Source organism: Cibotium barometz, chromosome 4, assembly GCF_041138505.1.
Source record: "Cibotium barometz isolate CiBa-2024 chromosome 4, ASM4113850v1, whole genome shotgun sequence".
In the NCBI taxonomy this organism is placed as follows: domain Eukaryota; kingdom Viridiplantae; phylum Streptophyta; class Polypodiopsida; order Cyatheales; family Cibotiaceae; genus Cibotium; species Cibotium barometz.
This window is the reverse complement of record NC_141049.1, coordinates 68,951,281-69,023,369: the sequence shown is the minus strand read 5'-3', so window position 1 is coordinate 69,023,369 and position 72,089 is coordinate 68,951,281. Positions and strand designations below refer to the sequence as shown.

The following is a 72,089-nucleotide window of genomic DNA, read 5'->3' as shown; positions in this document are numbered from 1 at the left end:
AGCCCCTCTTCAAATGGTGTGGCTGAAAGGTATAACCGTACACTGTGTGAAAGAGTTCGATGCATGCTGTCCACAGCTAATCTCTCTCAGGATTTTTGGGGAGAAGCCTTGAAAACTGCAATTCATGTTTGCAATCGATCTCCACACACAGCTTTGAAAGGTGGAATCCCTGAGGAGGTTTGGTCTGGCAAACCGTCCTCATATGACCACTTACGCATTTTTGGTTGTGATGCATATGTACATATTCGCAAGGAAGACCGGAACAAGCTTGATGCTAAGTCCGTGAAGGGCACCTTCGTTGGCAATGGTGATGAAGGTGAGATGGGCTACCGTGTGTGGTTGCCATCAATCAACAAAGTGGTTCGCAGCCGAGATGTTGTATTTTATGAGGCAAAGTTGCTCTGTAATGTTTGTGCCTCTCATGGGTGGTGACCAGAAAAAGGTCAAATTTCAACAAGGGCAGCCACCCATTGATGCTAAAAATGAGCCCCAGGATGCTTCACAAAGGGCTGATCATAATGAGTCCGTGATATTTGAGCCAGAAGAGGCTGGACAGCCGCTTCGTGCTCCTGGAGGTGTAGGCAGCAACCCCTATATGCTGAAAATCAGGCTGTTCATGATTCTTGATGTCTAGGCACAGCCCCATGCTTGGGGCTTGGGCTTTGTGGAGGCTGAAACTTAAGTTTGAGCCTCCCCAAGTCTAGGCATAGCCCCATGCTTGGGGCTTGTGCTTTGTGCAGGCTCAAACTTAAGTTTGAGCCTCCCGAGCTCTAGGCACAGCCCCATGCTTGGGGCTTGGGCTTTGTGGAGGTTCAAACTTAAGTTTGAGCCTCCCCAGGTCTATGCACAGCCCCATGCTTGGGGCTTGGGCTTTGTGGAGGCTCAAACTTAAGTTTGAGCCTCCCCAGGTCTAGGCACAGCCCCATGCTTGGGGCTTTGTGGAGGCTCAAACTTAAGTTTGAGCCTCCCCCCCAGGTCTAGGCATAGCCCCATGCTTGGGGCTTGGGCTTTGTGGAAGCTCAAACTTAAGTTTGAGTCTCTTCACATCTAGGCACAGCCCCATGCTTGGGGCTTGGGCTTTGTGGAGGCTCAAACTTAAGTTTGAGCCTCCCCAGGTCTAGGCACAACCCCATTGGGCTTTGTGGAGGCTCAAACTTAAGTTTGAGCCTCCTCAGGTCTATGCACAGCCCCATGTTTGGGGATTGGGCTTTGTGGAGGCTCAAACTTAAGTTTGAGCCTCCCCAAGTCTAGGCACAGCCCCATTGGGCTTTGTGGAGGCTCAAACTTAAGCTTGAGACTCCCCAGGTCTAGGCACATCCCCATGCTTGGGGCTTGGGCTTTGTGAAGGCTCAAACTTACGTTTGAGCCTCCCGAGGTCTAGGCACAGCCCCATGCTTGGGGCTTGGGCTTTGTGGAGGCTCAAACTTAAGTTTGAGCGTCTTTAACTTTAAATCAATGCATACACAAATATGTAAATTCGAAATAAAACTATGATTTCAAACATTAAAAATGTGCAAGCAAATCACCTTGTATGCACTTGTAAAATTGCATAAGAGGATGAAAAAACGTGGACTGTAACAATTGCGTAAGTGGATGGAAAAACGTGGACCACAACAGTTGCGTAAGTGGATGAAAAAACGCGGATCTGGAAGGTTTGAAGTGGAATTGTAGAAGACATGCGACGATCTTCTTGTTGATCCACTCTCTATGTGCAAAAACGCAGAATTTGTACATGTTCAGGAAGCCACAGATCCATGCGGGAAGGAGCTCTAATGGTCGTGAATCGAGAAAGTCTACAGATCGGTCCAACATTTAGGTTTAATTCAATTTTTGGTCGGGTTAGTGGCCGTCGGTGTGTGAACGAAACCTTAGTTTGAATTTAGGACTCGTGAGAAGCGTGGCACCAAGTTTAAATTTCAAATTTCAAGTGGGAAGCATGGCAGCAAGTTTGAATTTCAAATTTCAAACGTGGCAGCAAGTTTGAATTTCAAATTTCAAATTAGAGGGGGAAATTCAAACTTCAAATGGGAAGCGTGGCATGGCTGGCCGGCGCAACGCAGAGAGGAGGGAGGAGAGGGCGGCGACCGGTGCAACGCAGAGAGGAGGAGGGAGGGAGGGTGTGGCTGGCCGTGCAACGCAAGGGGGAGAAGGGAGGTGGCTAGCCGGCGCAGAAGGGAGGGGAGGGCGTGGCGCAATAGAGAGGAGGGAGGAGAGGGCGTGGCCGTCGCAGGGCGGGAGGACTCGGATCAGGACTTAACGCCAGAAGGTTGTTTTGCGCCAGGGCAGGAGGACTCAATGCCAGAAGGTTGTTTTGGTTTTGGTTTTTTTTTACCCAAGCCCAAGCCCAAGCCCAGGCCTAGGCCCAGGCCCAGTCTTTTGATATAGACTGGTTTCATGTTTAGTTATATACCCTTCTTAAAACTCACCTTTTTTGGTTTATGGGATTAATCAGACTCCCCCTTTCCCTCCTCCTCCTTCCTCAAACTCTCAAGTAAGGCTCAAACTTAAGCTTGAGCCTAAGCAAGGCTCAAACTTAAGCTTGAGCCTTATTCTTCTTCCATCCTTCCTCATCCCCTCAAGCAAGATTCAAACTCAAGCCTTCACTTTCTTGGAGGCTCGAGCCCAAGTTTGAGCCTCTTAAAGTACACTCAAGCATGCGTTCAAGAGACTCAAACTTGAGTTTGAGACTCCACTTTCTTGCATCATTCTTCATGCTCTCAAGCAAGGCTCAAACTTAAGCATGAGCTTGGAAATTATTCCCTTTCTAATAACTTCAAGAAAATCTCAAACTCAAGCTTGAGCCATTTATTCCCTACCTCCCCACTTCACCATATCCTCAAGTTTCTCTATTCTACTTATACTCTATGAGACTAAAACTTGGACTAAAGGTCAAATAACACATTATGGCTCAAACTTAGGTTTGAGCCTCACAAAGAAGAAGAGTCAAAACTAAATTCATGCATTAGTACATCCCCTAGTTGTGTTCTCTTCACTAGCATATTTTTTTCCTCCGATCATAGTCCCCTCATTCTTACTTTACCTTACTTTTACTACTTTATGAAGGAATGACTCAACATTCAAATAAAACAATTGCACCCTTTTCTTTGGAGAAGTGACTTATTGGTCATGATATATTTCATGTCTAGATATGATTTCTAAAAATGGAAGGCTACATATGAACATGACAATCAACTTAAGCCAATATATGAGTAAGAAATAAAGACTCATTTGGGTTTGGGGATGAAACTATACCTCTAGAACCACAAAAGCCTCTATAAAGAATGAAGCTCAAACTTTAGTTTGAGCCCGTAGACATTGATTCCAACAAGAAAAAACATTGATTACTTTTGCCTCAATATAAAGGTAGTCTCTTAGAAATGATAATACAATAGGCTTGTTTGGCTAAATCTTATGTTACGACAATTTTTTTGGAATACTTTTTGAGAGGATATACATAGAAGCTAAATTTACTGACTGAAGTATTCTATTGTTTGATTGTAGATGCGGTGGAAGAGTGGAGACAAGGTGTTTCTCGCTCAAGCAAAATTCAAGAAAGGGATGTGGAATTATTCATTGCATTGATCCTTTGGAAAAGTGCAGTTGTGATTATATTGGAAATGCATGCATCTCTATTCATGTAATTGAAAGTATTGAGAACACATGGCCACTTCCTTTCCCAACAATAGAAGCAACGACAATGTTATCAGCCGTTGGAAGCATCATTAAGTGGCCAATCCATTTTTTCATGCCAGATCTGCCAGACAAAGAAGGGTCGCATAATCATTCTGAACATGTGGAAGAATTACAGGATGCATCCTTTGTGCGGGACTCTTGGTGAAAAAAAAGAGTTCATTTATGGAATGAAGTAAAGATGCAAAAAATTGGAGAAGGAGTTGTTTTGCTAGTTCATCCATATGAAGCAATCAACTTTACAGAGTTAGGTGATTCACATCTTGGAATCATACTTGAGAAACCTTTGCATTCTATACCAGATGCCTCATGTTGCTACTTGGATTTGCCACACTTGAGCTTGATTCCTTGGCCAATCAATCAGCTCACATTTGAGGATGGAGAATCTCTAAAATCAATTGACTCTAATCAAGATGCATGCATCAATGATGAGGAGGACATTGATGAGCTTCTCGTTCAAGAAGAATCAGATAGTTCATTTCATGAATTGGGGGTTACAAAAATCAAATTGATAGTACATCCTCAAATGATGGGCTACAAAATGCAATCACATGTTGTACAAAAAGGAGATGTGTGAGACGAGTTAGAACTGTCAAAACAAACCAAAATCCGGCATACTCAAAGAGATGCACTATTAGTGACATACAAACAATAGCCATGATAGATTGTTGCAGTGAAAAGTGTTGTCAAATGGCAGATCATGCAAAGATAATGGAGACAAGGCTAGAATTTTGGGGACAAGGGTACTCACAAAGATCAACTTATATATACAACAGCATCAGCTTGGCTTTCAGAAAGGATTCTCAGAAAGACATGTTACAGTTTGTGCATAATTGTGTGTATGTTTGTACTATGGCTTGGTACTCCATACATGGTATCTCAAAGACAACATTTTACAGGTACAAGAGAAGGTTCTTTGAGCGTGGAAAGTGTGCTAGCCATGGAAACTTTGCAATCATCCGTTGTGCGGGTTGTGGGGGGTGGCCTCTGTATCACCATCCCCACAGCTACACAAGTTATGTAGGATAGGTGAACACCTTTCACTTGTGCTCCAACCATACCCAGCAAATACCAGCAAAGGGGCACCACCAGCAGAAGCTAGAACCATCACAAATCAAATACCAATTACAAATAGGCTTCACCAAAAACCATCAAGGCACCTTGTTCACATATCTATAACCAAAACTAAAAACATCACAGCCTGCTGTCATGACATACCACACTTAGGCAACACACATACATCATAGACAACATAGGCATGACATATACCATGTCTTCACAAATCCCAAAACCCAAAGAAAAACAACAGTTTATTATGACCTCAAGACATGCTGCAGCTCTCCATCTTTATCCTCCATAGGCGGTCTTCTCATATAATTTTCCACTTGTCTGTCTTCATGATGCATTAATGGTCTTCAAACTGCTGTCCAAATTCTCCCACAAGACATTTCTCCTTCACGTAGAATTTCACATTGCTGCTATCCTCAGATCACTCACAGGTGGGTTCCTTTACATGATGTGCCTGCATCTCCATGTCTTCATGCAGTTCTCTCTCATAGCACTGAGACGGTTTTCTGTATGCAGCTTCATGACGATTTCATCTTTACAAAAATTGGCCTGCCTTTCCTATAGACCATCTTACAGGCCATTCCATCTCCACACAGAATTCCACAGCACCTCCTTCCTTTCTGAGCTACCTACAGGATTGCGCCTCTTCAAGATCTACACAATCGTGCTCTCCTCACGTAGCTATTCCATTGTTCCTTGTATGCCCTCTTGACTCCCATTTGGTCATCACTCATGACCCCGCTCTCTTCCCACTAGTCTCCGTAGATCTCTTAGCCGCAGTACTGCGCCTAAACCTATATGCTACAGCCCGTTCAATCTCCACGTATTCTCATGCACATCCAAAGCAAAGCTCTCCTCCTCAATTACCTGCAGATCCTCACAGCATGCATAATATGGTGTCCATCTCCACGTAGCTATGCAGAATCCAGCCCGTTCCCTTCACAAATCCCAAAACCCAACAGCCTTCATGCAACCTATTCGGGCTAAAACAGAGAGAAGAATTATGTCACCAAAGTCGAGGGAAAAGGTGCATGCAGCACAGCTGCACCAACCACACCAGCCCATCCACCAGTGCGTTTGCGCTCTCCTGTGCTCCCCGACTCTCTCAACCAACTGGCTTCCTCACCTCTTTAATCCATCGCCAGCACAACCACCTTCTGGGCGAACCCGCCTGCGTACACTAGAGGCCGCCTTCCAACCTCACGGGCATCTCGGCCAGAATTTCCTTTTGCAGCAACTGAATTATCGTTATTCCAAATTTGAAAATTGCACAGCCACCTGATTTTCCACCGTTTTTAGGAGATGATAAGCTTCAAATCATCAAGGCTTCATTTACACCAAGTCCCTTATAAGAGATGTTTCCACGCATACGTCAAAAAACCTTATTTGGCATCCTTTTCCTGCTTGATTTTGCCATCATCATGATTACCAAAACACGACCATTGCCCATGCTCCAAAGGCGGCCTCTCTTTCTAATCGGTTGGTACCCTGCATTTGGCAACCTCCCTCACACCATACTGCTGTACTAAAAAAACTTCCAATCTCAAGCACCTGCTCCAAAAAAAACAACACACATGTACTAGCTCATGCTGAGTCAATGGGTGCTCCCATGACTTTACCACAATACGGAACATCACTATGTACACATGTACAAGTTGAGTTTGGAGTTTTCAAAAATCTTCACACATATTTAGCAACACCTTCTCTTCTGCTGTGACATTCATGTCTAGCAGCTAAAGAAAAACATCAACAAACGACCTAGATCACAAACAAAGCAAACTTGTACTTTATGCATCTGCTTTCCTTTTCCTGGATCAAAAGGAAAATTTTGAACCCTCCACTGCCAAATATGCATAATCCACCATCCCCCTGGATCAAAGGAATCAACAATACACCAAATTTATGTAGCCACCATCTCCTTCCATGTACCCACATCCTCACTAAGCCTCCAAGATCCCATAGCTTAACCTGCCAAGACATTAAACAACTCCACTGGTTATTAGCCATCACACTTGTATCATGAGTCTTGCTCAACTTCACATTAGCCACATCTTTTGAGGTCACTACCTCACACATAGATCTCACGGGCACAACCAGCTCATAATCTATGAGTAGGGACTTACAAATAGGAAAATGACAAGGGTAAGATTTAAGCTTAATGTTTTAGAATTATAGTTTTTTTTTATTTGGAATTTCATTGCTATTATATATATTGGTGTGTTTATTCTAGAATCTCTCGGTGGTTAACCTTGCTAATGGAGTTGAGTGGTTTGAAATATTATGGAAGCTTCCTTTTGAGGATGAGAAATTCAAGATTTCCATTGAAAAGTTATACTCTGTTTCATTCGCTTCATGTTCAATGGAGCTTAAGTTAACGATGCTAAAAATGTTGGGGCAAGATGAAAACTTTTGTCAGAGCTATGGTATATGCCACACTTGGAGATCATCACTACATTCAACCATATTATCACTACATTCCTTGGTTGACCAAGGAGGTTTGGATGGATCAGCTTCTGGAGGATGCCAGTAGACTTCTACAAACAAGTCTTGGATTCTACTATGGGTGCTAATATAGTGGAGCTGATAATGGGTGTGAGCTTACAAGCATACTTTAGTGACATTGTGAGTACATACTTTGAAAAGGACATGAATGTAGGAACCCCCTCAAGCAAGCATTTGGATTTGAAGAACTCTTCATGTCGTTTGGTGTATAGGTATGTTTTGTTTGCTTCTACACTCATGTGAGAGCTTTGAGATGTGATGCTTGCTTAAATTTTTATTATTGATTCTTACTTAAATGTTTATTGGTGGCTCTCTTATTGTAGGTTCTTGTTGCATCTTTTAGCTACAAAAAGAATACAGTGCTTGCCAGATATTTACAAAGCATGGTGGACAGTCATCTCACTACATCAGCTATATTTAATTAGTAGGGAGAATAGTAAACCTGATGGAGCCATCTTGCTTAATGCTTGGGATCTTTCACAACACAAAAATTTTAAGCTTAAATTGCACAACAACAGAGATAGAGAAGAATATTGTATTACTCAAGTGAATGTAATAGATGGTAAAGATCCACATCTATGTACTCCAATTAAGGGATCTTTGATCAAGTGAATGTTATATGGTAAAGAGCACATCTATGTACTCCAATTAAGGGATCTTTGATCAAGTGAATGTTATATGGTAAAGATCCACATCTATGTACTCAAATTAAGGGAGCTTTGATGGTTAATCTATAGAACTTCTAAGACGGAGTTTGCATGCTACTAGAAGCTAGTAATGTTGGTTGATGTATTGTGTTATGGGTGGAGAGGGCTATCCATGTATATATATAGACCTCTAGATGTTAGGTGGCCTAAATTATAGGCCTAGGTCCATGATCATAGTTACTCCCACTATTTAAAGTTTAGACTTGACCCAAAAAGATGTGTTATGGAGAGAAGTCTAGCCTACATTTAAGCAACCATGACATAACCGCCTAGGTTCGTGATCATAATTAGCCTACATTTAGGCAACCATGACATAATGACCTAGGTTCATGACCATAGTTAGGTGGAAACTATTCAAAGTTTACACTCGACATAAAAATATGTACTAGACACTACCACATAGTGTCTAGTACAATATAACTACCTAGGTTCATAGTTAGTGCCACTGTTCAAAGTTTACACTTGACCCAAAAATATGTACTAGACACTACCATATAGTATTCCCATCTTCCATAGCCATCCAAGCTTATCTGGGACCTCGTTCATGCCCCACACAATGTGAAGATAGGAATATCAAGATAGGGTGTCCAAGAGTAAAAGCACGCCTACTCCATGTGTGAAATGTTATGGAGTAACCTTTCATTGTAGTATGTAGTCTATTTATAATGTGCCAAATATATTCTATGACATCTCTAGCCATTCATGCCATTTGAATATGGGCAAGACAAGTGCATGTACGCATGGCTACTCCTACTAATAGGGGATATAAAAACACGAGCTAGTCATTGATGCTTGGACCAATACAATATAAGGGTATCCACTCAAAAGTAGACTATGGTCTAGTGCCCACTTTATGAATATGATACTCCATCTATTCCCTAATAAGAAAAAATATTTAGAAATCTGCACAATTCTCCATAACCCAAGAGTACACAATCTTGACCTTCCTACGCATGCTGATAAGCTTGTGTACAAAGGGATAGTGAATCTCAACGTTTTATAGAAGTATGAAACACATGATTCTAAGATATGGTCCTGTGTTTCTAGTTGACATGTTAGAAGATTGTTTTTGCACCACATCCATATCTTGTAGGATCCTCCTAAGCCAAAATGTGTCGCATGATGAAAAGAATGTAGCTTTGTGCTCATTCTATTGAACAGAGGGCAACTATGGTAAGATTTTTATTAATCCAAGAAATGCATTAAGAACCAAGAGAAAGGTATAAACTTGTTAATGGGCACCTAGTGTTTGAATCATTAGCCTATTTTGAGTCATAAAATCCATTGATTACCTTGCCCATAACATGGGTAATGCCATACTCAATGTATCTCAAAGCACTCATATAAAAACATCACTCGTATATCGCATACCTACTTTTCCAATGGTTCTTGCAAGGCTTGTTAGAGATCCTAAACAAAACACCAACAAAAAAATATGTTTTGGTCAAGAATATTAGACTAGCAAAAACTTTCTACATAAGGTTTCATCTACAAGTTCTTGAAATATCTTCAATGAAAAAATTTAGGTCAACCTCAATTACATTTGGTCATGCCAAATGCCTTAAGTATCTCACCTACATTTTTCTATTGTGAGATAAAAATATTATCTTCCTCCATACCTTAATTCCCAACAAACAATAATGTATAATCCCAAGCTTTGTCATCTTAACTCTACACTGAAACTTTACTATGTCTATGAGATTTTTTTTAATGATTCCCTATTAAGATAAGGTCATCTACATATACGAAAATGATTCTTTATAAAAGATATACCATTTTTCTTCTATAGGGTTGTGACGCATACTCATACATAATTATCAATCCTTTGGTACCATGATCTTGGGGCCTATTTTAGTCCATAGAGTGTCTTCCTTAACCTACAAAATTTGCTTTCTAAACTAGGAACTATGAACCCTAGTAGTTGTTCCACATATACCTCAAAGTTTCCATTGAGAAAACTATAATTTACATCCATTTGGAGAATAGACCAACCCCTTGCATTGCCACCAGTGCAAGGAAAATGCAAATGGTTGTAGATGGTGCTAAACCTTCCTATAGGAGTAAAAGTCTCCTAAAAGTCATAAACTTTTGCCAACCCTTTGGCAGCAGCCAATCATATCTTGTACTTTTTCAAATTGCCATCAAACATGTATTTTAATTTGTAATAGGTCCTTTGTAAATAGGTCCATGATCGTAGTCAGTGTGACCATCCCCGTGATGTGGACTTGGTCCATAAAGATCTATAGATAGATAAGAATAATGTATCATTGAAATGAATACTATGTTACTCTAGTGAATACATTAATGGGAATACTATGTTACCTAAGTGAATAAAATAGATGGAAAAGCCCCACACTTGTGTACTCTAGTGAAGGGAGCTTTCATGGTTGATCTAGAACCACTAAGATAAAGGTTGTATGCTAGTAGAAGCTAGGTAGTGAGACGAACTCATAGTGCTAGGATAGAGAGAAGCCATGAAAACACATGCTTTGCAAGCTTCAACATAATCAAATAAATTTAACAAAACCATAGCAACAAATAATACTTAGCTCAAAGACAAACATGCTGGGTGCAATCTTCCCCCCCCCTTGTGCGTGACCTTCCCCACACAAGAGTATTTTTATTAGCTTTCAACCAAAAATAGGCCATAGCCCCCAAAAATATACAAAGTGTGCTTTTCGAGAGCACGACACTCTACCACAACAAAAATAGAGTGTCCCAAAAATTGGGGCTAGGGTAAAGCCTTAAGCTTTAATAAAATCAACATCATAAATGTATTTTTTCCAATGTATCAAAATGGAAAAATCAACTACTAAGGTTACAAGCTACCATGCTTGTAAAAATAAATAAGATGCGCATAAGAAACATTCTCCATGACAATATTCATCAATCCTCGTAATCTTCAACACCTGAAAATATAAGCCCAATTAATAATTAAATTAATCCCACAAATATTAAATAGGCACAAACCATCACCAACTCATGACGACCAGGCGACGTAAGTACCCCAGGAATCACCCTGCCATACAAACCTAATTGAAATAATCATAGACGGCCCCAAGCATATGTCATATACCGCACGTCTTAATATTTATAGTGGTATCACCCAAGATATTAACCTAGCCGGCATGACGCAAGAGTAACCTAGGCGTCCCCAAATTGCTCTCAAGAGGAGAAAATAATATTCTTAAAGAGGACTTAAAATATATTCTCATGACATCCCTCTTGCTTGAGTTTGCAATTGCCCTCAATTGCGGGTTTGCTGGGTTTGAAAAGAACGAAGGATCTCAAGATAAGCTCGGAAAAATTTCTCGGGCATCCATTTTGCATCTTCTTGAGGATGGTTTTTGAATGTCAAAAGATATTTGATATATTGGTTTGCTGGTTCTTGTTGTTGTTGTCTCTTGTTCAATAATAGCATCAGGAACTAAGCGTTCTTCCTCTCCTTCAATAAGAGGTGGTTCCTCATAAATTGGGTGAGAAGGAAGTGTTCCTCGAAATGGTTTCAAGAGATGGATATGGAAAGAGTTGTATTCCAATTAGATGGCAACTCTAGTCTATAGGCCACATCGTTAATCTTTTCAATAATTTTAAATGGTCCATAGTATCTAGGTGCAAGTTTAACTGCAGAGAATTTTTCCACACTCTTCAATCGTCTCTTCTCAGTTCTCAAAAGTACATAATCACCTTCTTGGAATGAAAAATCTTTACGCTTCCTATTTGCTTGAGATGTATACTTCTCTTGAGCTCTTGCAATACAATCATGCACTTCAGATAGAATGCGATCAAAGTCTTAAGTATATTGGTCAGAGCTTCAATCTTATGGGAGAGTCTTGTAGCCGGAATAGGCAAAGATCTACCATAGATAATCTCAAATGGTGCTCGACCAGTAGTAGAATGAGGAGTATTATTATAAGCAAATTGGAGTAGATGTACATGTACTTATCTCAAATGGTGCTCGACCAGTAGAGCAGAATGAGGAGTATTATTATAAGCAAATTGGAGTAGATGTATGTACTTATCCCATGCACTAGGTTGCTGGGAAACATAGGCTCTAAGCATATCCAAGCTGGTGCTATTCGTGACTTCGGTCTGTCCATTTGATTCAGGATGGAAAGCCGTGGAAAAATCTAACTTACTGCCTAAGTTTGAGAAAAGAGCAATCCAAAAGTGACTACAAAATTTGGAATCTCTATCAGAAACTATCACTTTGGGTAGACCATGATGCACAAATATTTGCTTGATAAATATGGTCGCGGCTTACTGAGAAGTCAGTGTCTTTTTACATGGAATGAAATAGGCTTGCTTACTAAACCTGTCCACTATTGTCCAAATCATGTCATGATGAATGGAAGTAGTAGGAAAGCCTGTAATGAAATCCATAGACACTTGTTTCCATGGTCGGTCTGGAATGGGTAAAGGCATAAGCAATCCCAAAGCTTTGCCTTTGTAGCTTTTAATCGCTTGACAAATGTTACACTCAGCTACAAATGTTACACTCAGCTACAAATTTTGCTACATCATTTTTCAAATAAGGCCAAAAGAATTCTCGAGAAACTACTTGAAGTGTTGCGGAAACTCCTCTATGTCCCATGAATGATGGTTGGTGCATCTCTTCCAAGACAAGTTGTCTACTATAAGGTTGAGTAACACATAATCTTTTCTCAAAGAAAAGATAGCCATCATTATGAGAATAATTTCCTTGAGGTGTCCAATTGTTTTCATGCAATTTGATCCATATCTTAGAAAAATCAAGATCAACTTCATAAGTTTCTTTCATAAGTACAAATGGTTCACTTTCAATAGCGGAAATGTTGTTGATATTTGGTCTTTTACTTAAAGCATCGACAACAACATTTTCCTTTCCAGGTTGGTATTGAATCATGGGTTGGAAACTTTGTATGAAAGATGCCCATTTGATGTGCCTATCTGAAATAAGAGGTTGCGAAAGCAAATGCGTAATGCTTTGTTGATCCGTCTTGATAAGAAATTATGAACCCATTAGGTAATGCTTCCCTGAAATCTTCAAAGCATGCACAACTGCTGCTAGTTCCTTGTCATATGTACTATAATTGGTTTCAACAAGTTTTAGCTTTCTACTTTTATAGTAGGCAATAGGATGGTTGTCTTGTATAAGCACAACACCAAAACCTTTGCCACACTGGCATCAGCCACCATCACTACCACAAAGAATGGTCTTTGAAAGTTGGGTAGTGTAAGAACTGGTGCATGAGTTAAAGCATCCTTGAGTGCTAGAAAAGATTTGTCTCGACTTTCGGTCCAATGGAAAAATGTAGCTTTCTTAAGAAGTTCCGTCAAAGGATATGCAATATAAGCGAAATTCTTGACAAACTTTCTATAGTAGCTACATAAACCTAGGAAAGATCTAAGGTCATGAATGTCTCGAGGTGTAGGCCAAGAGGCTATACACTCAATCTTTGTAGGATCTACATGGATTCCTTCACCTGACACTATATGGCCTAAGTATTCAATATCTTTTTGAAAGAAAGAACTCTTTTCAGGATTGACATATAATTCATTTTCTCTCAAAAGGTTGAACACTTGCTCCAAGTGTTGCTCATGCTCTTGACGGTTCTCGTTGAAAACTAGAATGTCATCAAAGAACACAACAACAAAGCTTTGAAACTTTAAGAATATGCGATTCATCATACGGCTGCATGTAGCTGGAGCATTGGTCAAACCAAATGGCATAACCAAAAACTCATAATGGCCAGTCTGGGTTCTAAATACAGTCTTGAATATGTCTGACTTAGTCATGCGTACTTGATGATAACCAGACTTTAAGTCAATCTTGCTAAAGACCTTTGAACCTCTACGCTTATCAAGTAGGTCATCTACCCTAGGGATAGGGTATCTGTTCTTGATAGTGATTTTGTTCAATGCTCGGTAGTCAACACACATTTGGAAAGTTCCATTCTTCTTCTTTACAAGAAGGACTGGAGCTCCAAAGGGTGAACTACTAGGTCTAATGAGGCCTCTTTCTAACAAGTCTTCGATTTGTTTTTGGATTTCTTTTTGCTCTATATTGTTGACTCTATAAGGAGCTTTACAAGGTGGAGAGTTGCCTGGCAATAGGTCAATACTATGGTCTTCAGGCCTAGACTTCGGTAATCCTGGAGGTAAATATTTCATAAAACAATCCCTAAATTTGGAGATATAAGGATCAAGTTTTGGACTTTTGGATGTGTCAAACTCAGCGCTTAGTTGGTTAACCCAAACCATATAAGTCTTCTCCCTTTTCCTAAGAGCTCGCTTTGCTTGAGTATGACTCAATAAAGGGCTCGTCTCTCCTTTGACTAGACATTGGAGGAAAATATTTTCATTGTCCTTCCTTACACAAATGCTATGTGTATCATAGTCTATAATAGGGTTGTACATATGTCTCCAAGACATACCCAAGACATACCCAATATTACATCTACGCCTTGTAAAGGTGCAACTAAGAAATCCCTTTTTTTTGTTAAGGAATTGATGCTTAAAGTTAGACCTTTCACCTCTTGCATCATGTAATTATACTTGGTGCCAGTAAATGCAGCTTTAACTCTATAATGTGTAGGTGAAGTTTGAATGTTTAAAGCTCTAATTGCCTTTTCAGAAATAAAGTCATGAGTGCTACCATCGTCATGCAAAACAATAACTTCATGATCATTAATTTTTCCTTTTATTTTGAGTAGCGAATGAGTATGAGGCTTATCGTATGTGTCTGAGTAGTCTGGGTCTGAATTACCCTCTTGCTTGAGCGATTCATCTTCATTGTCATCCCCTTCAAGCATATTGACTCATGCCACAGGTGTCGGATTCTTTGTATGTTTTGGGCAGTTTGGTGCTATATGTCCTTGTTTATGACATCGAAAACATTTGATAGAAGGACCTTTGGGCTTGCCACCGCCGTTGACTTTCTTTGAATTTGATTCACCTTTGACCACCACCTTGTCTTTGTCAAACCCTGGCATATGAAAATTTCTTGAAGCATAAAAAGGTTTAGAGTGGTTACTTTCAAATGACTTGGCCTCTCTAGGAAAACCATTTTTGCGTTCAGAATTAGTAGAGCCAAAGATATTGCTGTAGAAAGTGAATGAGGTCTAAAGTATTCACATCGGCCCTAATTGTAGACTTAAGGCCTGAAATGAATTTTCGCTTTTGATCCTTCTCATTGACTTTCTCCACAACCTGTACCTGTAGTAATGTATTCCAAAACTTGTCCACATACTGAGACATACTTTCTTTTTCAAGTTGATGCAATGTATCCCATTTTTGCCTAGCTTTAGATTTAAATTGTGAAGGTAAGAAATGCTTTTTCACTAGCCTTTGAAACCTTTTTCATGAGTCCGGTTTGTCACGTCCTTGCTTGATGACGCTCCACCATAAAGCTGCGCTATCCACCATGTGATTAGCCGCACATTTGATCTTGTCTTTCTCGAAAAATTTCTCCCCCGAAAAGTAATCATCCAATTGACTAAGCCATGCCAAAATGACTTGAGCATCTTTCTTGCCATCATAATTCTGAAATGAAAAAGCTTTACGACTGATTTTAGAATCTTTTCGTGAATTTTGTGCTTGAAGAGTAGCATTGACAGCTCTTTGGATGATGTCGTCTTCATCATCATAAGATGGCAAAGAGTCACGCTTACGCCTTCGACTAGTGAGTCACCATAAGATGGCAAAGAGTCACGCTTACGCCTTCGACTAGTGAGCTGTCGCTCCAATTCAATTCCCATTTCTCTTTCTTCTACAATTTGTTGTTGTAGAGATTGGAGTTGCTCTTGAATTGAAGGTGAATTAGGAAAATTTCCCATAGTGCTCGTGCAAACAATGTAGATAAGTAAAATTGATATTATTTGATGCATCTAAATAAAGCAAATAAATGTACTTATCTCAATTCTCCCACAGTTTGATTTGTGTTGAAACTAAACAAAGACTTTAGTTCAATGGTTGGGTCGAATTCCCTTCACAAGTCCCGAACAATTTCGAGTGATTTAGGAGACTTGGGCTAGTCGAAATGTTGAAGAAATAATTTTCTGCACATTGAACACTGCCCAAACAATTCTAAAAACTTTGCCAAACCTTTGTATAATTTCTGGTAATTTTTAGAAATTTTCAGAAGTCATTTTGGAAATTTCTAGCATTTATTTGGCCTTTTTAAGCCTCTTTCAGCCTTGAAAAATCAATTTCCTACACCCAAAAATCTGAAGAGGAAAATAGGTAGTGTGAAAGCTCCAAAAGTTGATGTGACATGCATTGGGCTTGGGAAAAGTGGATTTTGAGGATTTGGGCTTAATTGGGGATTAAGCAATTAAGGAATTAATGACTTTTGTGATCTTCTCACGAAATTTTGCCCGTAAGGCTGCAAATCGGCGCCTTCTTTTTTGGTTGATTTTGATTAATTACCATGATTTTTTCTCAGGAAACATGCAGTCCGCCGTCCATTATAGATTGCTTCCACCATGAACCTTTGCAATTTCTGAGCAAATCACGTGAGGTTTTTGGCTATGGGGAATCCATCTATACGGTTGGATCTAAAATTCATGAAGCTTTGGGCAAAACCACTTTTTGATGAAGAGGGTGGTTTTGAGAAGAGGTAAGTGGGCATGAGAAGTAGAGCTAGTTTAAGAATTTGAATTTTTGGTTAAAGACCACAAACCCTTCTTCTGTCCACCGGTTAAAAGCCTACAACTTTCTTGAGAGTTGTGTTGATGAAGACCTTTCCCACCTTTCCACAAATCTCCTAGCCCAAGCTCTCACACCACTGAAAACGGAATCGTTCTCTAGGAAAGCTTGTGGAACACTTGAGAATTTAACACAATAATTTCAACCATGAAAACAGATGCGCTGCAAGCTTCAACATAATCAAATAAATTTAACAAAACCATAGCAACAAATAATACTTAGCTCAAAGACAAACATGTTGGGTGCAATCTTCCCCCCCCCTTGTGCGTGACCTTCCCCACACAAGAGTATTTTTATTAGCTTTCAACCAAAAATAGGCCATAGCCCCCAAAAATATACAAAGTGTGCTTTTAGAGAGCACGACACTCTTCCACAACAAAAATAGAGTGTCCCAAAAATTGGGGCTAGGGTAAAGCCTTAAGCTTTAATAAAATCAACATCATAAATGTATTTTTTCCAATGTATCAAAATGAAAAAATCAACTACTAAGGTTACAAGCTACCATGCTTGTAAAAATAAATAAGATGCGCATAAGAAACATTCTCCATGACAATATTCATCAATCCTCGTAATCTTCATCACCACCTGAAAATATAAGCCCAATTAATAATTAAATTAATCCCACAAATATTAAACAAGCACAAACCATCACCAACTCATGACTACCAGGCGTAAGTACCCCAGGAATCACCCTGCCATACAAACCTAATTGAAATAATCATAGACGGCCCCAAGCATACGTCATATACCACACATATTAATATTTATAGTGGTGTCACCCATGATATTAACCTAGCCGGCATGACGCAAGAGTAACCTAGGCGTCCCCAACTTACGCAAGAGGGGAAAATAATGTTCTTAAAGAGGACTTAAAATATATTCTCATGACATTTGTGGTCATAGTTGGTGTCACCATCCATGATGTTGACTCAACCCCATAAAGATAACCCATATAGATCTACTTAATATTGTGATATAGTTTTCTTCTGGTTATCATGGGGATCAATTGGGGCCTTTTAGTGTTAGGACATGGTTTCTAAGAGTAAATTCCACCTCATCAGTGTCTAGGAGTAAATCCCACCTTCTGGGTGTTGTCCAAAGTCTGCCTACTCCATCTATGGATTGTTATGGAGTAATACTGGGTGTTGTCCAAGAGTAAAGTGTATGGATTGTTAAGGAGTAATACTATAGTATCTGGCCTATTTAGAAGTGTGCCAAATCTAATCCAAGATGTATCTAGCCATTTAGACTCATAAGTCACCATCTCATGTGAATATGGAGCCATTTAGACTCATAAGTCACCATCTCATGTGAATATGGAGAAGCTAGGTACCCAAATTGCTCAACCATGGCTACTTCTCATAAATGGGGGTTGTAAAAACATGATCTAGCTATGAACAAAACAATATGAGGTTGGAGCATTATTATCCAACATAATGTATGGTGATTCTTCTTCATAACGTACTATAATTATTATTTCTAAAATGATCTCATTATAATGCTTAATATGCAGCAATTGTATATTTAACTTTTCACACGATTTCACACAAATGTCTACATTTAGTCATGCTAATATTTAGAAGTGAGAATATTCCTTAAAAACACAGTACAAAAAAGTGTTTTTAATCAAGCAAGATGAAGTATAATAGTAAAATGAAAATGTGTGTAGTTTTTCTTGGGAATTATACTCCTTGACTCACTAGTAGAGAATTCACACTAGGTGATTTGATAGCATGTAGCAAGATACATTTTCCCTTTAGCTCTTCCTTAACATGTAGGGCATTACCAATGCTATCTACATATCTACAAAGGTATGTAGTTCATCACCCTATGCACTACATATCTACAAAGGTATGTAGTGCATCACCCTATGACTCATAAAAGAGGTACACTATCTTGTTATGCTTTACAAAAATTACCTTTTTAAAGTTAGAGGTCACTTGACTTGTTCTAAATGGTGGTATGGGTGGAGCACTATGCCTTATTACACCAAGGCATGTCCCATTCGGGCTTCCTACTACTTCTTGTTATGCTTCACAAAAGAGGTACACTTTTTTATGCTTCACAAGAATTACTTTTTAAAGCTAGAGGTCATATGATTGTAATAAATGGTGGTATGGGTGGGACACTATGGCCTAGTACACCAAGGCATATCCCATGTAAATGCTAGTTAGGCACACAAGTCATACATAGGTTGATGCCAGTCACTCTCTAACATTGATGAAACCAATCCTCTATTTGGATGCCACAACCAAACCTCTAAATCGTCCTAGATCTAAGGCAAGCCAACCCACATAAAACCAAAGATGAAGGATAACAATTTGTCTAGAACCTCTATTTCCCATCTAGGCCACCCATAACTTGTCCACAACTCTTATCTCTTTATGCATAGGTGTCTAAATAGTCTACCACCCACCATAAGCCCCTACCTTAGTCTTAAAATGAATACAATGGTCTTGGTTATCATCTCTCCACCCCTTTATAGGTTTATAGATTTACCCGATCAGACGGTTGGCCTTCTAACATCTCAAGCCAGCATCGATCGGCCAAGCTTTCAACACACATTTATCATTATGTTCTACCATGGCCTGTGCACCATTGTATTAACCATCAGGCATTATCACCTAGTACTAGAGTAGTGGGATAGTGGAATCTATTCTTGTTTTGTAACTGTTTGTACCTATTGCTCATCCAAGAGCTGAGAGACTTAGGAAGAATAGATAGATAAGAAAATTAGAGAGATGATACAGAGGATAGGATAATTAAAACAAAGAGCTTGGATTAGACAAAGTCTAGATCATGTAACATACCTTATGATTTTGCAATACAGAAGTAAGATTCATAGGATCTCTTGTGCTAATGTTAATTGGAGCATTGTGTATGTGTGAGAGAGTGAGAGAGATTTATTGTGTGATAGAGAGAGAGAGAGAGCTCACTTTAGGCTACTCTTCAAAGCACTCAGACATTGACGGTTTTTGACTGTACCTTTAAAGTCGACGGATTGTCTTATTGTGTTGATTTGCCATCTGGCATCAACACTTTGAGCAATCACCAAAAGTGTTGATGGTTTGGTATAAGCGGCCAAATGTTCAGAAGAAAACCTGGACAAGAAGTCAAAATTCAAGAAGAAAAAGAACAAGCATAATGACTCATCTTAGTGAGTCCATAGAGATGACACAGAGAGGACAAAAGCTCAACTGAACATAAAAAGATTTGGATGAGGAGAAGAAGGCCAAACCCAATAAGAAAAAAAGTCAAAAAGTAAAGAAAATGGATGACATGATAGTTGTAGTGGCCAAGATAAGCTCGGTGGCGGTACCAAACCTCCTATCACTTCAAACTTCAAGAAAGATGTTTTCTGTCCAATGTGCAAAAATGAAGGACATCTGAAGAAAGACTGCAAAATGATTTCCACATGTGCAATATGTTAGCAGATAAGCACATACGTCACAGAAAATTGTAGATACATAATGGTAGGAACATGAATTCCACACCTAATGTCAATTACATAAAAAATTATAGATACACAATGGTAGGAACATGAATTCCACACCTAATGTCAATGCAGTGGTACCTATCCAACCAATCCCAATAGACATAATACAATGCAGATAGAGGAAGGGCTCAACCCTAGTACAATGCAAGAAGAGGAGGAAGGGTGGAGGGTTTCAGTGTTAGGCTACTGCAAAGCACATGGACACAGGAAGTTAGAATGTTTGATGTGGCAGAAACATGAACAAGAGTTGTGGCGAGTGGCAACCAATGTAATGGGTTCGAGTACAACCCCTACAGCAACACAAGAAGTGTTGGGGCTGTCACACTAGGTCACAAAAGAAACAGATGGAGAAAGCAGAAGCCACAAAGGATAAGGCAATGGATGGGTAGAGCAGAACAGAATCCAAATTGTGGGGACCAACAAGGAAGTGCATAAAGTGTTGGGATGCATTTTGGTTCACACCAAATGCACCCAATGGCGTCAAATGGACGCCCAAATGCATGTAAGTATGTCATTTCGAGGTCGGACATCAAGCAAAAGAGAGGCCGGACATGGTTCCAAGTGATGCCAGGAAGAGGCCAAACAAGAGAGCTTTGCGTTGGGAAAGTGGCCAAAAATTGACAAGTGTCCGAGCATCCAAGTGTGAAGCGACCGCCCAAGTGTGAACACGTTAAGTGACTATAAAAGACAAATTCCTTTGTATTTGATCTTCTTCTTCATTTGGCCTTCAAGGGAGCATGGCTATGGAGAAGTTTGAGCTCAAGAGAGCTACGCCTGTACATGGACACCCACAAGGTGATGGATTTTGATGAAATGTGATGCCCATGGGGCTTAGCTAGATTCCTTTCTTGCTTTTGAGTGTGTTAGGTTAGCTTGTTTACGTGTATGTGTCATGTGGTGTGTGTTTGGGTGATTAGGGTTTGCATTTGCTTATCTTTTGGACTACTGACGCCTCCCAAACATACAACCAACATTTGGTGCGTCTGTCGGGAGAGGACTAGCCTCTCTTTCGGGCTGGGGTTTCCTTGCTTGAAATCTGATTTTCTTTCCCTTGTTTGATCGGTGGGCTTGTACCGCATGCACGTGATCTTTGGAAAGAGCATGTGTTTTTGTTTGCTTTGCTCTTCCTCCTAGAGAGTGGAGAGAGGGAGATTCTCTTTCATTTTTGTCCTGCATGGAGAGGTGAGAAAGAGAGCATTGAGAGTGCAAATAGAGAGGGGAGCTTTGGAGGTGGCATCCTCTTCAAGCAAGAGAATGTGGGGAGAAATAACCTTTTTTTTTTACTTCAAGAGAAAGGTGAAAGAAAGGAGTGGCCTCTCTGGGCTCCCACAAGGAAAAGAAGACGGGTTGCGCAGTGAAGAAAAAGAGACGAGCTTAGAAAGAAAGGGCGACACAAGGGGTTTGTTCCTGACACGTAGGGAAGAAGGGAGAGGGCGACATAGGGGCAAACCCACTCCTCTTCTGAACAGAAAGGCGGCCCATCAAGCTCTCTGGCATGGCGAAGAAGGGTGGCGGCCAGCTACAAGGGAGAAGGAGCGAGGGTGACGGCCCAGGTGACTGTAAATTAACCACTGATTATTATTATTAAGACAGAGACAGGTTGAGAGAGATAATACGTAGAGAGAGAGACTTCGGTTGTTGAAATTCTGTTATATTAGATTCATGAGGGCGTAGCCCTGTTGTTACACTAGACAAGTGAGGGCGTAGCTCAATCCTGTATAGCTTTTGTTGTGAAATAAGTGCAAGCTCATTGAAGAAGGCGCTCCTACTGAACTGGAAACGGCTAGTGCTTGGATCAAAGAGTCTGTAAGCTTTCAGGCCCAAATCGTTCGCCATAGCCAACGAACACCATCTTCGTGGCACGAGCATCAAGTTTGTGCCTTTTCTGAGCAGGAACAAAGGGGTAATCTGGGCATCCAAATATACGAAGGTGAGAAATGTCTGGCTTGCACCCAAACCATCTTTCAAAGGGAGTAATATTTGGCAAGGTTGAATTGAAGAGTCTGTTTTGCAGGTAGCAAGAGCCTCTTCCCAATATGAGTTGGGGAGACCTGCAGTTTGCAGTAAGGCTCTAGTGGAATCCATGAGGGTTCTATTCCTACGTTCCGCAACTCCGTTCTGTTTGGGGGTGTATGGGACAGTAAATTGGTGTCGGATTCCATGTGTTTGGCAGAAATGAATGAATTCATTTGAGACATGCTCGCCTCCACTATCAGTTCTAAGTGTTTTGATTGTGCTATTAAGCTGGTTTTCATCTAGAGTCTTATAATGTTTAAAGCGATCTAAGACATCAAATTCGTGTTTGAGGAAGGAGACTATTGTGGATTTTGTATAATCGTCTATGGACCTGAGAAAGTAGGTTGACCCTGTAAGTGAAGGGGTGGGCATGGGGCCACAAAGATCTGAGTGGATAAGCTCAAGAGGGCGGGTGGTGTCATTAGGAACTCAATGGAATCTTCTTGGGCCCTTTTATTTGGTAGTTTAAGGGAGTCAAATCTTTTCTCTTAAGAAGAAACGTTCTCTAATTTGAAGCTTCAAAACGGCTACTTTATTCGAATTTGAATTTTGGAGGGAAAATGAAATTTAAAATCTAGCGGGTAAAACCATATCATGTAACATATCTATGGAAAGCTCTTGATGCGTAGATCACAGATCTAGATCTGTAATCTCCGCTTAAATTGGAGCTTGTATGTAGAAGTTATGGAGGTCCGAAAATTGTAAAATTGCCCCTCCTTTTTGGGGGAAAAGTGCACCCTTTGACCACTCTTACACCTCTCTTAATAATCACCCATGGTTTTTGCTTACAGGGCGGGCTCCTATTTGTCAAAAAGTTAAACGTTTCCATAACCTCATGGCAAATTAAAGGGCCCAAAAAGACTCCATTGAATTCCTAATGTGGTCGAGACCGTGGGAAAGGTCTCTGGCTTGACTTCCCATACAAATAGTCTTCACAAATGTCTATGTGTGAGGTTCGAAAATTGAGACCATACACTAGATGATGGGTTTGCATTTTTTTAATTGATTGAATGTGGGGATGACCTAACCTATAGTGCCAGCGTAGAGTTTCTAACTGGGATGTGGTTTGGCTAACGGAGGACATGGCATGGGCTGGAACCATAGTGACTCCTAAAGGGTATAGGTTTCCATGTTGTTTACAGGTAAGATGAATAGGTTGACCGTCAGCCATGTTTACTTTGATCATGCAATAGTCATGATAGAACTCAATTGACGAGCCATTTGCAGGTGCTGCACTTACCGACAAGAGGTTCTTGGCCAGCCCCGAGACATAATAGACATGGTGAATCTGTGTGTATTGACCGGTTGGCAACTGTATGGTGATTTTCCCACAACCGGTTGCTTCTTGAAGGCTGTCATCACCCAATCTTACTAGAAAGGGGGATGAAAGGTGTTGGAAATCAATAAGCCATCCCTTATTGTGGGTCATATGATGTGTGGCACCTGTATCAAAGTACCACACATCCGACTTGACACTATGGGTGTGCATATCAGCAGTGAACAGCTGCATTGGGGAAGGGTACTCATTTGCTAAAGGGTGAATTTCATTTGCTAAAGGGTCGGTTTCATCACCTAAGGCAACATTCGCTTGTGCAGGTGGTCTATTGAATGGTTGGTTTGCCTGTTGTTTAGTGCGACACTCCCTCTCAAAGTACTCGATTACAGAAAGTGCAGTGTGCATTGGGATTGAATGAAGTTCTGTAGGTATTTCTAATTTGTGAGGAACCTCGTCTAAATGAACGATTTTGATTGTTTCCAAATGAAAACGAGGGCCTAGATTGACGAGCTGTTGGAGGAGAGAAATGGGAACCGCGCTTGGGATTGTACCGGTTTGGTCGTCCAAAAGGGCGACGAGATGGCCTGGTCGTATTTGCAGCCATGGCCATTGGTGAAGATGCTTGACCGGAAGATGAGATGGGATCGCTCATGACTTCTTCTTGAAGTATTCGCCTAGAGAGCACAAGGAGGCTCAAGTTTGCTGCAGTGGACTATGTTGTTATGAAAGATTTCCATGAGGTGGGTAAGGCCGACAACAGCATCATTACGAGGACAGGCTCAGGAAAAATAAGTCCACACTGAGCCGCTTGATCCACAAGGGCATGCCAATTCTCAAGAAAGGCAGAGGCTGATTGTGATTCAGCCATCTTCAGGTTTGTTAATTGTCTGTGTACTGCAACTTTGGGGGGCAAGATCTCGATGGTCATACAATTGAGAGAGGGTTGACCACATTTCAAGTGCTGTATTGCAGGTGCGCACCAGTTTCAATTGGCGATCTCCTAAGGCCACAAAAATTTCAGATTGTGCAGCAAGATCCTTACGGTCTTGGAAACTTCCAGTGCACTCCTCCCTAGGCTTCCCTAGGTGTACACTCTTCTCAAGAGCCCTCCAAGCTAAGGACACCCTCTCCAAGAGCCCTCCAAGCTAAGGACACCCTCTCCAAATCCCCCCCCATATGCAGCGACTTAAACTTAGGCTTAGAGGTCATTCCTACCAGTAAGCCCTTAGTTTTCAACAAGCTTTTCCTACCCCAAACGAACTCTGTTTTCGAATCCGTTTAAACCAGTAGAATTCTCTCTTTCCTCTACAAGTTCCTAACATCTTATATCCATCGCATTCTCTCTCTACCCCCTTAAAACCCAAGTGCTTCTATGGCGCCAAAACACCGCCGAATTGAAGAATCGCACGCTGCCCAAGGAGGGAATGAAGCGAATCGCGTCCCTACAAACGATTTCGCTCCTCTTGAAGCGAATAGGCACGAAAATGATAACCAAGTTGGTCATTTAACAAGTTTAAGTAAATTCTCTCTTATGAATCTTAATGTGAAGATTTGAATAATAGGAGAGGAACCAAGGTTAAAATCCCTAGTATAGATGCCCTAAAGTACCTTGTGGGTACTCTAAAGTGAAATTATAAGAAAACAATCTTGCTTTTGAATCATTGTCTTTCTGAAAAGATGGTTTTTGTTAATGTGTGAATTCATTGAAAAAGGCTATGTCTCTTTTTATTGGATATGCTACTGGATTATTGCTAACATGCAGGTACAGCTTCTCCCCCCCTTAGCTAAACTCCATTCTTGCCTGTGTAGTTGGGCGGAGGATATAGCAAGGATGGAGTTTAACTCCATCCATCCCGAGGGTTGGCTACCTCGTATGCAGTCCTATATGCCCATAGAGCAGAGAGAAGTTTCTTGCCCCAGTCAGTGCGGTTGGCTTCTATATTTTTGGTCAGAATGGAGCAGAGCACCTTGTTTGTGCTTTCTGCTGGCCTGAGGGTAGTACAGTGTAGATTTCCAATGGAACAGAGCACCTTGTTTGTAGATTTCCAATGGAACAGAGCACCTTGTTTGTGCTTTCTACTTGTCCATTGTCTTGAGGGCAATATGGTGTAGATTTCCAATGCACAACCATGAACTCACTTAGCAAATGGCTCACCACTTCATTAATGAAGTGACTACCCCTATTGCTAACTAGTTCAAGTGTCTTGTGATGATATGGTTATAAAGAAATTTGGCAGTTGTCCTAGCATATCGGCATCTTTCTTCGTGGCTTTGGCTTCAATCCATTTCGTGAAATAATCCTTAGCAGCAATGATGTATCTGGCCTATCAAGTCCCCACTTCTCAAATGGCTGCCCCATGACACAATGGGGGTCAATGGCATTCTATCTTTTTTATGAAGGAATGGCCGTTCTCTAGCATTCATCACATCTTTTTGTGAACTCGGCTGCATTGCCAAAGAGTATAGGCCACCACGGTCCTGCCAAGAGGACTTTTTTAGCTGTAATATCGATTGCAAAGTAGCCTCCTGCTGGCATGAGCCAACTCAAGCATAGCAACATAGTTGCACTCTGGTACACATCGACGTAAGATGCCATCTTTTCCTAACTTATACAACTCTCCTGTGATGAGTTGATAAGGTGCAACCCTTTTGATCAAGCATCAAGCTCGATCTACTTTCAATGTTCCATCTATGGGTAAGACATTTTGGCAAGATAATGAACGATATATTCGGCCCATCAGGAACAATGCTGATAGCAAATATTGCAGCATCTTTTGGGAGTTCATGATGATGATTGTGAAGTCAAACTCCGTGAGGATCAATAGCCATCTTGAGATTCTCCCTATCACAAATGGCTTATTGAACGAGGTAGAGTAAGAATTGATGGTTGACATAGAAAACAAACTTATTTGCTAATAAGTAGTGGCGAGACTTCTTGACTGCGTAGACCATTGTGAGTGGTGGTGTAGTTCTACTCTACATCATTGAGTTGACCACTTGTGAAGCTAACAAGAAAATCCATGTTATGCTCCCCACACTGTGCCAATACACCCTATAGCATATGTTGAAGCATCAATGTGGACATGGAACATGATGTCCCATCGAGGTGATCTGAGAATTGGTGCACTTGCCAAGGCCTTTTTGAGTGTTTCAAAGGATTTTTGGCACTCTTCTGTCCATTCAAACAGAATGACAAACTTATACAAAGGTCTTACAATGTCAACATAGAAGATAATGAACCTTCTATAATAGCCAACGTGTCCCATGAAGTGTTGTACCCCCTTGCAGGCAGTTGGTTGGTGGTGGAAGTTCCAAGATGAGCTTGACTTTATCCTCATCAATGAAAATCCTATGTCTGGAAACAATGTGTCCTAGGATGACTCCATGTCTTACCCAAAAATGGCACTTGAGAGGATTCAATGAGATTCTATATAGCCGACATCTTTCCAAGACTTTGTGCAGGCAAGCAAGGTGTTCTTTCCAGGAGTTGACATAGAGGTCATCTATGAAAACTTCTAAGAAATCTCTTAAGTACTCCTTGTATGCTATACACATTAGCCTTGAAATGTGTCGGATGCATTTGTCAAACCAAATGGCATGACATGATATGCATATGTTCCCCATTCTGTGGGCAAAGGTTATTTTGTGTTGATCGTCGCAGGGGTGATTATAGCTCTTGAATCTATCAAGGAAACTATAGGCTTCTTTTCCTACAACTCGCTCTAAAACATGCTTTGTGAAAGGTAGAGGATAGTGATCAATCACGAACTTAACTTTTAAAGGTTAATGCACACTCTCAACTTTATGTTCTTCTTAGGAATAATCACTATCAAAGATACCCACTCCGTGTGTTCAATCTCTTAAATGAATCCTACCTCTAAGAGCTTGTCAATATCTTCTTTTACAAGCTTAGAGTACTTTGGATTCATGGGATATACTCGTTGCTTTTGATAGGTCTTGCACCATCCATTATAGGAATCGTGTGTTTTGCTACTTCATGTGGCACTCCCTTCATGTCGTCAACTGTACTTCCAAGCAAAGCAATCCTCAAATTCTCTAAGGAGATCAATTAGTTCCTCTTCTTCTTATGCTGACAACTTTTTTACCTCAGTAGATCCATCATAAGAAGTTCCAGGCTTTCCATCTTGAGAGCATTTAGATTTTTCAAAGCGAACAAACCTCTCTCCTATTTTGCACTCCTTAAAATGCCCACGGACTTGCCGAAGATCCTCCTATTCATCTTCTTGTTGCATTTTCTTTTTCGCTCCACTCTACTGCTACCATGGCTTTTTTTCGTGTTCTTCCTGCAGAATGTGTGAGTTTAGGTTCTTTCTAAGTTTCTATTTCAACACCAGCTTTGCATAATGAGGTTATCTTGTCTAACTCCATTTGCCATTTTTGCGAAGGAAGACTTCATGAGAATCGACGACGGCTTGAACGTACTTCAGCTATGCTCTTCATTTCCCGCTGAGAATACATACGATTCTTCTTTTCTTATTTCTTTTTTTGAGTCGCAGGTTGATGCGCTCTACTCCTGTTTGCAGTTTCTAGGAGTTGATCCATGTAACATCTTCTGGGAATTCTAGAGCAGTGGGGCTGCTCTCAACATGTAGATACATGTTATAGCAGCAGGTGCTAGGCCTTCTTGGGTAGAGAATATGGTTCCCATCTTTTGAGGCAATATATCCATTGTGGCCAAGATATGTATTCAATTCTCAGAGTCGTTAGGCTTTGAAAGAGGTGCAATTTCTTTGTCTAATGTCGAGTTTGGTATACCCTCTTGACAGATTTTGACTGACGTCCTGTCTCTGGTCACAGATTCTGTCTCACAAAAGGTTCTCCAGTCATGGGGTGAACTTTCCAAGATTCCATATCTACCCATAAGGTTTGATCTTTCTTTTGGAGGTACACTCTGTTCTCCCCCCAATCGTGGATTAATTGTGCTACTCTCATGAAAGGTTTCCCTATTATGCAGTAAGAGCTTGGTTGATGAGTGAAGTTCATGAATGACAAGGGAATGTTGGAAGTTCATTCCAAACATCTTAATCTTGACATTATATAAGAGTCCCATTGGTCTAGCCATAGCTCCATCAGCAAGTTTTATGATGAGTGTTGTATTTTCAAGCCTTGGTTTCCCTCATTTTTCCCAACATTGTTTTGTGATAATGCTAACTCCAACTCCTTCATCAAGAATTACAGTGACTTGATGACATTCATAGCTAATAGTAGGGACGTAACATTTTGTGTATCGTTTTCAAAGTACTCTCCCAATTGATTTATTGACACATTGGGGAGTTCTTCTTCACTCTCTTTGTGCTCCTTGATGTACTCAAAGAGTCCTATTTCTTCTTCTTCTTGAGCTTCCTCTATGTACTCTTCTACCCCGGGCTTTAGATTGCCATTCATCCATGTCTTTAGATCATTCTAGAGCATAGGGCTACTTTGTAAAAGCAACTCCAATGGCATCCGTACTTGTGTAGATAGGAATGTATGCAACCCTACGGTGTCTCTTGGGTGCCTTGTGTGTCTCTGTGGTCTTTCCACCTTGTGTGCTCGTGGGCGGTGATACACAATATGGTCTCTCCCTAGGATGACTTGGAATGTGCATAAGGAGTTCATCACCCAAAATCTTGGAATAGATGGTTTCCAAGCCCATACCCAAAGGATCTGATCTAGGTTCTGAGTCTAGTACTTCAGCAACTTTTGGAATTGCTGGTGAGGTTGGCTCTACATGTGTAGGGGTGAAGTCCTATGGTGGTTGAGAGGGACTTACAGATTCGAGTTTAGCTTGTGTTACCCTCACTAGGTCCTGTGCTTGCAGTCGTTACTTCTCTAACACAAGATCAGGGAAAGCAACAGTCTGTGGTTCTCCATGGTTGTGCCTACCCTCTGCTTATCCTTCTTCTTCTGAGGAAGAAGTCAAAACAGAAGCTGTGTCCGGTAGATCCACTTTAGATAACAACTATAAGCAACCCTTTTCCCTCTTTCTTGGATTGTTTCCTCCTTGCTTTCTTTGAATGTTTTGCCCCTACTTGTGGATCTGAGTGTGATGGGGTTGGGTTTCCTTACGGTCCCTCCCTAGGCTAGGGTCTTGTGGCCTATATAGATGCAGTGGCTAGAGCTCGTCTGTTCTATAAACATGTTATCGCATTGAGAGGAATAGTGTGGACCATCCCATCTCTAACGCTCAACAAGTTTATCCCAATGGTGTACTCTCCATCCTTTCCTGTGTTAGGAATTTCTGCTCTTCGAGGATAGTCTTTGGTGTTCTATACCACACTCTGTGCATAGAGGTGTGAGTATAGTAGCTTAGGGTGCTATAGGTAGTCCTCATCTCACTGGACACTCTGCTATCCTATGGGGTCCTTGACAATGATAACATTGCAGTGGTGGTCTCTTGGCCATCATATTCATGTCCTTACCTCTAGCCTGAGGCACCATCTGGTACACTGGGTACTTGTTATCGCCATCTATGACATAATGGTTGGCTAAGCATTTGTCCTAGTTGTGGTTTTTGTGGTTCAGCAAATGTGGTCTCTCGAAGGAGCCTAAGTCCTCTTCTACCTCAATTTCTTCTAGAGCAGCCTGATGAAGAGGGATCACTCTAAGTGCTGGCGGTTGTGGTGGTAAGACAGGTGGAGGAATAGGTGCCATAGGTAACCTAAGTATTCCTTTAGGGTTTTGTGCTTCCTATGGTGCACCTAGGGCTAGTCTCGTGGGTGGTGCCGACAAAGCTAATGCAACAGGCAATAGTACAGGCACTTACCTATGATTGTTGGGGTTTCTATAACACTGGGATGTCTCATGGTTCCCCAATCATGCATAGTAAGCACAATACAACATTTGCCTTGGCCGTAGTTGTTACAGACACGCTGTGTTGCTTGCTAGACAACACGATAGTGCAGTGAAGAGTTAGATCTGTAGATGTCCGACGCGCCTTTGCGCAGCAAGTTAAAGACACACTCTCTCACTCTCTCTGCTCACTCACAAGTACTCACTTGACACTTCAATACAAAAGCATACACAAGATATGATAAACTGCAGTATATTACACTTGTTTACAAGAATCGGATGATGTCCGATAGCAAGCTACTGTGCTTGACTCTCTGTCCCTCTCTCAAGCTACCTTGCTTGACTCTCTTCTGTGCAGTATATCTTTAGCTTTACAATGGACTCATTCCGTTATGCTAGGCCACTCGCCCACTACTCGAGGACTGGTTGACATCCGTCTGTAGACTGGCAGACGATTACAAAGACTGTGCGCGGAGGCCTCTTCATGGAATCATTATAAGTTATTGTTACAAAAAGGTGTATCCACATTAGTGCTTATGGGCGGCTCCTTTGTTAGGCGGCGGTCGGACAGCCTGGCCGACCGGTCAACACCTGGCATGCCTGGTGGCTTGTCTGACACTCGGACAAAATATTACCAATCTTTGTCATAGAGTGGCGAATGCATGGGTTGCCAATCTTGCTTCCATTGATAGCTTTTGGGGAGCTTTTCTGAACATCCCAGGCCCCAATGATCTTTGGCCGTCCTGGTTTCTGTCGGATCGATGATCCTTGCAGCGCTGGGTGGGTTGTCGCCATCTTGTCCATTTCATGTAAGGCAAATAGAGGTGTGGACCGTGTCCACGACTCCAGCTCTTGTTGGATGGCACATTCAGCTTCAGTTGGGACTCGGAAGGGTGGCAGGGCGACAGTGTGGTGTTGTCGGATTGGATGCGTGGGACCCGTCGACCGATGCCTCATGTCATAAGACCTCCCACTTTTCTTGGGTCAACTCTGCCAATCCATCTTTGGACACTATATGTCAGAGTAGCACTCCACTGGTTACTGCAAAAGCACATTTGCGAGATTGAGTTTTAACTTGGTTTGTCTGCACTTGTCAAAGCATAGCATGAGCTGATGCAAGTGGTTGGCTTGTTTTCCAAAGACATTGAAATCATCCACAAACACTCTCATGAAGGTTGTTAGATATTCATAAAAGATCTCTTGAACCATCCTTTGGAATGTCGCGGGTGCATTCTTTAAGCCGAACATCATTACATTGGAAGCAAATGCTCCCCATTCAGTGATGAAGGCTGTCTTTTCCCTATCTTAGGGTGTCACTCTTACCTGGTTGTAGCCACTAAATCCATCCAGGAATGAGTACATCTCATGTCCTACAACAACTACATCAAGCATCATGTCGGTGAAGGGTATTGGAAATGAATCAGGTACTATTGCTGCATTCAGCTTCCGATAATCCACACAGACCCTGAGTTTTCCATTCTTCTTTGGCACAATCACAATTGGAGATAGCCAGTTTGCCTTCTCAATCGGATAGATGAATCCAACTGCTATCAGTTTATCAATTTCTTCTTTGACTTACCTAGCGTAGTTTGGATTCATTCGATACCTTTATTGTTGGATCAGGGCTGCATCTTTCTTGAGGTTGATCCGATGGTGATAGAAGCTCGGATCTATGCCTTCCATGTCTGAGTAGCTCCATGCAAACATGTCTTTGTAATCCTTCAACAAATTGTGCAGTTCCTCTCGGATTTTTCCTTTCAGCTTTGCACTAACCTTCAGTATTTTTGGATCATCAGTAGTTTCGATGTCCATGTCTGACAGCTCATCCTCCGTGACCCTGATGCTTTTTTCAGATATTATTTGTTTTGCCTCTTCGAATTCAATCCATCTTTGGAGTTCTTCAAGGGATTGTTCTTCACAGCTCGGATCATCCAACTGTGTTCTTCTGATGCTCTATTTCTATCCACTGTGGCTGGATATTCAGCACAAATGGTACATATATGGACATGATGCTGTCCACATTCACTTCGAATAGAGACACCAGGTATGGGTTTTCTCTGAGGATTCTTTCTTCCTCATCTTCTTCTATGCCGTCCAGCAGGTTGAGTCCTTTTGCATACAGCGGCCTATTAATCTATTTGACCACTGTTGTTGGTTTAACAAAGATGCGAACCTTCTTCTTACCTTTGCGGATGGTGATCTCATCCGTTTGCCAGTTTTGCTTGATTTTACCATGCATGAGCTATGGTCTTCCTAGTAGCATCTTGTATGCTCTAGCTATCTGCTCCATTTTGAGCACTACAAATGCCACAGGGAACTTGCATCCTCTGATGCTGATCTCCTCATGTTGGACTATTCCCAATGGTCTGACTCTTCTTTGATCCACCATTTTTACTGCAAAAGGAGTAGGTTGCATTTCTGTGACACCTAGTTCTTTGGCCATAGTCTCAAAGATAATGTTTACTCCGGATCCTCCATCCAACAATACACGTGGCGCATTGTGTGTCCTCGGATCTATAATGTTACTTCTGTGATTGTGGTGTCAACTTCTAGCACTATCTCAGCCTTGATTGTCTAACATTCCACTTCTTTCACATTACTTGGCAGACTTTCCTTTGCATCTTGATCTGATCCTGAAGGTTTTTGAATAAGCTGTTACATGTAGTTGGGTACTAAGGTGAGCAACTGATCTAAAGTTATGCTTAGCTTTAGATTGATTAGCTCTTCCCATAAGTCGTATTCGAAAGCTTTTGTATTTCCTGATGCGCTTGCCTCAGAAGAACTCCCACCTTCGTTTTGCTTTCCATTTGTCAGGTCGAAAGAGCCACTTACTTTGTCAGAAGAGCTTTTGCTTCCTTTTTCTTTGTTGGAAAGGTCTTTTCCTCCTGTACATCCCAAGACGGAAGAGCTTTTGCTTCCACCTGTTCCTATTTTCTCTTGGTTGAAAGAACTTCTGCTTCCGCTTTGTCCTCCATGTGGGGTTTTTACTGCATTCCTCCTACTTGCATCCTTGGTGCATCCGATATTGTGTTCATCCAGTATTCTGACCTAAACATGGTTTGCTGCTCCCCTGTATTGTCGGGCTTTTCTTCCTTAGCACACTGTCTTCTTTAGCTATGGTGTCCAATCTGAAGTGCACTTTTTTGGTTCTCTTGTTGTCAACATGCTCGAGGGTTTGTCCTTCCTCACCATGCATTTTCAACTTTCCAAAGTTTCTGATCTCTTCTGCAGGTCAAACACACTGCTTTGGGTTGCTATGTCGAAATCGACATTCTCGGACCCTGTGCATCTTGCATCTTCTGTGCTTCCTGCACTTCCCTGGTCGCTTCTTGTCTAATTCTGGCTTGCTCCTCCAAATCCAGTTGTCTGGCGGTCTTCAGCCCTGGTGTGTCGGACTTTTTCTACATAGACCTTGTCATTGCATTCACTTCAGGTATTGTTTCCATCGGCTGTATGTGAACTATGTTCACTACCCAGGTTGAGCTAATACTTGGTTGGTCGAAAGGTGTTCCTTGCAGTTCACTGCTGTTCTTCTACCACAACGGACAGTCAGATTTGTGGTGGCCTAGAGCCTTGCAATAGTAACATTGGAATCCGCCCTCCGATTGTTTTTGCCGTCGACCTCTGCCTCTTTCTTGATTGTAGTATGCTCTTGGGTAATGTGGCGCTGCTGTCAGAGTAGGGACAATAGCATTGACAGTCGTAGTGCTCCTATTTTTGTTGTTGTATCCGCACACTTCTATACTGTGTGTGAATGTCTGGCAGATTGCACAGGTCGGAGCCATTTTACAGTCCTCCTGTATATGCCCTTCGTTCTTACAACATGGATAAAATACATCCTTTCTAAATTGTGATGTTGATGCAGGTTTGGAAGTACCTCCAGAGTTGAGCTTTGCAATTGTAGCCACCAAATCCTTGATTGTGACATTTTTGTCAGCCTTCTTGCCTTTCTTCTTTTTTGCCTTTGGCTTTTCTTCTTCATCCGAATCTTCTTCTTCAGATTCTTCTTCGGACTCTGACTCTTTTTCATCGGATTCGCTGTCCGATTCTACCTTATTTTTGGACTTCTTTTTGTCCTGTATCTCTTCTAACCGTTTTGCAACTTCCACAAGTCCGTCAAAGCCAGTATCTTCCATATTGAGTGAGGCAATTGATGACTTGAGCTTTGACTGGAGCCCTCGGATAAACCAGTGTGACATGGTTTTATCTATTGGTCTTTCATTTGGGTCTAGCTTGTTTCGGATTGATTGGAACTTTGTGGCATAGTTCTCCACTGGAAGATCATTCTGTTTGAGTCTTCGCATTTTGTCCAGCATATGTGAAGATGTCTTCACAGTTTGGAACTTGTGTAAGAAGGCCTCTTTGAGCTCTGCATAGGTCTAGAAGTGGTCTTCCTTATACTAAGAGTACCACTTCGTTGGAATGTCCCCAAAGGTGGACTGAAAGGTGTTCATTTTCCTTTCATCCGCCATATTTTGATTGCAGTTAGTTTTCCAAGCGGACTCAAGTTTTGCTATGTGTGTGTCCGGATCATCCTTTTTCTTTCTGTTGAATCTTGGCCACTTAACATGTGCTCCCTGGTGGGCCATTGGTTTGATCGGATGCAATGGTATAGCTGAACTCCTCCTAATCCGTTAGGTGCTTGTTGCTATTATTGCTAAGCTTGTTAGAAAGCACAAAAAAGGGTGTTTCGGACTATGGCTTCAGCAAGCTGTTGGGCAGGCCCTGGATTCTGAGGGTTATTCAGCTACGTTTGTTAAACTGTAGGGGTGGCAGCAAGACATTTTCTTTCAGAGACAGGTTGCTATGGATGATACTACATAGTGAGTTTCAAGAGTGAGACTAGCGGGGTCTCTGGTTCAGATAATTGTACGGATTCTTCCTAGGCTTCTTCTCTAGGTCTTCTTCTTCTTCTTACCACCGTTCTAGCGGCTCACAACAGTCTACTCCTGATCTGCTGGTTCCTTGTCAGCTTGCGTCTTTCAGCAAGCCGTCTTCAATCCTCTCTCCGGCCGTTCCTTCTAGGCATCTCTTTCCCCGAAAACTCTCAGTTTCCCCAGTAGGATCGCCAAAAGTGTTGCTTGCTAGACAACATGACAGTGCAGTCCAACTTGTAATGGAAGAGTCGGATCTGTAGATGTCCAACACACCTTTGCACAGCAAGTTAAAGACACACTCTCTCACTCTCTCTGCTCACTCACAAGCACTCACTTGACACTTCAATACAAAAGCATACACAAGATATGATAAACTACAGTATATTACACTTTTTTACAAGAATCAGATGATGTCCGATAGCAAGCTACTGTGCTTGACTCTCTGTCCCTCTCTTAAGCTACCCTGCTTCACTCTCTTCTGTACAGTATATCTTTAGCTTTACAACGGACTCATTCCATTATGCTAGGCCACTCGCCAACTACTCAGGGACTGGCCAACATCCGTCTGCAGACTGGCAGACGGTTACAAAGATTGGGCACGCAGACCTCTTCATGGAATCATTATAAGTTTTTGTTACAAAAAGGTGTATCCACATTAGTGCTTATGGGCGGCTCCTTTGTTAGGTGACCTACCACTGGTCAGACGGCTTGGCTGACTAGTCAACACTTTGTACTTGTTCATTCGACAAATAGCACACCGGACTAGGTCTTGTCTAGGCCCTTGAGGATTTCTATTTTGGTTCACTCTCCATTGTTGGGTCATTTCTTGCTTGAGGGCTGCACAGTGAACTCCTCGATAGGCTTTGGATCTGCTATGTCCTTCCCTTTAGCCTTGGATTATGAGCCATGAGAGGCTTCAGATGCAAGATGCAGCGCTAGAGAATTGTTCTCTTGTCCTGTTACCCTTAAAGTTGTCATCAAAGTCCATTACACTTTGACAACACCTCTCAAAGTCTATGTGTCTTTGGGCATACAATGCATTGTGCAAATGAATGTCACGCAACCCTTCTAGGAATCTCCCGAGGACGATTAGACTCTCTTTCAAGAATCTGTTGTCTCGAGGCTCACATCTAGACTCTCACATCAACACTGTAGATGTCGGACCCTATTGATATAGTCTCTTATGGATTCCATTTCTACTTGTTTCACATTGTAGAGTTGGTCTACAATGCTCCAGCGGTTTCCTTACCTAGAATAGCCAACTGTGAAGGCAGTCTTCAAGGCCTCAAAGTTTGCCTCTTGTCCTCAGGTTTTACTGACTTGAACCATTGGCCAACTTTTCCTTCTAATGTGAGTCCAAAAGCACTCATTCGAGTTAGATCATCAACATGGCCAAAGGCATCACAGATTTGTTCAAACATCTCTAAGTGGGAGACATGATCTCCTGTTCCATCAAACTTTGTTACAAGTTTGGAGATGTGGATCGGTTTTGTCCTTTCTACCCTTGGATTGACAACGGTTGGTGCAATTGATGTTGCAAGTGCTGCCAACTATGGAGCAAGTCCTAAGGGTACCCCCTTCCTATTTCCATTTCTAGGTAGAGAGTTTTTGGTGTTAAACCTCTAGTTTTTGGTGTAGCTATTGGATGATAGGGTTGGTGGGTGGAAGCACTCGGGTGGTAGGAGGGATCTAGCCTTGGGTCTGGGTGGTGCATGAACGGTAGTCTAGAAGCTATCACACGGGGATCTTCATAGTAAAAAGTGCTAGCGTGAGCTGCGTATGAAGGTCTTGGCCCTTCCATGTGCACTCCAGTGAATCAGTCTTGGATCAGTGGTAGTGGGAAGAGGAATCAATCCTCTAGAGATGGTTGTGGTAGTGTGGTAGGTGCAGGCCTGCTAATGGTGGTGGCTGAAGGTAGGATTGGGGAAAATTCTCCACTCGTCAGCTGTGCTTATATTGTTGGGCCTGTTGTTTGGGCCGATGCACTGGTGACTACTCTAACCACAGGGTCGGTGGTATCATTGAGGAATCAAGAGCTGTTGTCTTCTCCAGTGGTGTTGGGTGTTGGGCAGCCATGGATGTGGTCGTGATGTTATTGTCTCTAGCGGTGTTTGGGCCGATGCACTGGTGACTACTCTAACCACAGGGTCGGTGGTATCATTGAGGAATCAAGAGCTGTTGTCTTCTCCAGTGGTGTTGGGTGTTGGGCAGCCATGGATGTGGTCGTGATGTTATTGTCTCTAGCGGGCTGGTGCCTTTCCACAAAAGTAACTGAGTACTCTCTCGAAGATGCTCTACTTTGTGCGCATTGGGAAGTCAAGAGCACGTCTAACTCTGGGGGCTTTGTCCATGCACTGAGCTTGGAGCTCTGTGCTTAAATGGTGCTCCTAGAGGCTAACCTCCTCTAGGTTTTGCTCTCACTCATGCTATCGTACACAACTCGGGGTTGCTTCACTTTGTTCCAATTGAAGGGTCAAAGCGGTATGTTGTAGGTTGTGAAGGGACAACAGAAGTGGCATCAAATGCTGTGGTGTCCTCGTGCAGCGGATTGGATCAGACAAGCTTGCCCGAACACAATCACATGTACACAGGTGTAGAGGTAAATGCTTCACAAAGTGAGCGTATTTTGGCCTCTAACAGACAATGGGTGAAGATCTAGATTCTTAGTTTTTGATTTTTTAAGGATATACATGCATATATCCTAGATATATGCGTATATTGACAAAAGTTGATTTACGTACGTATATCGAGAGTCTTCGTATATCGAGAGTCTTCATATGTCGAATAGATAACTTGTCAGAACTATGGTATATGCCACACTTGGAGATCATCACTACATTCAACCAAATCATCACTACATTCCTTGGTTGACCAAGGAGGTTTGGATGGATCAGCTTCTGGAGGATGCCAGTAGACTTCTACAAACAAGTCTTGGATTCTACTATGGGTGCTAATATAGTGGAGCTGATAATGGGTGTGAGCTTACAAGCATACTTTAGTGACATTGTGAGTACATACTTTGAAAAGGACATGAATGTAGGAACCCCCTCAAGCAAGCATTTGGATTTGAAGAACTCTTCATGTCGTTTGGTGTATAGGTATGTTTTGTTTGCTTCTACACTCATGTGAGAGCTTTGAGATGTGATGCTTGCTTAAATTTTTATTATTGATTCTTACTTAAATGTTTATTGGTGGCTCTCTTATTGTAGGTTCTTGTTGCATCTTTTAGCTACAAAAAGAATACAGTGCTTGCCAGATATTTACAAAGCATGGTGGACAGTCATCTCACTACATCAGCTATATTTAATTAGTAGGGAGAATAGTAAACCTGATGGAGCCATCTTGCTTAATGCTTGGGAGCATAAGCATTGCCATTGGTGTGGCTAGACATGAAAAAAGGTGAATGCTTGGAGGAGGAGAAAGAGACCTACCTTAGGCATGTTAAAGGTGAATGCAAATCAGATTCCAGCTCTACTGGAGAAATTATTGATGATCAAAGGAGCAGAATGGAGGAGGAATTAAAGGAACTCAAGGAAAAGGATGATTGAGATGCTCAAGCACTAGGTAAGAAGGGTGGCCATCAACAACAAGCAAAGCAGGAAGTTCTTTGAACGATGAGTCTACAACTCTTATCTAAGGATGATGGTGCAAAATATGACATTATGTGGGTGGTTGTGAGAGATATGGCCACTTTTTCATCTTGCATGTATGCATATGTTGAATATAGAATTCTATGGTTTGTAGTAATAGACATGTGAGAAACAATATATATTGAAATGATTAAACCTTTGTGTGTGTAGATACAAGAACTTTGACTACTCAAGGCTTTACATCACAAAATAAGACTACCCAAGGCTCAATTGTCTATGCTCCACTGGCAAGCTTCCATACATTGGAGGAGAGAGCCTCATTTTGTTGAAAGAGGTGAAGGTATGGAACTATGACTTTATTGTGTTGGGAAAAGAGTCCATGGAAGGAAACTTTAAAGAGGGTTTTGTGGGTGATGTGGGAGTTTTATTTGAGCTTGGGAAGGGGTGAGAGAGTATGCAATTCCAAGCCTTGCACTTGGAGTGTGAATTTAACCATGATAGACCTCCCAACACGTTCTTTACTAAACTAGTTCTTTGAAGAGATTTCTTTGGTTATGTACATGTCTCTAAAAAGTATGCCATGTTTTAGGTGACAACATTAATGGATCTAAAGGCATACCTTCTTGGAATGCATTGACTGAGGATCATGTCAAGTGCTAGTAATGGATGATGTGGGAGTTTTATATGAGCTTGGAAAGGGGTGAGAGAGTACGCAATTCCAAGCCTTCCACTTGGAGTGTGAATTTAACCCATGTGATAGACCTCCCAACATGTTCTTTACTAAACAAGTTCTTTACTAAACTAGTTCTTGGAGTGTGAATTTAACCGTGATAGACCTCCCAAAACCGTGATAGACCTCCCAACACATTCTTTACTAAACTAGTTCTTTGAAGATATTTCTTTGGTTATCTACATGTCTCTTAAAAGTATGCCATGTTTTAGGTGATAATATTAAATGGATCTAAATGCATACCTTCTTGGAATGCATTGATTGAGGATCATGTCAAGTGCTTAATTCTTGTGGCAAGTACAGTAATGGATGACATGGGATGGATACTTGTGATATGTCCACTTTTATCTATTACATTGGTGGAGCGCATGGGCTCACGTGTGCAAGCTTGGTTATAGGGTTGAGATGGATCTTGGATTTCTCAAAGCCATATCTAACATCTAAAAAGTATGCTCATCTTGGATTGCTCAGAGCCATATCTAACATCTAAAACGTTTGCTCGTTCATTCAAGGTATGCTACTTGTTTCATAATATGTGCACCCATAGTATGAAACACTTTAAGAAATTGTAAAGTTTTATAATTTGTTTATCTAGATGAGCACTATGTGCACCCATAGTATGAAAAAAATCTCAAAATTGTTATAATTTGTTTGAGCACATTTTTGCTTTGGCACTACACAAAAATTACACAAAAATGGTATGCATCCATTCTTTGACCTAGAGAGAGGACATAAGGTAAATAAAAAACCTTCAACATTCTTAGTTTGTAGGGTCTTGGAATCACTAGATTGTATTTGGGTGCTTATTGTTATTGGTCCTATGTGTGTAGGCGGGGAAATTGCTTCAATAGTATATCTCTTCGAAGATTATTGAACATTACTTGTCTTCATTTGTGAGGGCACGATGTGATGGCAAGAGTGGAGGATGGCAAGGTGCCCTTGAGAGCAATGCCACCTCTCATATTACTATTCTTAGAGGCATTATGTCCACATATAGGTACAATGTTAGATATTGGTGGTGGTATAGAGCCTGTGCTAAAGGCTACTGTGCACACATGGCATGGTTGTATGCTTATTTGATGATGACAGAGAGATATGTGAATGCTATCTTACTCCTTTTATTATATATTTCTATGGCACTGGAGCATTTGATGAGGATGGAGATGAGGATGATTTGGTTATTAATGAGGCAACTCTTGATTAGTAAGTGAAATTTTTTGGTGCACTTAAAACATCATGCACTTAAAACATCAGGCAACTCTTGATTAGTAAGTGAATTTTTTTGGTGCACTTAAAACATCATGCATTTCTTTTGAAAAATATTATTGTTTTGCCTTATCCAATCGTAGTGATTTTCCTTGTTATGCAGAGAATGTGGCAAGGCATATGGTCTCAAACTCTTCCTACAATCACTGGTGTGTTCATTGGTGCAGTAGAGGTGACATAGTAGGAGATGCATATTTGTCGATGATGAGGTGGACATTGACTAGCCACTAGTGATTATGTTGGGTGGGGATATCGATTCTCTTTTTGCCGAGTGTGCTTTCGGGATTGGTAAATAGTTTTTTTCGATTGGCTTTGTAGGCACACTACTTATGGTTTGATGAACGTACTTATGATAGGTTTTGGCACTATACTTGCATTAGGTTATTGGATTTGATAAAAGATTTTTTGGTTTGGCATTGTGGGCACAATATTTATGGCTTTATGGACATCCTTGAGAGAGGTTCTTGTACTATGCTTGCACTAGGTGTTTGGATGTGATGAAACAATTTTTGGTGTTACATTTGAAGGGCATACTTACATGGTTTGAAGGGCATATGTATGAGAGCTTTTGCGCACACTATTGGACATTGATAGCATTAGTGGGGGATGTTGTAGTTTCTAGTCCATATTATGCTTTTAACCCTATTTTAGGTTAACAAGGAAGCACTCTCTACCATCATGAGAGTAGTAATGTAATAAGTGTTATGAATGGCACTATAAACTTTGTAACTATGAAGTTAGTGGCCAAGGGCCCAATTCTTGTAAGCTTTTTTAATTTTTGGGTGCCCAAGTGTGAATAAGGGTTAGTATGTATAAATACCTTCATAATGAGAATACACAATCCCCATTTGTGCCAAATTGAGTCTCATTGCTCTCTACTTTTCTTGCATATATGTGTGTGTGTTGATATTGTAGATTGTAGCTTGTTGATTCTTTGCTATATGTGCTTCTCTTGCTTGTATGCTTCTTACATTAGTGAGTGAGAGAAGAGAGGTGTGAGAGAAAAGTTGTGTGGTTAGTTGTGAGTGAGTCCAAGCTCCCTTGGTGATAGCATTGGAGTGAAGGGAAAAGATCGTGGGTGGCTATTAGGGTCATTGCATGTTAAGGTGGCACCAAAAAGCTTGTCCGAGGAGATAAGCTAGTGCTAGTAGCAAAACTAGTAAGGTCCTAAGTTACATCATTGTGGGAAAAATAAATCCCCCAAAAATATAAAAATGATCGATTGCGTGAAGGTCACGCTCATCCGCGTAACTGACATCTCTCTCTCTCTCCCTCCTCCTCCTCCTCCTTCTTCTTCTCTCTCTCTCTCCCTCTCTACCTCCTTTCCTATATTACAAGAAGACAATACGATAGCCAACCCCGCCACTATCAAAACTCCTGTAATAACTAAGACAAATCCCTCTTTTAGATGCCCCGACTTTACATCTCAGCCACAAGTGGACATGAGTTGAATCATCAAAATGTATCTTTCAAGAGTGCACACGTGATAGGTATGACTCAAATCCACATTCTTTACCATATCCAATCCATGGACTAGATTCAAATGGTAGAGCAGAAAACCAAGGGGGGTTCATGGCCCAACACCTCACACCACAACAGAAAGCTAGGCTATCACCCCTTCTTGATATGCAAGAGTTTTGAAGACTGGCTTTTGAGAAGCCTGCTTTTGACACTATTGCATTCGTTATATCTGAAAGAAGACCTTCTGCTGGTTGGCCACCTCTCGGGGAGAGAAAATATCTTCAATGTAAGCAAACTTCTCTCTCTCTCTCTCTCTCTCTCTCATGTTTCCTCCATTGTTACCGTGGGTAGTTCCAATGGTCAATGTGCTACTGCATATGTTTGCATAAGGAAACCTTGAACAACTCTGGAATCAGTCTAAAAAGAAGCTTTGAAGGTTTCTCAATCATAAGCAGGGATGTCTTCTTCATAGGAAATTCTCGATCCAAGGAATTGTCATCGAGGCAAGACAACGACACGTACCCTCATAAGATAATATGAGGCAGATATAAAGAGGGAATATCATGATAAGGTAGCTGCAAGAAGAATGCAAGTTTTAGAGGAGAACAATGAAGTTAGTGAAGAGAAGCAAAAGACTGTGACTATAAAGGACTCGTCGAAAGAATAACTCCTCTCTCTCAAGATTGCAAGGATGGACTATAGTTTTGAATCAATTGATTCAGAACTATAAATTTTTGTGGGTTTGCTAGAGGCAGGGATGGACCACTGTGAACAAACACTAGATTCAGAGATCCAAATGGCTGCTGGATTGCCGATAGAGCTATTAACAGTATTGTCACCTCCTAGATAGATGAGTGAGGGCTGCTATGTGGGTGTGCCCGCCCAAGAGAGAGGATACTCCATGTTTTCTTTATATTGGGGAGAGATCACATGTCTTGATGACTGTAGGCACTGTTGGGCTGCTGTCCATGAGCAGGACAGCATGTTTAGGCCAGCGGGCTGTAGGCTATGGCGGGCAGCATGGCTGGATGAAGGCGGCGGGCGGGAGCGCCAGCTAGTAGGGCAGCCCATAAGCCTGGCTGCTGGCCGACCAGAGGCAGCTGGTCGGGCTGGACCAAGCTGGCCGACCAGCAATGTTGCTGGTCGGGCTGAGCCAGCAAGCCGACCAGGCCTATAGGGGCTGGCCGACCAGCCCCTAAGGCCCCTACATAAAGGGGGCCAGCCCTCCATAATTATCATCAAGTTTCCGGTTTCTTCAAGGGCTTGGTCAAGGGAACATCAAGGGTTTTGTCTCCTTCAAAGTGCTTGGTAGGTGTGTAGGAGATAGGTGGAGTTCCTACTCACGGGTACACACGTGCCTTCGCGGGGTCTCTCCTGTGTCTCTCAAATATTCTGATCATATATTCAGCATTCTCTTCTCTCTCTTCTTCTCTCTCTCCCTTGTGTGCCATTGCTCTTCTGCATTTCCGCTGCACAATTTTGACATGGTATCAGAGCCCGAGGTGGCTTGATCTCGGGACCAGCTTTGGCGTATGGAGAAAGAGGCGGAGCAAACGACAGGAGGTGATTAGGCGGCTTGTCCAGCCTTGGAGATTACCTTGAGATCTGTGTTTTGCTCAGGAGAGTTTTGCTGTGTGAGAGATCGGAGGTTTTCTTCAGCAACTTGAGTGGTGGACCTATGTCTTGCGGGCTTGCAAGCAGGAGGGCCACTTGGACCTGTGTCTCGACACCAAGAGGGGGTTTCTTCAGGGCTGTTTTTCAGCAAGGGGAGGAGCTTGAGTTGGCTGCGTTTTGTGGAGTCTTTGGGACAACACTTGGGAGCAGCCATGCGCAGGATCTTGGAGTTGCCACGAGACAGAGCAGGAGTTGCGTGACCAGAAGGTGAAGGATCAGGTTGATGAGACAGATGAGACCGATGTTCCAGAGGGGACTTGTACCACAATTGTGGAGTCTCCGGCACTTGGCATCCTAAGCGACGGTTTGCTTCCTATACAGCAGGTTCAGGCGAAGGATTTTCATGCCTTGGAAGAACCGTTGGAGGCATGTGTATTGGTCGAGGAGGCCGAGGATCATGTACAGGTTGTTCCTGTTGAGGTCATGGACTGGGAGGCCTGGGAACCTCCAGTAGTATGGCACATGGAGTATGGCCTTGAGATGGTCATTGATGGACTGTACAGGTATATCACTGATGGCGGTACCCAGCCATTCAGGAATTTTGCTGCTTTATGGTGTATGAGTCAGCCCGTTAAAACTCATTGGCACAGGCAGGATTGCGACTCCTGTGGAACCTGTGGATAGACTTTGCTTGGCGAGGTTACATTGATCCTGGTGGATTCCGGGATGTGCCCGTATGACAGCAGAGTGTAGTGACACTTTGAACAATTGGTTGGGAGCTTGCCAATTGTTGTGTGTCAACGTCAACACCAAAGAGCTTCATTGTTGCCACGTGTTTGGGTGACTCATGGGGTGTGTGAGTAGCGAAGTCCCATCACAACAGGGCAGGATATGGATACAGGTTCCTTGATAGAGAGGTGTAGATTTGTCAGCTGGATGGGTGACAGAATTGTTCATCTAGGTAAGATTGACATCAGGATTTGTCAACTGGACGGGTGACAGGATTGGTCATCTAGGTGAGATTGACATCAGGTTTTGTCAGACTAGACGGATGGAAGGCGTGTGCATCCAGGTGAGCTTGACAAGTAGCTCTCTTTTCAGAGGGGGCAACACTTTCTTTGGAACCATTAATCTGGAGCAGGCAGAGCTTCAGAGGGGGACTTGGATCTAAGGGATGTCAGTGGATGGTAATCATCAAGGTGCAGCAGGTGCAAGAGGTTCGAGGACCATAGAGACTGAAGTATGCCCTTGTTCTCTCGGAAGGGTTTGAAGCGGTACCAGAGGAAGACTTCGGTTCGTGTTTTGGTGTGACACAAGCATGTCAGGGGTGCCCAGCTTGTTCCCGGGCAACACCATGAGGCCACACGTGGTGTCTCGGTGTGTTCGAGACTAGAAGCTTCTTCATCAGCCATTCTATGCTCACTCCAGCTCCCGAGTCTTGGTGCTGTATCCAGGAGCTGAGAGGGGGTGTTAACAGTATTGTCATCTCCTAGATAGATGAGTGAGGGCTACTATGTGGGTGTGCCCGCCCAAGAGAGAGGATACTCCATGTTTTCTTTATATTGGGGAGAGATCACATGTCTTGATGACTGTAGGCACTGTTGGGCTGCTGTCCATGAGCAGGATAGCATGTTTAGGCCAGCGGGCTGTAGGCTATGGCGGGCAGCATGGCTGGATGAAGGCGGCGGGTAGGAGCGCCGGCTAGTAGGGCTGCTGGCCGACCAGAGGCAGCTGGTCGGGCTGGACCAAGCTGGCCGACCAGCAATGTTGCTGGTCGGGCTGAGCCAGCAGGCCGACCAGGCCTATAGGGGCTGGCCGACCAGCCCCTAAGGCCCCTACATAAAGGGGGCCAGCCCTCCATAATTATCACCAAGTTTTCGGTTTCTTCAAGGGCTTGGTCAAGGGAACATCAAGGGTTTTGTCTCCTTCAAAGTGCTTGGTAGGTGTGTAGGAGATAGGTGGAGTTCCTACTCACGGGTACACACGTGCCTTCGCGGGTCTCTCCTGTGTCTCTCAAATATTCTGATAATATATTCAGCATTCTCTTCTCTCTCTTCTTCTCTCTCTCCCTTGTGTGCCATTGCTCTTCTGCATTTCCGCTGCGTAATTTTGACAAGAGCAGCATGGTGATCAACAAGCAAGGTGTTCAAGAGACACCCCACACATTGCCCATAGCGGTGACATTGACGAGTTTCAATCTATTGATTCATGAGTTCATCTGGTTGTAGTAGGAGCCAAGGATGCACCACTAATGAACAAACACTAGAAGATTCAGAGATCCAACTAGCTCGATTGTAGACATAGCAGCATGGTGATCAAGTAAGGTGTTTAAGAGACATCCCACATATTGCCCATAACGGTGACATTGCTACCTCACTCTTGCCATTTGGATCCCCAGAAAGGAAAGTGATAAGAGCCTGGGAAATAGATAGAAAACGAGAACATAGGGATAACTTTAAAAAAAAATGAAGATTGGTGAGGAAATTATGAAGAGAAAAACAACGGAGAAGATTGTGGTTAGCATAGTTAAGCATTTGTCATGTTTTGGGAAGAAATCGGGGGCAGAGATTATGCATCAAGTTCTTTGTGACTCACATATTTCAAGATATATGGAAGAGCAACATGCAGGTGAAAATTTGCTTGCTCTCAAAGAGTCTATTCAATTGCTAAAAAATTCAAAATCGGGCGATGAACTATTCATTAAGAGAAGTGCACTAACTTATTTGGTGAGTGCAATGTCTCCACAGGTCACCAGGCCTCCAAATTGCTGGATATACATCCTAGAAACCTATATGAAGCCCAAAATAGACTGACATGTGATGATGTTGGCAATAAACCACCACTGGTGGCAATAAACCACCACTGGATTTGTGCACGACACCACCCTTCAAGCAAGTTAGATTGTGCAAGCAAAGACTTGGTGGTCAACTTTTGGATAGAGCATACCTGGGTGTTCACCTAACAAGAAAGATGTTTGCCATCAAAACGGATTGGCAGAAAAGACTACGTTGTTCACCCTGTCCATCTCCTTTGATGAGTAAAAGGCAAGTTTTTCTACTATGACCTATACTAAAAGCACATGTCCGTGTGTGCTTGACCTTCTTCATGTGCTCTATTTGTAGTCTTTATGTACTTGAAAGCACATATGATGCGCTAGATGAGCTTTGTTTTTAGCCTTTAGCACTTGCATTGGCTTTAATTAGCACTTCCATAACATTCAAAGCACAATGATGCCAATTTCACGTGCTACCAAGCACATTGCCATGTGCTGGTATGACTAGAACCAGTTGCATGTGTTGAATAGCATACAATTATGTGCTTTAAACCATATATATTGTGTTGTCCTATGCTCTATCTATACAGACTCTTTGTGCTTCATGTACTTCAAAGCTCATTCGATGTGCTACAAGAGCTTTGTCTATGCTTTGTTTATGACATACAACAGTTTTAAAGCATGTCATGTGCTTCAAAGCATACAAGATGTACTATTTGTGCTTTACATATGTGACATACAATAGTTTCAAAGCATGTCATGTGCTTCAAAGCATATAAGCATACAATTATGTGCTTTAAATTATATATGATGCGCTTCACGTACTTCAAAGCTCATATGAAGTGCTCGCTCTACAAGAGCATTGTCTATGCTTTGTTTATGACATACAACAGTTTGAAAGCATGTCATGTGCTTCAAAGCATACAAGATGTGCTACTTGTCCTTTGTCTGTGTGACAAACAATAGTTTTTTTTAGCATGCTCTTTTCTTGAGACAGTTTGTTGTAATACGCATCTTGTGGCTTTCAATGTGCAGAATGATTTTTTCCTGTCGTTCAAAGTTTTGAATCTTCATGTCTATATTGGTCACAGCATAGTTCCTTTCTTTGTCCACAAATTGAAGGACAAAAACACTTGTTGCTGCATCTAACACATGTATATGATTTACTTCAAAGATGCTATAAACCGGGGATGGGCAATAAGTAAGCTTTACGGAGGAGCTTCTAGTGTCCAACTCTCTCTCTCTTGGATATCTCTCTCTAGCCATGGCTAGAAGCTCCTCCCCTCCACCACCACCACCACCTGGCCCAGCTCCTCCCCTCCATCTCTCTTCTCTCTTCTCTCTCCATCTATCACTCTCTCCATCTCTCTTCTCTCTCCCTCCCTCTCTCTCTCTCTCTCTCTCTCTCTCCCTTTCTTCTCTCTTCTCTCTCATTCTCTCTCTCCCTCCCCCCCCTCTCTCTGTCTTTCTGTCTTCTCTCCCTACCTCTCTCTCTCTTTCTCTCTCTCCCTCTCTTTCTTTCTCTCTCCCTCCCTCTCTCTCCCCCTCCCCCTCCCCCTCCCCCTTCTCTCTCTCTCTCTCTCTCTCTCTCTACCGACTTCTCCTCCTCTCTATGCACACCCTTTTGTCTCCCTACCGACTTCTCCTCCTCTCTATGCACACCCCCTTCTTCTCCATAGAATACACTTCTAGAGTGAAAAGAGGGTAGGAAACCAAGGATCTAAACTTCCCTAAATGATGAGTATACCATCGTTGCTTTGCTAAGAGCAATCCTAGGCAACAAATCTTTGCACCTAATGCTGATAAAGATCTCTTATCTCTATATGATCCATGAAAACCATTTATGGTTGTGAATGGGACACACCTCCCACACCCACGATGGCCTAAGAGATTGTTGGAATGGGATTACCCATGTCCTGTCCCATGCAGTGCGTCTATGTTCAATTTGTTCACCAAAGAAGCTTCCATTTTTTGACAATTACAATTGATAATTATTATGTATAAAACATCTTGTTTAAAACCAAGGTTTCATAAGAAATCAATCTTTAATCCTACCTTGAATTTTTAAAAATAATCTTTAACCCTCCCTTTAATGTATAAATGATCTTATTTAAACCCAAGATTTCATAAGAAATTAATCTTTAGTCCTCCCTTTAGTTTTAAAAAATAATGCATGGTATTTTGTGTAAATTTGACAAGAGCTTCCCCTCTCCACCATGCCCCAAAAGTCTTACAATTAACCAATTTCCATGTGGCAAATCCATGGCACAAAACCATAAAACATCCTTGACATTAATTACACATTTGTGCACATCACACATGCACAAAGGTATCCTATATATAATCCAAAAATTTTATATTTTGTGCATTAATATAATGGTGTTGAGTCACACAACTTTGCCAATTTAATTCCTTAATTAAAATACCCAATTATGTGGAAAAAATACATATCTTCACCCCTATCACAAGAGTGAAATGTGTATTTTAATTCAATTTATATGTGGAAACTAATTGTCCAATTCATAGAAATTAATTAATTTCTAAGATTTGATATATAAAAAATTCAAGGTAAGAAAGAGTTACATCCAAGATTTGATATATAAAAAATTCAAGGTAATTACATCCAAGAAAAAATTACAGTTACTTGGATTTTTGAAGCCTCCTATTGTAGACAAGAGGTTTGTTGAATTAGAGAAGCTCAGTTTTCACACAAGGAATATTCAAGAGCTTCAACTTTGTAAGAATTTGGTCTTCAATATGGAAAGGAAGTTAAAATCGTCTTGATTTAAAGCCTATATTTAGCTATTTTCAAGCTTGTATGGTTACTTTGTTTGTAGGGATTAGGCAGGTGTGAACCTTAGAGAGAGAAACAAAGGTTTTTAGCCTTGTTTCACAAGAAGATAAGAGAGTGTTGGAGATGATTTTTTTTTGAATGAAGAAAGAAGAAGTTGTCCTTTGACAAGTACCTATTGCCCATATGTGATTATTATTAATACAAAGACAAGTATGTTTGATTCTGATATGAGCATATTTGAATAAAACTTGCTAGGAAAGAATAAGTGCATTACACATGAGCATATGTTTGATACTGATATGAGCATATTTGAATAAAACTTGCTACGAAAGAATATAATTGCATTACGACGGATGGGTAATTATTCTCATTAAATCCTATCCTGATATAATAATAATATGTTTAGAATATAATAGATTCCATATGAAGGAATATGATAATGATGCACCCAAGAGAGGTAATATTCATTTATTTGATTTATGCTTAATAATGTTCTCTATAATGTTCTACTTTCCATATTGATTTTTAAATGAATCCAAAGATCACTCCCTCTCTCCCTTTCTCTCTCTTATTCTTCAAGCTGAATAGATATTTTATTTATGATTATGATGTTCTGTATAATTTCCTACTATAGCCATATTGATTCGTAGATGAATCCAAAGATAACTCCCTCTCTCCCTTTCTCTCTCTCTTCCTTTCTTCCTTTATATATTTCTAGTTCCTCACTCGTTTCCTCATTCTCATCTCTTTTCTTACCGTCACTCTCCCTAACCCCCATCCTTTTCCTCACCTTCTACATTTCCTTACCGAAACTTTTTTATCGTCTAACTCACCCTTACTGTTTTCCTCACCCTCTATTTTTCCTTTGAAGCTTCATAACTATCATCATGGCTTCATCATCTAACCCCAAGAAGCTTTCTTTGAAAGAGACTATGGCAACACTTATGAAGCATTTGAGTAAGGAGGTTCCCAAAGAAAATTATAGAGAAAGATTTGAACATTTCAAAATTACTCTTGAGGCTAGTAAGCTTCGGGAGAAAATCATATCTGATGAAGCCATTGATATGGGTGACCTCTATGTGAGCAATCAAAAACTATCTACTGCAATCGGCACTTGGTGTGCGTACGGGTACATCGAACAAGATAGAGGGTCCCTTACATGAGGAGCTCAAGAACAAAGTAACCCTCAAAAGCACTTTTAGGAAGATAGGCCATTGATGAGCACCTTCCATATTGCAGCCTTGTAATATGTTTTATGGAATATGAAATTATGTTATATATTTCATTCTCTCTCTATCTCACTCCCTCTCCAAAAAAATGAAATGAATACACGCTACAAGAAAATGTCATAACATCCCACTTCATTATTATGTTCTTAAACTATTGTTATATGGCAGTAGGGATTGTTCTTCTATTCCCTAAAATCCTTACAAGATCCTCTTTTTTCAAAGTGGGTTGGTGAATGAACATGTTATGGTTGGCATCCATATCGAAAATACACAAGTACACAAAGTACATATGCTTGCAAGCCATAAATATTTTTCCCTCTCCTACTCTCATCTCAAAATCGGGACACATGCATGTTGGGTTCTTTGCTAAAGTGATGTGATACTTTTCACCCTGTATTGCTGACTCCTCTATCTCCACCACAAACACCTCATGCTGTCCGGGCTTGATTACATTGTTCTCACATGAATAGTTGTAGTAATTGTAAGTGCTGTATCTATTCGTTTTACCGCCATATTTGATATCCCAGTCCTGTACTTTGTTGGCCTTTCATTGCCTGCATTGGAATCAACACCTAGTCCTTTTTGTAAAACAAACCCCCTGTCTCTAGTGCACTAATCTCATCCATTGTAAGGTTTGTGCCCTTTTCAATGGGCCATACCATAAGAGGTCTTGCTGGTGCATTGCAAAAGCTATTGCAAACTCTCCATGTGTGTTTATCAACACTATTATTACAAAAATACATGAATTAACGACAAGTGCCCCCTGATCAATCCCTCATGCCATGGGTGGTTGCAAGATAAGGGGTACAACTTTTGGCAGTAGACAAGAAAATCGGACACTTTTGCACGGCCATTCTATGAAGCGGTGTAGCTCGATCAAGCTTTGAGAATCCAACCATGAGTCAACATGTGTTTACCGAGCCTAGAACATGGTAGCTCGATCGAGATACTCCCCCAGTGCCACCTCGGTCAAGTGCTAACCTATTGGCACTCCACATCACATGGCACCTCGTAGCTCGATCGAGCTATGATGGCCATATCACATGCCACATCCATAGCTCGATCGAGCTACGACCCCGCCATGTCACACACCACCTCGTAGCTCGATCGAGCTATGATGTGCCATGTCACAAGCCATGTCCGTAGCTCGATCGAGGTATATTAAAAAATAATAATAACAAAATTATCGGAGGACTTTTTTATTAGCTCGATCGAGCTATATTTTGTTAAAAAAATAACTAAAAATTTTGGTGCCCTTTTTATTAGCTTGATCGAGCTATATTTTGTTAAAAAACAACTAAAATTTTTGGTGCCCTTTTAATTAGCTCGATCGAGCTATATTTTGTTAAAAAAATAACTAAAATTTTCTATGCCCTTTTAATTAGCTCGATCGAGATAATTAAAAGGACACCAAAAACTTTAGTTATTTTTTAAACAAAATATAGCTCTTGAAAAAAGAACACTTTTTTGCCCGTTTAATAGCTCGATCGAGCTAATTGAATTTTTTGAATTTCTCACAATTGGCTTCTCAAAACTTGTCCGATGACCACCAAACTTGTTCGATGTGGCCACCAAACTTAGTAAGAGGAGAGAGGGTGTGCCCACCCATCCTCTTACCAATTTTGGTTGCCACTCAATAAGATCTAGCCATCCAAGTGCGGGAAAAAGTGAGATTTTATGAGCTTGGCAACTCTTTAGGAGGGCGGCCCTTGAAATCTTGATTTTTCTCGCAAAGTTTGGTTGCCACATTTGAACCAAATGGGATCGGATGGGCTACTCTTACAAAGTATGGTACCTATATGGACACTCTTACAAATTTTAGTCACCATCGGAGCACATTTGGTTCAAATGTGGATGGACAAACTCAATTTTGGGAGAGCTTTGCCTTGGAAATAGAGGTTTAAAAGTATGTGTCCGGCTCCCACATGTGAACCAAATGGGCTCTGATGGCTACCAAACTTTGTAGTGGTGTGTATGGGACCTATATGGACACTCTTGCAAAGTTTGGTTGCCATCGGAGCACATTTGGTTCAAACGTGGGTGGACATACCCAATTTTGAGAGGACTTTGCCTTAGAAATAGAGGGTTAAAAGGATGTGTCCGGCCTCCACATTTGAACCATATGGGCTCCGATGGCCACCAAACATTTCAATGGTGTGTATGGAACCTATATGGACACTCTTACAAAATTTGGTCATCATCGGACATCATTTGGTTCAAATGTGAGGAGACAAGCCCAATTTTGAGAGGACATTGCCTTGGAAATAGAGGGTTAAAAGTATGTGTCCGGCTTCCACATTTGAACCAAATGTGCTCCGATGGCCACCAAACTTTGCAAAGGTGTGTATGGAACCCATATGGACACTCTTGCAAAGTTTGGTCATCATCCGACCTCATTTGGTTCAAATGTGAGGAGACAAGCCCAATTTTGAGAGGACGTTGCCTTGGAAATAGAGGGTTAAAAGTATGTGTCCGGCCTCCACATTTGAACCAAATGGGCTCCTATGGCCACCACCAAACTTTGCAATGGTGTGTATGGGACCTATATGGACACTCTTGTAAAGTTTGGTCATCATCGGACCTCATTTGGTTCAAATGTGAGAAGACAAGCCCAATTTTGAGAGGACGTTGCCTTGGAAATAGAGGGTTAAAAGTATGTGTTCGATCTCCACATTTGAACCAAATGGGCTCCGCCAATGGCCACCAAACTTTGCAATGGTGTGTATGGGACCTATATGGACACTCTTACAAAGTTTGGTCATCATCGAACCTCATTTGGTTCAAATGTGAGGAGACAAGCCCAATTTTGAGAGGACGTTGCCTTGGAAATAGAGGGTTAAAAGTATGTGTCCGGTCTTCACATTTGAACCAAATGGGCTCCATCGATGGCCACCAAACTTTGCAATGGTGTGTATGGGACCTATATGGAAACTCTTACAAAGTTTGGTCATCATCGGACCTCATTTGGTTCAAATGTGAGGAGACAATCCCAATTTTGAGAGGACGTTGCCTTGGAAATAGAGGGTTAAAAGTATGTGTCCGGCCTCCACATTTGAACCAAATGGGCTTCGATGGCCACCAAACTTTGCAGTGGTGTGTATGGGACCTATATGGACACTCTTGCAAAGTTTGTTCATCATCGGACCTCATTTGGTTCAAATGTGAGGAGATAAGCCCACTTTTGAGAGGATGTTGCCTTGGAAATAGGGGGTTAAACGTATGTGTCTGGTTTTCACATTTGAACCATATGGCCACCAAACTTTGCAAGAGTGTCCAGTGGTGTGTATAGAACCTATATGGAAACTCTTGCAAAGTTTGATCATCATCGGACCTCATTTGGTTCAAATGTGAAGAGACAAGCTCAATTTTGAGAGGATGTTGCCTTGGAAATAGAGGGTTAAAAGTATGTGTCCGGCCTCCACATTTGAACCAAATGGGCTCCAATGGCCACCAAACTTTGCAGTGGTGTGTATAGAACCTATATGAACACTCTTGCAAAGTTTGGTCATCATCGGACCTCATTTGGTTCAAATGTGAGGAGACAAGCCCAATTTTGAGAGGACGTTGCCTTGGAAATAGAGGGTTAAAAGTATGTGTCCGGCCTCCACATTTGAACCAAATGGGCTTCGATGGGCCACCAAACTTTGCAGTGGTGTGTATGGGACCTATATGGACACTCTTGCAAAGTTTGGTCATCACCTCATTTGGTTCAAATGTGAGGAGACAAGCCCAATTTTGAGAGGACGTTGCCTTGGAAATATAGGGTTAAAAGTATGTGTCCGGCCTCCACATTTGAACCAAATGGGCTCGGATGGCCACCAAACTTTGCAGTGGTGTGTATGGGACCTATATGGACACTCTTGCAAAGTTTGGTCATCATCGGACCTCATTTGGTTCAAATGTGAGGAGACAAGCCCAATTTTGAGAGGACATTGCCTTGGAAATAGAGGGTTAAAAGTATGTGTCCGGCCTCCACATTTGAACCAAATGGGCTTCGATGGCCACCAAACTTTGCAGTGGTGTGTATGGGACCTATATGGACACTCTTGCAAAGTTTGGTCATCACCTCATTTGGTTCAAATGTGAGGAGACAAGCCCAATTTTGAGAGGACGTTGCCTTGGAAATAGAGGGTTAAAAGTATGTGTCCGGCCTCCACATTTGAACCAAATGGGCTCGGATGGCCACCAAACTTTGCAGTGGTGTGTATGGGACCTATATGGACACTCTTGCAAAGTTTGGTCATCATCGGACCTCATTTGGTTCAAATGTGAGGAGACAAGCCCAATTTTGAGAGAACGTTGCCTTGGGTTTAGGGTTTAGGGTTTAGATTTTGGAAAAAAAAACTATAATTGTGGGTCGAGAATGAATAATTTATTATCTATGGGTGTGGATTTAAGAATTTGGGTTTACGGTTAGGGGTCCAGGGTTTAGGATTCATGGCCTAGGATTTAGGGTTTACAATGTAGGGTTTAGATTTTGGGAGAAAAAATCTATAATTGTGGGTCGAGAATGAATAATTTATGATCTAGGGGTGTGGATTTAAGAATTTGGGTTTAGGGTTAGGGGTTCAGGGTTGGTAAAACATAACATGGTACTTAAACATAAAATAAAACACTACACATGATAAAACATAGTAAAAAGAAGAGAAAACACATGGTAAAACATAACATGGTACACAAACATTTAGAAATTAAAAATGTGAAAACAAAAGAGAAAAAAAACTCATCATATATATGGTCAAAAGATACAAACTGATCTCAAAGACGAGCATAGAACTATATATTATATATATAATATTTAATTATTTAATATGTGGAGGGAGGGAGAGAGGAGAGGGGAGTGAGAGAGAGGGGGGCCGCCCATAGAGGGGGGGGGAGGGGTGAATCCTATCTCTCCCCGTCCCCCCCCTCTCCCCTTCTCCTCTCTCTCCCCTTCCCCAAGGGGGGGTGTGAATAAGGGCGCCGAGGAGAGGGGGTGTGAATATGGGCGTCGGCATCCATATTCACTCCCGCCCCCTTGCACAACCCCCCTTCCTGCCCTCCACAACCCCCCCCCCCCCCCCCAATTCAATAGGGGGGTGTGAATATGGGTGCCGGCGCCCATATTCACCCCCTATTGAATAGGGGGTGTGAATATGGGTGCCGGCGCCCATATTCCACCCCCTGCTTTCACAACCTCCCCTATTCAATAGGGGGGGTGAATATGGGCGCCGTTGCCCATATTCACACCCCCTCCCCCCCTCTTGAACAATGGGGGGGTGTGAATATGGGTGCCAACACCCATATTCACCCCCCTCCTCCCCAATTAATTCGCCCTCCCTCCCTCCCTATGCCCCCCCCCCTCTCCTCCCTCCCTCCCCCCTTCCTATGGGCGCCCTCCCCCCCCAAAATTAATTATAGTCTATAAATTTTTGATGTCCTAATCTATAAATATAAGATTTTTCATTCTTTCTTATTTTTTCAATCGTCTTGCAAGCTCAAGCTCTCGAGTTTTTGAGGTATTTCTCTCTCTCTCTCTCTCTCTCTCTCTCCCCCTTTCCCTTTCCCTTTCCCCTTCCACTCTCCTCCCCTCCCCCTTCGAGGGGGTGGGCGGCAGGGGGGATAGGGGGCATGGTGCCCTTAATCGAAGGGTAATCGACGAGGGGGCCATGCGCCCCTCTTGATTAAGGGCACCGGCACCGGTCTATGCCCCAAGGGCATCGGGACCCTTGGGGCAAGTACGCCGGCACCCTTATTCAACAAGTGTTGAGCGCCCCCTCGAATAAGGATAATATATATATAATTTATAATATATATATACATTTATACATTATAATGTATATAATATATATATATATATAATGTATATTATTTATATATTATATATTATATATTATATATATTATATACATTATATAGAGTATATATATATATATATATTATTTATATACTTTATATATATAATATATATAATGTATAATATATATATATATATATACTCTATATAATGTATATATATATATATAATGTATATTATTTATATATTATATACATTATATAGAGTATATATATATATATATATATTATTTATATACTTTATATATATAATATATATAATGTATAATATATATATATATATATATACTCTATATAATGTATATATATATATAATGTATATTATTTATATATTATATATTATATATATTATATATATTATATACATTATATATTATATATATATAGAGTATATATATATATAATGTATATATATATACATTATTTATAATGTATGTATATATATACATTATATAATGTATATATATACATACATTATAAATAAAGTATATATATATATATATATTATATAATGTATATATATATTATATAATTTATATATATATATATATTATAATGTATATATATATATATACTCTATATAATGTATATATATATATACTCTATATAATGTATATATATATATACATTATATAATTTATATATATATTATATATATAAGTATATGTGTATATATTTGTGTAATAAATGTATATATATATATACATTATTTATATAAATTTATATATATATACACACACATACACATACAAAAACACACACACAAACAATAATGCTTACACACATTGCTAAGGTCGAGATATATGTACGTCTTCATAATTTTTCTCAAAATCACCTTCACCACACAAAAATTAATGTGGTTCAAGAATTTCACACCTTATTACATAAGTGGATTTAGATACATTCTTTAGTGGATTGATATGCTCAAAGCATGTGGGTTTTCATGTTTTATTTGGTTGCTTACAGCTATTACATAAGTGGATTTAGATCCACTTATTACAGAAGTGGATTTAGAGACATTCTTTAGTGGATTAAGTGAAATTCTAAATCCACTTATTACATAAGTGGATTTAGAGACATTCTTTAGTGGATTGATATGCTCAAAGCATGTGGGTTTTCATGTTTTATTTGGTTGCTTAAGCTATTGGGAAATAAAATTCACACATGTATTAAACCATGCAATGGGTGCAAAAAAAATATACATTGGAAAGCTGAAATATCCTTTAATGTGTCCACATCAGTCGCGCTTCACATCTGCCCAAGTGTATGCCTTTTTCACCAACGCCTAACTCAACAAGGCGCTTATATTCTACGCAAAGGTCTTCATCTTGCTTGTGACTATCATCTTGGCTCACTAATAGAGGCAATCAGGACCTTTGTTCTATGCTAGCTCTCCCATGAAGCTACATGACAGACTCCTGTCTAGTGTAGCAAGATGATAGGTGTTATACTTCTTCTCTCTTCTATGGGCACGTTTTCATCTTGCTTGTGACTATCGTTTTGGCTCACCCCGAGGCGATATGAACCTTTGTCTTACACTAGCTCTCACTTGAAGCTACAAGACAGGCCCCTGCCTACTAGCGCAGCTAAACAATAAGAGTTACTTGCTTTTCATAGACCTGTGTGTATCTAGATCTTCTATGGCCACGTCCTTTTTTTGATCGCTATTTTCACAGACTTGCACTGTTTACAACATGATGGCTGTCTTCTTATACTTGCGCCGTTCACAACATAATGGCCCCTACATCATGAGATTAAATGACTATTAATCTTCTTTTGTTCGCTAGACATTTAATCTCATGATGAGGGTGGAGCATTGATTTCCAACACCCTCAATGTCCATCCATAGGTGAACTACCTCTTCTGCCGAGTTGTTTAAGAATATCTCTTTCAAGATCCTTTGCAAAGATCTCCGAACAATTATCAGTTATTGTCAGGGACAATAGAGCATCTCGACCTCTCTATCCATGTTGGCTACTCTTAGATTACACCCATGTCTCCCAAAATCCTCTTTATCTAGACTGGTTCACAAGAAGAAAAGCATGCTAATTTGTACTTGACCTCTATAGAAGAAAGAGAAAGGTTGCACATTTAATTTCTATCAAAAAATCTTATATTGCCTTGGATGTTGCCAAAGTATTTCTAAAGGAGATCTTCAGATTACATGGTCTACCCCGCAAAATTGTAAGTGACAGGGACTTCTTTAAACCTTAGCACATCTTATCATCCGTCGACTGATGGGGCCAAACTAAAAGACTAAACCAAGTAATCAAGATACCCTTCGATCCTATTGCAGATGAGAACCCCAAAGATGGATAAATTCTTTGCATTTAGTAGAATTTACCTACAATGCATATTGGAATGAGTTTTTTCAAAGCACTTTATGGTCAAGTTTGCATCACCTCATTATTGATGCCTTCCTATCTGAAGATTCATAATGTATTTCATGTCAGTTTGCCTAAAGACGTATGTACCAAACCCCGGTCACATCTTGGAAGATGAGCAAATTGTTCTCCTTCTCCCTGCTCCTGGATAATTGGAGCTAGAACGTGAAACAATCCTTGATGCACAAGAAAAACCATTAAGAAATCAGATATTAAAGAGTGTTTAGTCAAATGGAAATTTTACCCACAATAGAAGATGGGAGAAAGAAGAGGAACTTACTAAAGATTATCCTCAACTTTTAAGATGAGGACATCTCGAGTCTTCAAGTGGGAAAGGATGTAAGATCCCTCTCATTTATTTGAATACATAGTGTACACTGATTATCATCATATCCACCTTAGAATAGTATCACATAAGCACACATGTGCATTTAACTAGGTCTAAGGAGGATGAAGTTGTTAGATAACTTCAAAATTACCTCCAAATGGGATATGTGAGACCTAGTAAGTTGACCTAGTATGTAATCTTTGAGAATGCTGGTTCCCTCTATGGACAAGAAGAATAAGACATGTGAGACCTAGTCTGTCAACCTAGTATGTAATCTTTGAGAATGCTAGTTCCCTCTATGGACAAGAAGAATAAGATAAAGTGAATGTGTCTGGGATTATAAAGGTCTAATAAAGTTAACCATGATAGACTATTATGTTTCCTAGTAAGTTGACCTAGTATGTAATCTTTGAGAATGCTAGTTCTCTCCATGGACAAGAAGAATAAGACAAAGCGAATGTGTTTGGGATTATAAAGGTCTAATAAAGATAACCATGATAGTCAACTATTATGTTTCCTCTTACAGTGCATTTATTTGATGAGTCTTGGCAATTTTAGATGTTGAGATCTTGTGCAAGAGTTTTCTTTGACATTTTAGACTGATGTTATCGAACATCAAGTCATTTTTTCCAAATAATTATAATTGATATCTTATGTTGGAAGTAGTGGTTGAATGCATATTTTTTATAAGTAAGATTAAGCTCTATATTGTAATTTATCCATAAATATATATATAAGGTAAAATTAAGGTATGAGATAAGTATATTAGATATTATGTAATATATAAAGATAATGTATAATATTAATAAATCATGAATAGTAGTTATAAAAATAAGTAGTAAATAAATAACCCTAAACCCTAAACCTTGAAAGAGGATGATGAAGATGAAGAAGCAGAACCTAAAGATAAAGCCACGAAGACCAAAGGGGACATGCACAAGAGAAAGATAAAGGATCTAAAGGCATCGCTCTAGTGCAACAATATCCTCTGCACAACAACCACATGACTAGCTAGGTGAGCCTCTTGCACACACTCATGAAGTATCAACATCCCACCAAGAGCCCATCATGGAAACTATGATTGTGGGCCTGCCTAGATGCAGATGCTTTCCTTGCTAACTTCTACAATGAAAATGTATAAGAGATGGAGTGGGATCAAGAGAAGTTTATGGAATTGCTACAAGTGATTCTAAAAGTGTTGCAATGTACAGAACATAGAGATAAAGCCAACACATGAAGCACCTACTATAGATGAAGGATTATAGCTCCAAGAAGCACCCCCACCCCCAGTAGATGAGCCTAATAGGCGAAATTGATCCACTAGATAGGGTGGACTTGGAGTGTTACTATCCCAACCAGTGAGACTGAGGGCCATGGGAGTTTTAAAGCCATACAGATTAGAACTTGTCATCCAAGGTCCTAGAGGTTCAGGTGATCCACAAGGTATCGCCTTGCTTTTTCAGAGAACATGGAGAAGGCAATATCCAAAAGACAAGAGAGGAGGCTACCAAAATCCAAACAAAGAGATCAAGAAGCCAATAAACAAGGAAACGGGATTGCTGTCAAAGAGGTGAATTCCATACTTGCAAATTCCAGCCAACTAGAAAAATGTGCACCTCAGTGGATTTGTATTGATCGAGTCTACATGCTAATACCAAGAAGGTGGAGCTAGTAGAAGTTCAAAGAACTATGAGAAAAGCACATGGGTGCGGTCTTCAACTTTCTAGCATTTCCAAATCATAAGCCTAGACTATTGCAAATTGGCTAGAAATTATGATGATGAGAGGTACAAAGCTATCCCAAATCTAGCAGTACATGCAATGAGCTGTTTCTTCAAGCTCATACACATTCTAATGTATGTAGTTTCAGATCATGCATTTTAGGAACGGGATCCTGACTATTGCATATTCGACATCAAACAAAGGGCCTTCATATTCACATATCCTTAGCTACTACTACAAGATGTGTTTCATGGCAGGCCATTGACTTATAACATTTGAAGATATGTTTGAGACATAGTTTTAGCCACCAATCCCATGTTTTTTGCAAGAGCCTTACAACTCTTATGTAGAAGATGTGCAACTCTCAATTTTCTTAACCTTTTTTAAAACAAGTCTTATATATATAAACCATTTTCACTAATGAGAAATGAACAATACCATTGTCTAAACTTGAGAACTCTCTTCTCTTCCTCTTGTTGTTGTGATGAATATTTTTCTTACCCTTTTGTGGAGAGTGGTGGTGAGTGAGAGAAAAATAACTTTTTTCCTGAGGGACTTTTCTTTGGGTAGGAAAAATAACTTTTCCTACCTAGGGACAATTAGAAATCCAACATTTCATGTTGAATTTCTAACTATCCCAGGGTAGGAAAAGTAACTTTATGATCGTCCAAAACATGAGTAGGATTTGGCACATACTTTTTGAACAATATTATGTGAAACACATGGGTAACATAAGTTCACAGGCTTGATCTCCTATTTTCCTTATGATCACATAAGGTCAATAGTATCTTCAAGATAACTTCTTATACTTCCCCACCAAAGGATAATGAACTTCTTTTGGGTCACACATGAAGAAATACCAAGTTACCTTCTTTAAATTCTATATCAAATTTTCTCTAATTTGCATACTACTTCTCTCTATCTTGGGTAGCCTTAATATCTTTTTAGATATATTGCATGATTCATTTCATCCAAAATCTACTTAAATACCTCAACATTGAATAAAGGATTTGACCAAGTTAATTTGACTATGTAGTTGGGTTAGCTTCATAAGTTGTAGTAGCTAGGCCTAGTGTGGTTTGCGGTACTAACCATGTAGTTGGGTCAGCTTCATAAACTGTAGTAGCTATGCCTAGTGTGGTTTGTAGTACTTGGGAAGAGCTCCCCTTGCCCTTGTTGCCCAACTTTACCTTCATTTTTTGTGCCTTTAGCCTCTCCCGTAGTGCTTTGAGAATATCTTCTTGGAACTATTGGTCCTCATGCTCCTTTGGTAATGGAAGGGTGATGTTGGGAGAGTCAAATGATGCAATGTCTAAGAAGTCTGGTATGGTGATATTGGTTGCCAGTAGCTCCTCTAGTGTAGGCTTATTTGTTGATGCCTCATCTATTGGTAGCAATTCCATTTCCACCTCAGGCACATCAATTTGGGAGGCTTCTTCTTGTGGTTAGGGTTTCATCATCTCTCTCACTGGCCCAAAGGGTTGTGGAATGTCCTTACGATGCTTCTTGCTCACCTCTTTGAGGATAGACCCTGGCCTCATGACATCCTCGATGGTGGTGATACCTTTGACTGGTTCTGGTAGCATCTCCCAACCTGCCATGTAATAAAGCACCTTAGTTAGTAGGATCTAAGTGTTGAATATCTTTCCTTAGGGGTTGCCTATAGGTTCTATCTAGATCCTTGTAGTATTGGTGTGCCCAATTGTAATTTTTTCTAGCCTTCAATCGTGCCACATTATTTGTGTTAGAATATAGGTATCTGTCTAACCAAGCCATTTGAGTGACCATGGTTAGGACCCTTTTGCTGGCACCACTAGCTCTTTGTTGGTGAGGAAGGCCTCCCATCCTTTGTGATGTTTGTGGGTGCTACAACATCCTTCAATGTTCGCTTGGAATTCTTTAGCTGGATGAGATTCTCATTCACCAACCACTACTGGCAATGATAAGGCATTGTGAACCTTATCAATGTCTAGGGTGAGTGTGAATTTCTCCTCTAGTTTGTTCCACAGCTCACCTAAGTGCATTGTATGGTTATATGTGCTCACAAACTGCACCTACCTTAAGAAATCAGGCCCCCAACCACTACAAGCAATGATAAGGCATTGTGAACCTTATCAATGTCTAGGGTGAGTGTGATTTTCTCCTTTGGTCTATTCCACAACTCACCTAAGTGCATTGTATGGTTATATGTGCTCACAAATTGGACCTGCCTAAAGAAATTAGGCCCCCAAGGATTTAGTCATGCAAGGCCACCTAGTCTAATGGCATCCATATAGCGAAGACCTCTGGGGGGGTGTCTGCAGAGCAGGAGAGAATAGCATATTGTTATGTAATAATCAAGTTTGTATTCCTTACCTTCGTTAGCATGTGGAAGAAGTCTGCTCCTGGTATCTCCTATTAGAGAGGCCCTAACATGGATTTGGAGCAAGTGGCTTCTTACGAGAATCTTTAATCTAGGAATTGTGAGAAATATAAATTCTTTCATGAAATATAAATTCACTTGACTCTACTATTAAAATTGATTAATTTCAAACTTAAAAAGAATTAAAAATAAATAAATAAATAACAAACAAGAAAGAGGTGAGAAAGTACACATGCACAGTATTGGGTACAATCTCCCCTCCCATGTGTGTGGTCCTCCTCCCACACATGAGTATTTAAGTATATTAAGAAAATGATTTTGGGACCAAAGCTTCAATAATTACAAAAGAGCCCAAAATAAGAGGGCTTGACTTCTCTGATTTTTTTGAATAAGTCGCTCTGTTGAACCTGCCTGTACTACCAGCCTTGACTTCTTGAGTGTAAGCTTCAAACCTGTAACCTGCAGGCAGGCAGCCATAACTTACAAACCCTTCGTCTCACAGAACATAGTCAAGTTCATACTTGAAATTGCTGGAATAGTCGCTTTCTGCAATTGAGTGTGGGCCATTTTTCCAAAAAGCGTTGTATATAAATTTGACTACTCTTTTTGAGTATTTTTAGCATAGAAAGCTATTTTCACTCTTCTTTTTCCTTTGGTCCTTGCTGTCCTCAGTTTTGAGCACTCTTTCCAGTAGTTGCTCAATCCCCTTGGTGGGATTAAAACATTCTGCGTCTCTAAACCTCTTGGTCTTCAAGCCGTTCTTCAGGAACCAAGATCTCAAGTTTTTGTCTTGGCTGAGTTGTTTGGACAACTCTTGTATCTTCTCCATGAATTCTTTGACCGATGACTTACCCTGCTCTAGTCTCTCAAGCTTACAAGGCATATCTTCATTGTCACTCGTGGCGTCTCTATACCGAGATAGGAAAGCTTGCCTCATGAACGCGTAAGTTGGAACCTTCTTAGGTGGGTATTGGTAATACCACTTTTGAGCCTTTTCTTGCAGTGTTTATGGAAAGTAATCTTCCTAAGCATCCCGGATAATGCTTTTAATCCTTGCCCATCTTTCAAATACTTGGATATGGATTCTTAGATCCATTTTCTTAGTCCCTTTGTAATAAATAGGTAAGTCAATTTTTACCATTGGTTGCTTGCCTGTGCTGCTGTTTCTTTGAGATTCACCAGCTCTATGTGATGAGCGATCAGCATTCTTGGGATTGGTTTCTTCTCCCATGTCTTCAATACTTGTATTGTATCCCTCGACTTGATCTTCATCTGTTTGCTCTTCTCTGTTTGCTATTCTTCTAGCTGCTCTTTGTCTTTGTCTGCCATCTTTGTGACTTTCCTACCTACTGGCCAGTCTAATTCTTTTCTATCTACTATATGCTCTGCTAATCTCCTTAAGCTGACTTCCTACTACTAACTTCCTTAAGTTGTCTAAGTAGTTCTACCCTAAGCATTTTGATTTCAGGAAATAATTTTATATAGTAAGAGAGTCTACCTAATAGAAATTTAATAGCTTTAATAGTTAGGCAATTACCTTCCATTTCTTCCATTTCAGCAATCTATGGCAAATCAACACAATTGATATCCCCAGTAGGATCACTGAATGTGAACTTGGATTTTTCACCTCTCGAGAAAATCATGGATTCTTGGTGGAATTAAGGATTTATAGTTATCCTGGAATCCACACTGACTTACTTGGAAACTTCCAGGATCATCGACTATCCTAGACTCTTGGGTAAGTGAGTAGCCATCCACCTTCCTTACTCTATGTAAGGGCTTGGGCTTGTAGAGGATCGCCAATATAACGTACCTATAAGGTAGTTACACTATCTATATTGGAGTATTCTATCCTATCTTGATCCTACCAAGATGTACTAAAGACAAGATAAGAACAAAGTAAAGAGTAGACATTATGAATGAAATGATATTTGTATTACGAGTAAGTTGTACAAGTGTAGAAATGAAAAAAGTACATTGATATATGGCTCAGTCAATCTTGACTCTCTATTCAGTATCAACCCAATGGGTAAAGTCTATGACTCAATAACAATAATCAACAACACTTAACAACACTTAACAACAACAACAACCCAATAATATATTTTCCTCAGGTATATATACAAAACTAACGTACACATGTCGCTATTCAATTGGACCTACCATAGTATACTGGGATCGATCTGTGTCCTGATTTCCTCCACCTTTGTGTTTATTTGTGCTTTCTCTTGTGCTTCTGGGCCTATCTTGGCGTCCTTACAATCGTAGGTTGGCTAGTTCTGAGGATCTTTCACTGAGTGCTTGGTTCTCAGCTATTGCCCTCCAACTACTCTTATGCATTCTTTTCCTATATTGAGCCATCCTTGAGGCTCGAGATCATTGGATTTTATCCTTGCTAGCATTAGTTCCTCAGCTTCCCTCCGGAGGCTTTCATGGGGAACACAGGAAAATAGCAATGAAAGAGGCGGAGTCAACAATCTTAACTAAATGCCATGAAGCATCCACCTCCACCAAGGGAAAACAACAAGAACAACCTCTCTTATCAAAAGCACAATAGTTTAATGATGTAATGTGAACAATGGATCCAATGAAAGTCCATCAAAATTGGGAAGTATTATCAAGAACTCTTTAATTAAATAGTTGGCTCAAATGTCGTTTATGATAGCTTAGTACAATTTGCCATCACCTCCTGACAAAGAAAAGGAAATGCCAAAGAAACAAGATCTTGATGTGAGAAGAAGAACACACACACACATACACAAAACTTATACAAGCAAAGAAGTTAGGGTAACTTCTTTGAATTAACAAGTGAAAAATATCTTCTACGCATGAAGAAGTACATATAACTTCTTTGATAAAAAAAAAGTTGACCAATACTTTTATGAGAAAAAAGTTGACCAATACTTATACACTCATATAAGTCACACTTTCACATCCAAATAAGTGTTTGCACAAAAACTAAAAGGAAATGCCATATGGCATTTTCAACTTCTAAAATTTCTCACACTTTGCACTTTTTCACACGAAGAAGTAACTTCTTTGCCTAAAAAAGATACTTCTTTGTCTAAAAAAGAGACTTCTTCATCCAAAAAGCACTCTTCTATGCCCAAAAAAGTTACTTCTTCATGCAAAGAAGTATCTTCTATAAATGCCCTCCCCCCTTTTTCATGAACATAGAAGCAATTGAACTCTTACAAATTCTTTTTAGCTTTCACACTTCGGCAAATTTCACTTGCACCCATTTCACAAATCTCCAACAACTCACTCCCTACCCCAACAAACACCCTCTATGGTTCCAAGACATCTTTTCTTGAGCCCTCTCTTTATTTAACCTAAATATATGTCTTGTTCTATATAGAGAGAGAGAGTGTGTGTGTGTCTATGTATCACTAGACTACTAAGAACTAAAAGGAATCTAGATGGCAAATTTATGTCACACCATGGACGAGGAGAGAACCTAAATATATGTCTTGTTCTATAGAGAGAGAGCGTGTGTGTGTGTGTCTATGTATCACTAGACTACTAAGAACTAAAAGGAATCTAGATGGCAAATTTATGTCACACCATGGACGAGGAGAGAACCCACAAGAAGCGAAAGAGGGTGACAGTACCCTACCTCATCTACAACATAGCCATGCTATGGGAATATATTTAAGGTCCTTTGTAAAAATATTATTCCTACCTCTTGAGTAATTCGGGGACGCCTAGTTACTCATGCATCATGCCAACTATGTTAATATCATGGGTGACTCCATATTTAAATATTAATACGTTCGGTGTGATTGACGTATGCTTGGGGCCTTCATTGGTCATTTCAGTTAGGTTCGTATGGCAGGGTGATTCCTAGGGTACTTACGTCTGGTGATCATATGTTTGGTGATGGGTAGTGCGTGGTTACCATGAGATTTCGCACAATGCAAGGTGCCGATTTGAGGTGTCGCATAGATGATGGTTTGTGCCTATTATAGTTTGTAGTATTAACTTGTGTAAGTTAATTGGGCTCTCATTTCAGGTGAAGAGAATTATGGAGATCAAAGAATTTTGACAAGGAAATTATTTTCATGAATTATGTTTCATGAGTTTAGCAAGCATCGTGAGCTTGTGTCATTTATAAGTGTTAAATTATTTATGTGCAATGTGTTGCACAAGCATATGGTGTGCATGAGATGAAGTAATAACCTTGATTAGTTAAGAGTTTCATATGATCATAAAATATTTAATTTGATAAGTCATATTAAACTGATAGAGCTAAGGTATATGCATAAATAGCTCTTGGTTAACAGCTCAGAGAGTGAGTCATCAAGCAGTTACTCAAAAAAGGAAATGAAGAAAAATAGGAAGAAAAAGAAGAGCAAGAAGCACGGGTTGTCAGAATACTTAGAAATAGAGTCAGGGGAAGAAAAACCCAAGAAGAAAAGTGAAGTCAAAGAATTGGAAAAGCAAGTAAAGTTGCTTGCTAAGAAAATGCAGGATCTTACAAAGGTCACTCTGCCAAGAAGAGCAAAAAAGTGGTGCACATTCTGCAGGAGAGCAGGACACTCCACATAAGAATGTATTGAATGCAGCCGTTATATCAAAAGAGGACATCACTGGGAAGAATGTTGGCATTGCCTGGAAGGAGAGCCAGCAAAATCCTAGGATGTCAGGATTGTGGCAAGGGATGCAGTACTTGCTCTCCTAGTGTAGGAAGAGGCCGAGGATGATTTGGTTATGCCCAGGCCAAGGTTCAAATTTTTCAACTATGATGAAGAGGGCCATTTTGCCAACATTTGTCCCCATCCAAAGAAGAGTGAACTAGGACAGTGTGAACCAGCTAGAAGAGAGCCCAAGGTGACCTTGGTAATTCAAGAAATTGAAAAACCCAAGGCACATGTAATTACTAGAGCTCAGAGCAGGAAGTAAGGAACCAGGAAAGGCAGTCGGAAGCAAGGTGATAGAGGCAACAAGAAGTAAAGGGCCGAGGGTGGCAACCACAAGTAAAACACCGAGAAAATTATTGTCTATAGTACAAATAGCTCAGCTGAGGCAACAACAAAAGTAGGAGGAAAAAGAAAGGGAAGAACAATTGAGATTAGCAAAAGCAGAGAAAAAGGCAATACAGGAAGAACAATTGAGATTAGCAAAAGCAGAGAAAAAGGCAATAGAGGAAGCAAGAAAGAAAATGGAGATAGGGAAAATCAAGGAACATGCCAAGAAAACCAAGACAGGAGAAGTGGGATCCAATGCGGAACATGCCAAGAAAAACCAAGATAGGAGAAGTGGGATTTAGTGATTTAATCCACCAAGAAGTAGGTATAAAAATAGGAGAATATGCCCTAGCTTCCAGATACAACCGGGTATTGGAACAAGTGGATGAATCCACTTATTTGAGGGTCAAAATTAAACAATCGAATCCTAGTGGTGTACCATACATGGAGGCACCTATACTACAACTTGGTATTGAAGAAGGGGTGGTAAGTGCAGTGCAACTACAGGAAGTACACCTAAGGGCTGCAATTATCAGCTTAAACACTTTAGCAAGTCAAATTACAACAGCAGTGCCTCAGGAAGTTTATGAAATAGAAAAGCAGTGTTGTGTGCAATTGGAAAAAGAAATTACAAGTTTAAAGCAAGAAATGCAGAAAGCAAAAGTGGCTCCTCAAGAAGAACACCAGGAAACAAAAACCTTGCTAAAAGAACAAACTCAACTAAATGAAAAGATAACCCAGGAAAGAAATGATTTAAGGAGGCGGGCTTACGTGAGGATCCAAAGAAGAATAGCACAGAATTCCCGGAATAGGGAATAAGACAAACTTAGAAAAAATATGGTTTGACTATTGATGTTGACTTACTAGAACCATTACTAGAGCAGATGAAGGAAAGCTTAGTAGAAACTCTAGTAAAAGCATGGCAGGATCCTGATTCTAAACTTAGCTTCAAGTTTAAGAGAAAAGACAGGTTAATAGTAGAAGAAGAAGAAAGGGCATATGTGCTGATTGAAGATGAAGTTGGACCATCACAGAAGCTGGATGAAAGGGCTGATGACGATGAGGAGGAGAATGAATGAAGATAAGGATTTTGAAGAAGATGATGATGATGAGGATGATGATAATGATGATGAAGATGATGCTCAAGGAGATGACCAAGAGGTCAATGTTGAAGACACCCATAAACCACAAGATGAAGAAGATCGGGACAAGGGCACAGAAGGAAAAGGAAACCAGGAAACTGAGGAAGAAGCTAACAAAGAAAATCAAGAGAAGGAAAAGCAAGGGGGAAATACAAATCAGTAAGGTCGAGCACTAGGAGGCTCAGAGCCAAGAAAAGAGGGAGGACCTAAACCACAACAGAGATAGTTTCTAAAAATAGGAATGCAAGACAAGGAGCAGAAAAGCTAGTAGGGCAAATAAACCCAGGACAAAAGTTACAGACAAAGGGAAGCCTCCACAAGACAAATTGGTAGTGTGGTAAACACCCCAAAGTTCAAGATGCACCATGATGAGTATGTAGACTCCTGAAAGTGGATGCCTGATAACACCAGGAAGGGGATACATGGTAGTATCAAAAGCTAAATACAATCAACTATGGCATGAACTCAAGATGCCGAGGGGAGTCACACCGACACCAAAAAGGTGGGAAAAGGAGCTAAAGAAAACATTTTTAGAATTCAAGTCAACTTGGCCGATTTACAAGGTGGCATTATCAACAAAGGACCAGATTCCAAAGCATCCTATGCACATTCAGATGCTAGATACACCATCGGTGTTTGCCTTGTATGAGAACGACAAAACTCCAAATTATGCAAGTGCTGACCTTACAAGTGCAGGGTGAGTGTTGACTTACTCTTGGGGAACAGGCAACCTATGCCAATGATGTAGGAATTAAGGGCGAGGTTAGCCAAGATGCACCAGCAGGTTGCCGAGGCTAGGGGGAAGAAAGAGCAAGAAATGGATAACATCGGGAAAGGAATAGAGACAATAGGCTTAAACCCGACGATACGTTTACTAAAGATGGCTGCAAAAACAATAGATGGGTGGAATAAACTATGTAGGATAATTTTATAGGTCTTGGCACGAGTCATCAACCACTTGCCTCAATTGCAAAGTCTACTATATGCCATGGGCCTAGCAGAGGGCCTAGCAAAAGATATATTTCCAAGATTCTGTCATGTACTATATCCAAGACACAATGAGCCAATCAACACCATGGAATACTATGATATTGTACAACAAGTCAAAGAATGGTGCAGGAACACGGTCACTTAGAAAATGGTGATCGATACATACTTGAAAGATTTCAAGGAAGGGATATAGGAAATCAGGAATAAAAAGGATAAAGTTTTCATAGAAGCAACCTATAAAGAAATGGAAGATGCAATTAATAACTAGCAGAGCATGTGTGCTAAATTGATGGTCTTAATGAACAAGTAGAAATCAAGGCATGCAGGATTGCAACGAGGATAGGCAAAGAACCATGTCTCGGAAGGATGAAAGCCTCTAGAGGGAAGCTGAGGAATTAATGCTAGCAAGGATAAAAGCCAATGATCCCGGGCCTCAAGGATGGATCAATACAAGAAAAGAATGCATAAGAGCAGTGCAGCCTAGGAGGGCAGTAGTAGCCGCGAACCAAGCACTCAATGAAAGCACTCAGTGAAAGATCCTCAGAACCAATCAACCTGGGATTGTAAGGCCTCAAGGATGGCTCAATATAGGAAAAGAATGCATAAGAGTTGTTGCAACCAGGAGGGTAGTAGCCAAGAACCAAGCACTCAGTGAAAGATCGTCAGAACTAGTCAAGATGGGATTGTAAGGATGCTAAGACAGGCCAAGAAGCACAGGAGAAAGCACAAAGAAACACAAAGACAAAGGCTGGTAGTCCAGGAAGGTAAAGAAGGTGGAGGAAAGCAAGACACGGATTGATCCCAATAAACTCTGGCGGGTCCAGTCGAATAGCATCACGTGTACTTTAGTTTTGTATATATACCCAAGGAAAATATATTACCGGGTTGGTGTTGGTTGTTGTTGTTATTGTTGTTAAGGGTTATTGAGTGTTGTTTATTGTTGTTATTGAGTCATAGACTTTACCCATTGGGAATAGAGAGTCAAGATTGATTGAGCCAGATATCAATGTACTTTTTTCATTTCTACACTTGTAAAACTTACTTGTCATACAAAGATCATTCATTCATAATGTCTACTCTTTACTTTGTTCTTATCTTGTCTTTAGTACATCTTGGTAGGACTAGGATAGGATAGAATACTCTAATATAGATAGTGTAACTACCTTGTAGGTACGTTATTGTGATCCTATAGACCCAAGCCCTTACATAGAGTAAGGAAGGTGGATGGCTACTGACTTACCTAGGTGTCCAAGATAGTCGACGATCCTTGAAGTTTCCAAGTAAGTCAGTGTGGATTCCAGGATAATCAAAAATCCTAGATTCCACCAAGAAGCCAGGATTTTCCTGAGAGGTGAAAAAACCAAGTTCACACCCCACCACTGGTTTCCATGGTAATTTTGGAAATCTGGGCTCTTTTTGTGTTTCCTATAATCTTGATTTCTTTTGGTTGAGTCAAAGAGGTGTATGAGTCATGGACTATCATATAACTGGTGATCTAGGTTTCTTCACCCAAATATTTTTAATCCCATTATAATAGCCCTGGGCTATTAACAATGGCTTCGGCAACCAAATTTGCTTTGTAGACTTTGGGTATGTCTATCTTTCATGGTGGAGCTTGTGTGAATATAACCTCTATTTTGTTGATTCTTGCTTGCGGATCCAGACTTGTCTTTCATGGTGGACCTTGTGTGAAGATAACATCTATTTTGTTGATTCTTGCTTGCGGATCCAGACTTGTGTTCTACCAGCCCTTACCCTTGAGCTATCACTGATTGTTTTAACATGCACCTT

The 72,089-nt window shown here is 40.8% G+C and overlaps 1 protein-coding gene across 27 annotated transcripts; it reads left to right on the top strand.

The window, feature by feature from the left end:
• The first annotated feature begins 20,871 nt into the window (after window positions 1–20,871).
• Window positions 20,872–41,546, top strand: LOC147639557 (uncharacterized). 27 transcript variants are annotated; one of them, XR_015265084.1, is made up of 9 exons: window positions 20,877–20,946; window positions 27,854–27,882; window positions 27,988–28,183; window positions 28,262–28,348; window positions 32,089–32,279; window positions 38,322–38,818; window positions 38,913–39,042; window positions 40,263–40,635; window positions 40,802–41,525. XR_015265084.1 is itself a non-coding variant. In XM_086792676.1 (4 exons), exons 1-3 carry the CDS (start codon window positions 20,889–20,891, stop codon window positions 32,268–32,270), a joined length of 327 nt encoding a protein of 108 aa, XP_086648802.1. In that variant the 5' UTR covers window positions 20,882–20,888; the 3' UTR covers window positions 32,271–32,279; window positions 40,802–41,546. The 27 variants fall into 27 exon arrangements, 5 of the variants coding, with proteins under 5 accessions (XP_086648802.1, XP_086648793.1, XP_086648770.1 ...); XR_015265088.1 differs by lacking the exon at window positions 32,089–32,279 and adding an exon at window positions 38,153–38,210 and having other exon boundaries at window positions 27,988–28,075; window positions 40,802–41,523; XR_015265085.1 differs by having other exon boundaries at window positions 27,988–28,075; window positions 40,802–41,523.
• Window positions 41,547–72,089: the final 30,543 nt, after the last annotated feature.

What these genes read in the sequence shown, in the direction of transcription:
- LOC147639557 (XM_086792644.1), top strand. Translation starts at nt 20,889, where the DNA reads ATGGCTATGGAGAAGTTTGAGCTCAAGAGAGCTACGCCTGTACATGGA. An exon ending in TGTACATGGACACCCACAAG is followed by an intron (nt 20,947 to 28,261) that starts GTGATGGATTTT and finishes CTCTGGTCACAG; the next exon opens with ATTCTGTCTCACAAAAGGTT. An exon ending in GTTTGATCTTTCTTTTGGAG is followed by an intron (nt 28,349 to 38,152) that starts GTACACTCTGTT and finishes ACATGAATGTAG; the next exon opens with GAACCCCCTCAAGCAAGCAT.